The sequence below is a fragment of the Apodemus sylvaticus genome, chromosome 5 (assembly GCF_947179515.1).
Source record: "Apodemus sylvaticus chromosome 5, mApoSyl1.1, whole genome shotgun sequence".
Lineage (NCBI taxonomy): Eukaryota > Metazoa > Chordata > Mammalia > Rodentia > Muridae > Apodemus > Apodemus sylvaticus.
Window position 1 is genome coordinate 70796450 of NC_067476.1, and position 72089 is coordinate 70868538.

The following is a 72089-nucleotide window of genomic DNA, read 5'->3' on the forward strand; positions in this document are numbered from 1 at the left end:
TAACACTCTACTCCTAATTTCACCTTTACCAGTGGTGATTTAAATTTCACTAGTCTTTTTTCTATGTTTAATGGGATTTAAAAAACACTCAGCAAGTCCCAGTGATAAAATACATATATTTTAAAATGCATTACATGTTTTTTTTTGAGATTACAATAACATTTCATTTCTTCCTTAATTTTCTCCTTCACCCTCCCTATACTAGTTTTACTATCTTTCAAATCATGACCACCATGATTGTATGCATAAAAGCACATGTGCAAGAACACAAACACACATGCACACACACACCACAACCCTTTTTCAATCTGGGAAATACTACTTGTATATGTTTTTAGGACTGAATATTTGTTATTAGAAGCTATTTTGTGTTGGGTACTCATTTTGTGTGCTCCCCCTGGGGAAGAAATTTTTTCCCATTCTCAATATTTGTAAGTTGTGTAGGAGTGGAGCCTTGTGGACTCTTCCCTGTTCTCTTTGCCATGTCATCCATAATCATCCATGTGCAACTAAGGTTTAGGCAATTATGCTGGAATTCTTTATGGTTGACAATCAGAAACTACTAACACACAATCTCACAACAAAATCTCCAATCCTTTGGCTCTTAAAATTTTTCCATCCACTCCTCAGAAATGTTACTGGACCATTAGTATATGAGTGCTTTGTAGATGAATTCATCCAGATTGGGATCCATAATTCTGCATTTTGACTGGCTGTGGTTTTCTCCAATGGTGTCTGTCTTTTGCACAGAGATTTTTCTTGGTGAAAGGTAAAGAAGACCTCTTTTCTAAACCAGCCTTATCACCAACAATAATTTAAAAATCTGTCCATTTACACATAGATAAATGAATGACATTGTCCTCAGACAGTTCCACAGAGCTTCACTGAATCAAGAAATTCAAATTAAGTGGAAAAAGTAAAAAAAAAAAAAAACCAAAAACAAAAAAAAGGAACAACTTACGTTAATTGAATCATTCTTATCACCCTTTGAAGTTTACATAATTTAAACTTATTCAAAATATAAGTTAATTTTAATAAATATTTACTTTCCACTATCAAACAAATAGAATGTCAGCATGCTTATGTGGTAATCATTGTCAAATAAACAAGGTAACTATTCTGTATCCTCTACATAAAATGCATAAAATACAAACAGTTAAACAGATCAAGCTTAGAGACCTTAAAAAGTACACTATACAGTTATGTAACCACATTTTACAAAATGTGCATTAATGATAGAAACTATTAATGTCAGCATGATTTTTTTTCTTTTTTTTTTTTTATTCGATATAATTTATTTACATTTCAAATGATTTCCCCTTTTCTAGCCCCCCCACTCCCCGAAAGTCCCGTAAGCCCCCTTCTCTTCCCCTGTCCTCCCACCCACCCCTTCCCACTTCCTCGTTCTGGTTTTGCTGAATACTGTTTCACTGAGTCTTTCCAGAACCAGGGGCCACTCCTCCTTTCTTCTTGTACCTCATTTGATGTGTGGATTATGTTTTGGGTATTCCAGTTTTCTAGGTTAATATCCACTTATTAGTGAGTGCATACCATGATTCACCTTTTGAGTCTGGGTTACCTCACTGAGTATGATATTCTCTAGTTCCATCCATTTGCAATTCATCAGCATGATTTTAAGTATTACAGAAAAAGTAAAAAATTATTAATATAATAATAAAGTTTGTAATTTAAAAAGTATGCAAAGTTCAATTATAACTCTTAAAATTGCAACAAAAATGGTTCATTCATTTTGTTATTTTATAAAACATAAGAGCTACCATTCTAGAAGCATAAACATGTTTAGAACTCAGCTCTAAGGTTACAATATGAACTTAGAAGAAATCAAATAATGGGAAGATGGTACAGTACAGATACTTACAAATGTGGGAGCTACCTAAAGTAAGGATAGAAATATGTTCATATAAGTTAAACACTTACTCTTTAACCATCCATGTAAGAATATTTCTTTATATTACTGTCTGGAAAACATGTCCTCTTTCAATTTCAATTCCTTCTCTCCCCTTTCAATGATGCTCTGATGATTGCTCGAAATTCTATAATTTTCATAGTCTTACTGTCTCTGGAATGGATGCCTGAGATAACATTTCTGTGTTCCCACTGATATTCATTCCAGAGGATGCCTGCTGCCTCTCCTGTTCTCTTGCCAATTTATCTCTTTAAAGGAAGATACTAAGTCATAACTAGCACCAACAGAGTTCAGAGATCCAGATCTTCCATCTTCCTGAGCATTCTAGGACAGGAACCTAGCATTATTCACAAACTTTAAACACTCATAGGGAGTCTAAGCAGACACTTTTAACTTGGAATACTCCACTCTGGGACATGGCATTTTCTTACCTTAATATCAATTTCTGTGAAGTTGTTGGTGTGTGGCTGTGCACATGGCAAATTTCATGTTGTACAGTATTATATAAAGCAATGAGAGGATTCCATGGTTCTGTATGAGGATTCTATAGACACTCTCTAATAATTCGCTTTTTAATCGTAAAAATGAAGAAGTGATAGAGAATGGAAATATTTTTTAAATAATTCTGTTGGTGAGGTAAAGTAAAATATGTGATTGTTGCAGTTTAGCTTATTTGTATTTAATTTATAGATAAAATACAAATGTAATATTTGTATTAAACCTGTAAGAATGGTTGCTTTCCTTTCTACTTCAAAATTGTGATTATTTTAAAATGGCTGCAGATTTTCCTGGATGTTGTTTTACTTCTTTCATCACTGATCACAGCAATCACAGTTTGTGCACTGCAGTCTAACTAAAAGTCTCTTCTAAAATGAAATAAAAGAGTTATAAGCCTCACTGTGTCTGATAATTTCATAACTGTCCAGTGAAGACCCTGTCCTGTTGTATATGGAACAGGTCTACTCAGTTTCTGGTCAGCCTCCAAGGCTTCCTCTAATTCTTCTTCTTATCTTAGAGAAAGAGGTGGGGCATTTTCAGCAAACCAATGCCCCTTATATGTTGTCTGCAGTGTGGTATCAAGGAGAAATGAGAGAAGCAAAACTCTCCTTCTTGATGTCCAACTAGAATTTAAGAGGTTTCTGTGGAATCTGAGAGCACAACCTCCCCCCAACACACACACCCAGCCCAGGACTTGGAAACTTTCCATCACTGTGATTTTCCATAACATAAATTTAACTAGTGTTTCTTCTTCACTTGTTTATAAATATCTATGTCCCCAAAGAATTAAAAGATTTTTTTCTTTTCTTTGAACATCTGCTTTCAATTTAAAGATGCTTCCAAATAGAAGAATTGAGTTCTGAAACACCACATATTTCTTGAACAGCTGAAAGCTTATTAAAAACTTAAATGTATATTTTCACAAGGAAATATTTGCAAGCTGGTCAAAATATTATGTTTTAATTCCAAAAAGATATTTTAGAGGTGTCATTGGCTTTAACACTAAATGTAAAAATTTGACAATTAATTTATCTCTATTCAAATAGAGTTTATTAATGTCATGCTAGAGTTTCATAACACTGAACCTGAAAGATAAGAAAAGACATGTGCTTAGCTCACTGGAATCATTCAGAACAGACCATATGAGGAAAAATATCTTATTTGTTCATTAACAAGTATTTTATTTTACTTAGTTTTCAGAGCTCATATATAAAGACAGAATTGAAGTGGTGCCCAGAAGCATCCTTCCTTCAATAACCTATTGGATTAAACTGGGTGTTTAACTCCTGCTAAATGCTAATGCTAAAAACAGCATTATCTATGACTATTAGAAGACTTCTACAGCATTTGCATTTAATTATTTTTTCCTTGCTCTCCTCTGCCACCGCTTATCCTGTTCTTTCTGAAGTGGTAGACCTATGCCAGTTCTGGCACAGAGAAGACCCATTTCCTGTTGTTTTCTAGAGAACCAGCAGCACCAGGCCATTTAGTAAGAGCCATCCCATACCTCTGGAGGGCCAGAGTTGCTGGCTGGGTCTCACTAACCATCAATCACCAAAACCTGACTTCCCTCCAGATCACCACTCCCCTTTCATCCCTTCTACCCCTCTCTCCCCCACCACTGCCTGACATGGTAGACCCTTGCCAGTTCTGCCATAGAGAAGACCACATTTCCTGATACTTTCTAGAGATCCAGCAGCAGCTGGACATTAGAGAACCAGCCGTCTGCAGCACATTCGACCCTTGCCAAGTCTGCCACAAGGAAAACCCCATCTCCTGATATTTCCTGGAGAACCAGATGTATGCAGGGCATTTGAGAGAAAGGGAAACCCAGGAGTACAGATACATAGGCCTGCAGGCCAGAGACACACAGTCAGAGACAGCAAGACCAGCTAACACCAGAGATAACTAGATGGCCAAAGGCAAATGCAAGATCATTACCGATAGAAACCAAGGCAACATGGCACCATCAGAACACAATTCTCCCACAACACCAAATCCAGGATATTCCATTACATCAGAAAAGCAAGAGCTGGATTTAAAATCACATCTCATGATGCTGTTTGAGGACTTCAAGAAGGACATAAATAACTCACTTAAAGAAATACAGAAGAACATGGGTCAATGGATAAAAGCCCTTAAAGAGGAAACACAAAAATCCCTTAAAGAACTACATGCAAAATACGGGTCAACAGGTAGAAGCCCTTAAAGAGGCAGCACAAAATTCCTATAAGGAATTATGAGAGAGCATGGGTCAGCATGCAAAAGCCCTTAAAGAGGAATCACAAAAATCCCTAAAATAAACAAAGGAAAACATGGGTCAACAGGTAGAAGCTCTTAAAGAGGAAACACAAAAATCCCTTAAAGAATTTCAGGAAAACACAAACAAACAGGCAAAGGAACAGCACAAAACTATCCAGAATCTAAAAATGAAAGTAGAAACAATAAAGAAATCACAAAGTGAGATGTCTCTGGAGATAGAAAACTTGGAAAGAATTCAGGAGTCATAGATGCAAGCATCAGCAACAGAATACATGAGATAGACAGAAGAAAGAATCTTGGACACTGAAAATTCCATAGAAAACATTGACCCAACAGTCAAAGAAAATGCAAAATGCAAAAAGCTTGTAACCCAAAACATCCAGGAAATCCAGGACACAAAATTACACCAGACTTTTCACCAGAAACTATGAATGCTAGAAGATCCTGGGCAGATGTCATACAGACCCTAAGAGAACATAAATGTGAGCCGAGGCTACTATACCCAGCAAAACTTTCAATTACCATAGACAGAGAAAATAAGACATTCCATGACAAAAGCAAATTTACCCAATATCTTTCCACAAATCCAGCTCTACAAAGGATAATGGGTGGAAAATACCAACAAAAGGCAGCAAACCATACCATAGAAAAAGTAATAAAATAATCTTTCAACAAACCCAACAGAAGATAGTTACACAAACAGAATTTCACCTTTAAAAAAGAAGATAACAGTAAGCAACAATCACTTTTCCTTAATATCTCTTAACACCAATGGTCTCAATTCCCCAACAAAATGACATAGACTAACAGACTGGATACTTAAACAGGACCCAACATTTTGCTGCCTACAAGAAACCCACCTCAAAGTGACCAAAGACAGTCACTATTTCAGAGTCAAAGGTTGGAAAACAATTTTCCAAAGAAATGGTCCCAAGAAACAAGATGGAGTAGACATTCTTATATTGGATAACATTGAATTTCAACCAAAAGTTGTCAAAAAAGATAAGGAGGGACACTTCATACTGGTCAATGGAAAAGTCTATCAAGATGAACTCTCAATTCTGAACATCTATGCTCTGAATGCAAGGGTACCTACATTCATAAAAGAAACTATACTGAAGGTCAAAGCATAAATTGCACCACACACAATAATAGTCAAAGACATCAACTCCCCACCCTCAGCAATAGACAAATCATGGAAATAGAAACTAAGCAGAGACACAGTGAAACTAACTGAAGTTATGGAACAAAGGCATCTAACAGATATTTATAGAACACTCAACCCTAAAGCAAAATAATATATCTTCTTCTCAGCATCTCATGCTACCTTCTCCAAATTGACCATATAATTGGTCACAAAATACAGAAACATTAAAATTATTCCATACAGCTTATTAGATCACTATGGCCTAAGGCTAGTCTTAAGCTCAAACAAAAAAGATGGAAAACACACATGCACATGGACTTTGAACAATGTTCTTCTCAATGATAGCTTGGTCAAGGAAGAAATAAAAAAAGAAATTAAAGACCTTTTAGAATTTAATGAAAATGGAGACACGTCATACCAAAACTTATGGGACACAATGAAACCAGTGCTAAGAGGAAAGCTCATAGCTCTGAATGCCTCCAAAAATAAAATGGAGAGAGCTTACACTAATAGCTTGACAGACCACTTGATAGCTCTAGAACAAAAAGAATCAAATATACTCAAGAGGAGTAGATGGCAGGAAATAATCAAACTCAGGGCTGAAATCAACCAAAAACAAACAAAAAGAACTATACAAAAAAATCAACCAAACCAGGAGCTGGTTCTTTGAGAAAAGCAACAAGATAGATAAACCCTTAGTCAGACTAACCAGAGGACACAGAGGCATTACCCAAATTAATAAAATAATTAATGAAAAGGTAGACATAACAACAAAAACTGTGGAAATTCAAAAAATCATCAGATCCTACTATAAGAGCTTATACTCAACAATGTTTGAAAATCTGGATGAAATGGGCAATTTTCTAGACACATACCAGGTGCCCACATTAAAACAGGATCAGATAAACCATCTAAATAGTCCTATAAGTCCTGAGAAAATAGAAGCAGTCGTTAATAGTCTTCCATCAAAAAAGATCCCAGAACCAGATGGATTTAGCTGGGAATTCTATCAGATCTTCAAGTATCAAGCTAATACTGATACTCTTCAAACTATTTCATGAAATAGAAACTCAGGGAACACTACCCAACTCATTCTATGAAGCCACAATAACACTTATACCTAAACCAAACAAAGACCAAACAAGGAAGGAGAACTTCAGACCAATCTCCCTCATGGACATCAATGCAAAAATACTCAAAAAATTCTGGCCAACCAAATCCAAGAATACATCAAAACTATAATTCACCACTATCTGGTATGCTTCATCCCAGAGATGCACTGATGGTTCAATATATGAATATCCATCAATGTAATCCACTACATAAACAAACTCAAGGAAAAAACACCACATCGTCATTTCATTAGATGCTGAAAAGGCTTTTAAGAAAATCCAGCATCACTTCATGATAAAAGTCTTGGAGAGACTGGGAATCGAAGCCCATACCTAAACATAGTGAAAGCAAAATACTGCAAACAGGTAGCCAACATCAAATTAAATAGATAGAAAATTGAAACAATCCCACTAAAATTGGGGACCAGACAAGGCTGCCTATTCTCTCCCTTTCTATTCAATATAGTACTTGAAGACCTAACCAGAGCAATCAGACAACAAAAAGAAGTCAAATGTATGCAAATTGGAAAGGAAGAAGTCAAAATATCGCTATTTACAAATGATATAATCGTATACTTAAGCAACCCCAAAACTTCCACCAGAGAACTCCTAAAGCTGATAAAAAGCTTCAGCAAAGTGTCTGGATATAAAATTAACTCAAACAAATCAGTAGCCTTCCTTTACTCAAAGGATAAACAAGCTGAGAAAGAAATTAGGGAAATAACACCCTTAACAATAGTCCCAGATTATATTTCATACCTGTTGTGACTCTAACAACACAAGTAAAAGATCTGTATGACAAGAACTTCAAGCCTCTGAAGAAAGAAATCAAAGAAGATCTCAGAAGATGGAAAAAATCTCCCTTGCTTATGGATTGGCAGAATTAATATAGTAAAAATGGCCATCTTGCAGAAAGCAATCTACAGATTCAATGCAATCCCCATCAAAATCCCAAATAAATTCTTCATAGAGTTAGAAAGAGCAATTCTCAAATTCATCTGGAATAATTAAATACCCAGGATAGCAAAAATTATACTCCACAACAAAAGACCTCCTGGGGGGATCATCATCCCTGACCTCAAGCTCTTCTACAGAGCTTTAGTGATAAATACTGTTTTTGATATTTGTGTGGAGACAGGCAGGAAGATCAATGGAACAGAACTGAAGACCCCAAAAAGAACCCACACATGTACTGTCACTTGATATTAGACAAAGAAGCTAAAAACATCAAATGGAAAAAAGACAGCATTTTTAACAAATGGTGCTGCATCAACTGGAGGTCAGCATGCAGAAAAATGAAAATTGACCCACTCTTATCTCCTTGTACAAAGCTAAAATCCAACTGGAACAAAGACCTATACACAAAACCAGACACACTGAAGCTTATAGAGGAGAAAGTGGCGAAGAATTTTGAACACATAAGCACAGGAGAAATGTTTCTGAATAGAACACCAATGGCTTATTCTCTAAGAACAAAAATCGACAAATGGGACCTCATAAAACTACAAAACTTCTGTAAGGCATAGGACATGGTCAATAGGACAAAATGGCAACGAACAAATTGGAAAAATATCTTTACCAATCCTACAACAGATATAGGGCTAATATTCAATGTATACAAATAACTCAGAAAGTTAGTCCCCAGAGAGTCAAATAACACTATCAAAAATGGGGTACAGAGCTAAACAGGGTATTCTCAACTGAGGAAACTCTAATGGCTCTAAAGCACCTAAAGAAATATTCAGCATCCTTAGTTATCAGGGAAATGCAAATCAAACAACACTGAGATTCTACCTCACACCAGCCACAATGGCTAAGATGAAAAACTCAGTGGACAGCAGATGCTGGAGAGGATGTGGGGAAAGAGGAACACTTCTTCATTGTTGGTGGGATTTCAAGCTGGTAAAACCACTCTGAAAATCAGTTTGACAACTCAGAAAATTAGCCATAGTACTAACTGAGGACCCAGCTATACCATTCCTGGGCATATACCCAGAAAATACTCCTACATGTAATAAGGCCACATGCTCCGCTATGTTTGTAGCTGCATTATTTATACTAGCCAGATGCTGGAAAGAGCCCAGATGTCCTTCAACAGAAGAATGGATACAGAAACTGTAGTATATATGGAATACTCTTCAGCTATTAAAAACAATGAATTCATGAAATTCTTAGCAAATGTCTGTATCTAGAAAGTGTCATCCTGAGCTAAGTAACCCAATCACAAAACAATGCACATGGTATGCACTCACTTCTAAGTGGATGTTAGCCCAAAAGCTCAAAATAAGCAAGTTACAATTCATAGACCACAGGAAGCTCAAGAAGAAGTAGGAGTCAAGTTAGGGTTCCTTGGTTCCTCTGAGAAAGGGAACAAAATACAGGAGCAAAAAAGGTGACCAAGGGTGGAGCAGACACTGAAGTAAAGGCTACCCAGAGACTGCCCGACCTGGGGATTCGTCCTATAAATAGTCACCAAACCCTTGACACTATTAGGAATGACAAAAAGCGACAAAAGGAGCTAGAACCTGTGGAGACCATCTCCAGTAGAGAGGCATGACCCCCACTTGAGGGATGGAGCCATTCTCCTCTCTCAAAAATTTTAACCCAGAATTGTTCCTATCTAAAGGAAATACAGGGACAAAAATGGAGCAGAGATCAAAGGAAAGGCCATCCAGAGACCACCCCACCTAGGAATCCATCTCATCTGCAAACACCAAGCCCCTGACCCTATTGCTGATGCCAAGAAGTGCTTGCTGGCAGGAGATTGATATAGCTATAACCTGAGAGGCTCTGCCAGCACCTTACCAATACAGATGCAAAATCCCTCAACCAGCCATAGGAATGAGTACAAGGAACCCAATGGAAGAGTTAGGGGAAGGACTGATGGAGCTGGAGGGAATTGCGACCCCTATCGAGAGCAACAATAACAATTAAGTGGCACACTCAGAGCTCTTAGGGACAAAACCACCAACTGAAGAGTACAAGTGGAGGAACCCATGGCCCCAGCTACATATGCAGCAGAGAATTGCCTTATTTGGCATCAATGGGAGGGGTGGCCATTGGTCCTGTGGAGGCTTGATATCCCAGTGTAAGGAGATGTTAGAGTGGTGAGGCAGGAATGGGTGGGTGGCTGGGAGAGCACCCTCATAGAGACAAAGGGGAGGGGAGAAGAGGTGGAGTGCTTACTGGGCAGAGGACATTTGTAATATAAATAAATAAACTAGCCAATAGAATAAAATAAAATAATAAAAAATAAGGGTTAATATTTGATAACAAAATGAACTAAGAATATTTTTGAAGAGTCTAGAAATAAGAATTTTAAACAAATCTTTAAGTGGTTACTCTGTGATTTGGAATTTTTCATTCTGGTATTTTACTCAGCAACCCATACCTTATTGTTATATTGAAATATTTTTAGACATGAGTCTTAGTTATGACCTGTATTACTAGAACAGCACTCCATACCAAATACAATTTACAGTTTTTGCACCAGTCATTTCTCATATTAATTATTGAATTATATTATCATCAATATAATGAAAGTTCTCAAATTCATGATTTATATTCAGTTATAAAAGTCACTTTATCCACTTAGATGAAATATATAAGAGTAAAGGAGGTATTGGTTTTATCACATTATTACATGAAATACTTAATCTGATTATGAATATAATCTGCCAAGACAAGCATAAAGCCAAACCTCCTGAATCAGGGGCCAATAATCTTATTCTCATACTTTTGTCATTTCTAGTTATTATGCTTTGGTCCAGTTATGATGTCATACATTTTTAGGTATATTGGAATTATCTACTAAAAGAAACAAATATTTTAATTTTTGCAATATTTGTTATTTATTACAGTTGATTTTAAACAAAATGAAGAGTTTATCTACTTACCATGTACCTTACTGGTTTCTTTTATAAAATTTTAATTTTCTCTTATTCATTCCATCATGACCACACTTTCCTATCTCTCCACTTCTCCCAGCCCCTTCCCTCAGTCTCTCCTAGACCAATTGCCCTTTGTTTCTTTTCAAAGGAAAAAAAAGAATAAAAGAACAGGTCTCCCAAAAATAGTTATCTAACTTAGCCTAACAAGATACAGTAAAACTGGACAAATCTTCTCATATCACAACTGGATATGGCAACACAGGAGGAAAATGGTCTCAAGCAAAGGCAAGAATCAGTGTTTGTAGAAGACTTAGCTGAGACCCATCCACGATCCATATTTGTTGCTTCAGTTTCAGTGAGGCCCTATGAGCCTTGCTCACTTATTTCTGTGGCCCTTGTTTTCATAATGTCCTTGATGCCTCTGGTTCCTACAATTCTTCCTCCCCATCTTCTGTAGGTTTCCCCTGGCTCCATCTAGTGTTTGTTATTGGGTCTCTGCACCTGTGCCCATCAGTTGCTGGGTGAAGCCTCTCTGATGACAGTTGGGCTAGACACCAATATAGGTGTGTAGCAGAATATGAAAAGGGATTATTTATTTATCTATCATCTGTCTATTATTCTCTCATATATTGTGTCCACACAGAAGTTTTCCCCTTCCATCTCCCCTGACAATCCCTCACCACCACTTCCTCTCCCTCTTAATCCACTCCTCCTCTATCTCTCTTCAGAAAAGGGCAGGTCTTCCAGAGATTACAACCAAGCATGGTGTATCAAGTTACAAAAAGACTAGGAATGTTCTCTTGTATTAAGAATGTATTAAGAAGTAAGCCAGGAGGTGGTGGTGCATGCCTTTAATCCCAGCACTTGGGAGGCAGAGGCAGGCAGATTTCTAAGTTTGAAGCCAGCCTGGTCTACAGAGGGAGTTCCAGGACAGCCAGGGCTACACAGAGAAACCCTGTCTCAGGAAAAAAAAACAGGTGAGGATGTGGAGAAAGAGAAACACTCCTCCACTACTGGTAGGATTGCAAGCTGGTGCTACCACTCTGGAAGTCGGTCTGGTGATCTGTCAGAAAACTGGGAATGATACTTCCAGAGGACCCCGCTATACCACTCCTGGGCATATACCCAGAGGATTCTCCAGCATGTAATAAGGATACATGCTCCACTATGTTCACAGCAGCCCTATTTATAATAGCCAGAATATGGAAAGAACCCAGATGTCCCTCAACGGAGGAATGGATACAGAAAATGTGGTAGGTATACACAATGGAGTACTATTCAGCCATAGAAACAATGAATTCATGAAATTTTTAGACAAATGGATGAAACTGGAGAACATTATCCTAAGTGAGGTAACCCAGTCTCAAAAGAACACTCATGGTATGCACTCACTGATAAATGGATATTAGCCTAGAAGCTTGGAATACCCAGGACACAATGTACATATCAAATGATGCCCAAGACGAAGGAAGGGGTGGCCCCAGGTCCTGGAAAAGCTCAATGCAACAGTGTCAGGGAATACCAGTACAGGGAAGTGGGAATGGGTGGAAGAGGGCTTATGGGACTTTTGGGGCAGGGGGACCCAGGAAAGGGAAACTAACTTGAAATGTAAATAAAGAATATATCGAATAAAAATAAATACATAATAATAATAAAGAATGTACAAGGTAACTTAGTGGGAGGAAAGGGGTCCCAAATGTAGTCCCACAAGAACAGCAAGCTACACAACCATAACACATACGCAGAGTGCCTAGGTAAGACTCATGAGACTGATGGTTCAGTCTCTCTGAGCCCCTATGAGGGCAGGTTAGTTGTGTCCTAGCCCTTTAGGCAGTGTCATGTTTGGGCTCTGAGCTGTCTTGTTTTGTGTGTTAACTTGACACAGGCTGGAGTTATCACAGAGAAAGGAGCTTCAGTTGAGGAAACACCTCCATGAAATACAGCTATAAAGCATTTTCTCAATTAGTGATGGGGGGTGCCATCGCTCAGCAGGTAGTCATGGGTTCTATAAGAGAGCTAGCTGAGCAAGCCAGGGCAAGCAAGCAGTAAGTAACATTCCTCTGTGGCCTCTGCATCACCTTCTGCTTCCTGATGTGCTTGAGTTCCAGTCCTAACTTCTTTTGATCAACAGCAATGTGAAAAGTGTAAGCTGAATAAACCCATTCCTTCCCAACTTGCTTCTTGGTCATGATGTTTGTGCAAGAAACATAGAAACCCTGACAAATACAAATTGATACCAGCACAGTGGGGTATTCTTGTAACAATACAAGACCATGTTTTGGGGAGTACTGTGGAAGTAATTTGGAACTTTGGGCTAGAAGATCTATTTGGTGTTAAGAGATTTGTAGGATATGATGTAGGAGCCTGGAAGTTAATTTGAGAACAGTGCTGAAGATAGAGGCCTGGCTTGTGAAATTGCAGAGGGAAGATTAAAATGCTTATCAGGGCCATTGCAATTTTGACTGTGAAGATTCTGTGGTTTTGGTTAGCTTGGACTGAAGAATCAGGTGTGATTAACAAGATACCAGAACTATTTAAGTAAAACCTTTGCATTACTGGACTATTGATGCTGATTAGCAGGAGCTCAGAAATTAGTGGTGATTAAGAAGAGACCAGCATCAATGAGGTGAAATCTTCTGGGAAGTGTTTTCTAAGAGCACACAGAGGCTGCATTCCAGAAATAGCCAAGGCTGTCCTTTCTGCTGTGGCTGGACTTGGTAATGTGTAACAGTCACCCAGGTGGTACTGGTTTTGAAGGCATGAAGGGATCATGAAGAGCAGTTGAGGCTTGGCACTGTGCGAGGCCTTGGAAGGACATTGGTGCAGCCTCAGTTGCAGTTGATGACACAGGATTGAAGGGGTCATGCAAAGGAGGGGAGGATTGCCACTATGAAATAAGAAGCTATTGGTGAAGCCTTGTTACAGCAGAAGACAGCAGTGTTTTGGAAATGAAAGTATGACAGTTGAAAAGAGCTTCAGTTGAGGAAATGCCTCCATGAGATGCAGCAGTAAGGCATTTTCTCAATTAGTGATTGTACTGGCTGGTTTTTTTTATCAACTTGACACAGGCTGAAGTTATCACAGAGAAAGGAGCTTCAGTTGTGGAAGTGCCTCCATGAGATCCAGCTGTGGGGCATTTTCTCAATTAGTGATCAAGGTAAGAGGACCCCTTATGAGTGATACCATCTCTGGCATATATTCTTGGGTTCTATAAGTGAGCAGGCTGAGCAAGCCAGGGGAAGCAAACCAGTAAGAAAAATCCCTCCATGGCCTCTGCATCAGCTCCTGCTTCCTGACCTGCTTGAGTTCCAGTCCTGACTTCCTTTGTGATCAACAGCAATGTGGAAATGGTAAGTTGATCACACCCTTTCCTTCCCAATTTGCTTCTTGGTCATGATATTTGGGCAGTTATACAAACCTTGACTCTGGCAGGCTCCCTCTCATGGCATGGATCTCAAGTTCGACCTCTTGTTGGTTGGCCACTCCCACAATATCTGCACTAACTTTACTCCAACACATCTTATAGGTAGGAAAAAATTGTAAGTCAAAGGCTTTGAGGTTGTGATGGTGTCCCACAATAGAAACCTTGTCTGGTTAAAGAAGATTGCCTTTTCAAGTGCCATATACCCCTTACTAGGAGTCTTATATGGTGCCATACCAATAGATTCCTGGGAGTTTCTACTACACTAGATTTCTACATTGTCTCCAAATGCCACAAATCCCAATTAATGCTCTCAGTACACAATTTCTCTATCCCTCACTCCACCCCTGCCTCCTCTGACCTGTTCCCATTCCCTATAGACCCCAGGCTACCCACACTATCTAGTCTAATTCTTTTCCCCATGGATATCCATGCATACCCACAGCTAAAACAATCTGTAAAATAAAAGAACATCCAGATGTATCATCATGCCTGATTTTGCAGAACTATAGTAATAAGAACTGCATTGTAATTCCATAAAATGGAATTGAATAAAAAAATCCATACACACACAACATGAATGCATAGACATATCAACATATTTTTTTTTATAAAGAAGCCAGAATTACACAGTGAAAAAATAAAGCATATTCAACAAATGGTGCTAGTCTGACAGGATGTTCATATGGAGAAGAGTAAAAAATAGATCATTATTTTACCACCTTGCACAAAAATCAAGTCCAAATGGGTCATAGACCTCAACATAAAACCAAGATACACTGAACCTAATAGAGTAGAAAGTAGGAAAGATCATTGAACACATTGGAATTGGACACACCTTCCTGAACAAAACATCAATAGCACAGAAACCATAAACAAATAATCAAATTAAGAAACTTTGTATATATGGGATATTAGCCATCTATCAGTTATAGGATTGGTAAAGATCTTTCCCCAATTGGTTGGTTGCCATTTTGTCCTATTGACAGTGTCTTTTGCCTTACTGAAGCTTTACAATTTTATGAAGAACTCAAAAAGTTAGGCTCTAGAGAACCAAATAATCCTATTAAAAACACTGTACAGAGATAAACAGAGAATTCTCAGTTGAGGAATCCTGATGGCCTAGAAGCATCTAAAGAAGTGTTCAACATCCTTAGTAATCAGGGAAATGCAAATCAAAAAGACCTTGAGATTCCACCTCATACCAGACATAATGGCTATGATCAAAAGTGACAGCAGATGCTGGCAAGGATATGGAGAAAAAGAAACACTCCTCCATCACTGGTGGGATTGCAAGGTGGAACAACCACTCTGGAAATCACTCTGGAGGTTCTTCAGAAAATTGGAGGTAGTATTATCTGAGGATCCAGCTATACCACTTCTACGCATATACCCAAACCAGCTATGCCACTTCTACGCATATACCCAAAAGACTCCCAAACATATAACAAGGACACATGCTCCTCTATGTTCATAGCAGTCTTATTTATACTAGCCAGAAGCTGGAAACAACTCAGATGTCCCTCAACAGAGGAATGGATAGAGAAAATGTGGTACATTTACACAATGGAGTACTACTCACCTATTAAAAACAATGACTTCATGAAATTCACAAGCAAATGGATGGAACTAAAAAATATCAGCCTGAGTGAGAAAACCCAGTCACAAAAGAATACACATGGTATGTACTCACTAATAAGTAGATATTAGGCAAAAAGCTCAGATAACCACAGTACATTACACAGACTACATGAAGTTCAAGAAGAAAGACCAAAGTGTGGATGCTTCAGTCCTTTTTAGAAGGGGGAAATACTCACAGGAGGTAAAAGGTGGGAGGGATTTGGGAGAAAAGTGGAGGGGAAAAAGAGCAGGTATGGGACAAGATGGAGGGGATATATAGATGATCAGGAAATTGAACAGAGGTGTATAGCAATGGGGGATGGGGTACTGGGGGTAGCCACCAGAAAGTCCCAGTTGCCAGGAAAGCAAGAGGCTCCCAGGACCCAACTGGAATGAGATTAGCTGAAATGCCCAACAGAGGGGAGGGAGAACCTGTAGAGACCATATCCAGAGGTTAGACAAGGCCCATGGTTGGGGAATGGGGCCACCCATTCATTACCAAATTTTTAACCCAGAGTTGCTCCTGTCTAAAAGAAATATAGGAGCAAAGTGTGGAGCAGAGACTAAAGGAAAGGACATCCAGAAACTGCTCCACGTGGGGATTCATTCCATATACAGACACCAAATCCAGACACTATTGTAGATGCCAACAAGTACTTGTTGACAGGAGCCTGATATAGCTGTCTCCTGAGAGGCTCTGCCAGAGCCTGACAAATAGTTTTTGATGCTCACAGCCAACCATTGTACTGAGCATGGGAACTCCAATGGGGAAGTTAGGGAAAGAACTGAAGGAACTGAAGGGATTTTCAACCCCACAGGAAGAACAACAATATCAACCAACAAGATTCCCCTAGAGCTCCTAGGGACTAAATCACCAACCAAAAACAGACCCATGTCTCCAGCTGCATATGTAGCAGAGGATGACCTTATCTGGAATAGATGGGAGGAGAGGCCCTTGGTCCTGTGAAGGCTTGGTGCCCCAGTGCAGGGGAAAGCCTGGGTGGTGAGGTGGGAGTGGGTTAGTGGGTAGGGAAGCACCCTCATAGAAGCAGGAGTAGGGGGGGTGGAGTAGGGAATTTGCGGAGGGGAAACCAGGAAAGGAAATAACATTTGAAATTTAAACAAATAAAATATCCAATAAAATAAAAAAAAGAATTTTTCTGAAGATGAATATTAAGATACAAGACAAAAAATTAGGAAACTTCTCTAAGGCAAAGGACACTCTAAATAGAAACAAAACAGCACTCTACAGAATGGTTAAAGATTTTCACCATCCTCATTTCTGACTGAGGGATATTATCCAATATCTATAAAGAACTCAAGAAGCTATACACGAACAAATCATATAATCCAAATTTAGATCTAGGAAAAAGTTTTAAGAGAATTCTCAACAAAGATAATTCAAATGGCTGAGAAACACTTAAAGTCAGGAAAATGCAAATAGAAACTACTTCTTTTGAGACTCCATTTTACAGCTGTCAGAATGGCTAAGATCAAAAATGCAAGCAATAGCTCATGCTGGCATGGATGTAGAGCAAGAGGAACATGCCTCCATTACTAGTGTGTGCCCAAACTAGGATGGCTACTATAGAAATCAATGTGGCAGTTCCTCAGAAAATTGAAATCAATCTATCTCAAGAACCAACTATACTACTCTTGGGCATATACCCCAAAGATAGTTTATCCTACCACTAGAAAACATGTTCAACTATGTTCATAGCAGCTTTATTCAAAATAGCCAGAAAGTAGAGACAATCTAAGTGTCCCCAACCAAAGGATATATAAAGAAAATGTGGTACATTTAAACAATGATGTATCATTCTGCTATTAAAAAACAGTGAGATAATGTAATTTGTATTCAAATGCATGGAACTAGAAAAGATCCTGAGTGAGGTAACCCAGACCCAAGGAAATAAACAAGTCTCTCCAATCAATGCATAGAACTGATATTTAAATTGCTTATATAAAATTAAATATAATGAATTCTATAATAAAGTCCTATTCAATGCTAAAAGAAACCCAATACAATTTGGAAATCAGAACAAAGATGGCAAGAGAATAAAATTTGCTAACTCTCTCCTGAATTCTTTCTTTCTCTATTGGGCCAATGTATTGATGATGCTTTCTACACAGTGTTACATCACAGTCTTCATGGATTCCATCATAAATCATGGATTACCAGCATGAAGACAAGTGCTGTATGTGGTTAGAAGGCGGCAATATAGGCAATTATGACTACATATATGAACTTTTCTAAAAAGTTCCAGTAGCTATTCAGAACAGAATCTTGTAAGCAAGCTACATTGTTTAGTATTAAAACATTTCTCTTTGGTCAACTATAAAATGATCAATCCTGTTTTCTGATGGCTGAAATTACAACACACATCCTAAAGAAGATTTCGTTTTTTAACAATTATTTACTTTGTATGTATTATTCCTGAACATACCTAAGAACACCATACGTGTAGTGCCCATTTGTGGTAGAAGAGAGTGATGGGTCATCTAGAACTAGAGTTACATATAATCACAAGCTGTCATGTGGATCCTGAAAATGAACCTGGAACATCTATTCCCCTACCAAGTAATCTTAACCACTGAGCAATCTCTCCCAGCCCCTAATCTTAAGCTTTGAAGAGGAATAACTGAACATAAAACCATCTCTTTAAAAGTAAAATTGTTTCGTTGACTATTTGGGGAAGCACCTTCATAGAAGCAAAGTGGAAGGGGAAGAGGGCAGATGTGGAAGGGGGGATTGTAGAAGGGTTATCATTTGAGATGTAAACGAACGGTATGATTGATAATAAAAAGTTTAAAAGTTCACATAGTAAATTTACTATTTTTCTAACAAAAAAGTAAACTTGTTTTATGTAGAGTCTTGTGCTTTTCAAAACACCTACATTTAATCACCACCAATGATTTTTTAATTTAAGAAGTGATACTGTTTATGACATAATTAAGAGGTAAGTTGCACATAATGGCATAATTTAAAATTTATCACCAGGAATATCATACACTAAAGTACTACTGGCTCTGGATTAAGGGATATTTAGGTTCAAGGCTGATGTTACCAGTTTTGTGTTTAAAATAATTACCATATTCTAATTTTCGAAGGTTATATGATCATAAACTGGCACTTAAACTCCTGATATAGACTTAAATATGATGAAATTTGGAAACACAGCTTCTACCCAATGATAAAGAAAATCCAATACAATTTTGAAATCATAAACAACAAACATGTAGCAAAAAAGAGATTTTTTTCTCAATTATCTTTCCCCAAATTAGACTTCTTTCTACTATAGATGCTGACAGATAGCACAGCTTGAGAACCAACCAGGTACAATGTGCAAGACTCAAAATTAAAAACAAACAAAAACAAAAGAAAAGAAAAACATGTATATACAAAATAAAATTTTTCTAACCCAAAACATGAATTTTACACTCTTTGAAATGTTTAAGAGCATCTAATTTAAATCTAAAAAAAGAATTAATATGACTAGCAACTCTCACTATCTTGATCTAATTAGTTCACTTTTCTGAACTATGTTTTACTTCATCTATAAAACCATTATAATCATAAAATAGGTTGAAAGAAACAATTAAGTATACTAGGAAAGAATTTATGCTAAAACATCTCCATCTGGCTGTAGTCCCTTGGCTAATATTGAACAGAATCATTTAAATATTAAATATAAAGTTCTAGAAATAATTTATAAATTTCAATTGAGTTACCTTTGTCATGTAGTGAAATGTCATCATCCCACTGGGACAAGAAATTTTCACGAGTCAATCATGTTCGTATTTTCATACTTTGTACTCTATCCAATCTTAATATTTAAGTAGTTGCTGAGTTCTCAGCACAGATTGTCACAATATTACAGTGCTTTGCTTTAGTAACCCCAATTTCACTATTTAAATTATGGTCACAAAGAAAAGATACCATGTATAGTATAATTTAATGGTATAATTGTTTATTTTATAGATATTTGTATTTAACTTTTTACTGTGCATAATTTAAAAATTTATTATAGATATATGTATATAGAGAAATGTGTGTGTAGAGTTTTAATAATATTAATTTGGGGCACTACTGAGAATCTTTAAATTTACTTCTCATTAGTAAGAGACAATATTGTGGGGAAATAAAAAAAGAAGATATTCATTCATATTAAAATCATTTTTTATCCAAGATTGAATTCCTTTTTAGTATCATTCTAATGGCATTTTTAACCTCTGCATTTCTTACAGTGTAGATAATTGGATTTAACATGGGAGTGACAAGAGTATAAAACACTGCTATGGCTTTATCCATATGAAAAGTTGTTACTGGTCGCATATATGTATAAATACATGGCACAAAGAACAAGACAACAACTGTGATGTGGGAGCTACAGGTTGAGAGGGCCTTTTTCCTCCCTGCAGTGCTATGTGTCCTCAAGGAGAAGAGAATGATCACATAGGACATCAATAGCATCGTGAAGGTGATCACAGGGATTACACCACCATTGGCAGCAATGAGAAGACCAAGAAGGAAAGTGTCAGCACAGGCCAACTGTAGCAAAGGGAAAATGTCACAGCAGAAATGATCCATGACATTGGGGCCACAGAAAGGAATCCAGAGAGTAACGAGTATCTGTCCAAAAGAGTGGAGAAAACCCATTATCCAACATATTCCCACTAGGAGACAGCAATTGTGGTGGCTCATCCTTGTTACATAGTGCAGAGGTCTACAGATGGCCACATAGCGGTCATAGGCCATGACCACAAGGAGGACAATCTCTGAAGCTCCTAAGAAGTGTTCAACAAAAAGTTGCATCATGCAGCCATGGAATGAGATAGATTTTGTCTCTGATATAAGATCTGCCAGCATCTTAGGAATGATAGAAGATGAATAGCAAGCATCTATCAGAGATAAAAAAGCCAAGAAAAAGTACATTGGGGAGTTCAAAGTCTGGCTACAGACTATGGTCCCCACAATGAGAAGGTTTCCTGTGACAGTGACAATGTAGGTGATAAGAAGTATCAAAAGAAGGATTCTCTGCAGCTGAGGGTTCTGCGTCAGTCCCATGAGAATGAATTCAGTCACATTCATTATGTTTTCTTTTGTTCTTCTTTTATTTTTGTTTGCTGATGGAGAGCTCTGAGGTGTGAAGTTTACCAGGAAAAACTGTTATTACAAAATTAATGAGAAATTTACTTTATTTTTAGATAAGAGAAAATCATTTTAATAACAAGGTTATTATGTTTCATGGTATGCAAATAAAAGAAACATGCTATTTCATCTATTTTATAAAATGAAATTAGAATAATCCTCAACATCTTATGAGAATGCTACAGTCTTCTTACATGTGCTCAGTAAAAAACAAAAAAATGGAAAAAAATTACACAAATCACACATTTGTTCTCTGTCTTCACCATGGGTTTTTCTGTAACTACATTAGGAATTTGTATTTGAGTTTTAGCAGAAACATAATTTGCTAGTAAAGAACTTCAGATGAAACTCTCAATTTCATTCCTATCTGGAACTAAACATTATAAGCATACTTATCAATCCATTTAAAGTTGATCTCAAATTAATCAGTATAGCATATATGTCATGGAGTATATATGTATCAGTGTGTATATATGTCTGTGTGTGTGTGTGTAAAAGAAAATTTATAAAAGTGGAATATAGTGTTTTATCTATTTGTATATTTTTATATAGTTTAACATGATTGTTAACCAGAATTGTCTAGCGATTTATTGAAAAGTCACATTGAAATTTTTATTACCTATTATGTGCCTGTCAGTCCATAACATGACAATAATTGATTAAAAATAAACATGAAGTCTAGTTGCAAATCCTCATAGCAAGGGGAATATGATGAGTCAAAATAGAATGATATACATTATTAGAATAAAGCACTTGATGTGAGAATAGTATAGCAAAATAAACTGGTCATGGAGTCTTTGGAAATCCATCACTTCCTATAGGGAAATAAAACAAATCTTCACTGAGTTGAAATACATATCTAGTTGAAAGTGAGTAAGAAAGGAGCTAAGTATACATTTAAGACAAAGCTCCAGACATAAATATCAGCAGGGAAAATATCCAAGGAAGGAACAGAGTTTGTATCATTAACCCATAACACTATGAGTTCAGTGAACAAGGCAACTTAGTTGTTAACCTTGCAGGGTTTTATAGACCACATTCAAGAATGTGATTTCATTTTAGATGATGAGTTAAGCACTCAGAAGACATTAAACAGAATGATACAATCTAACTTGTGTTTTAGGCTCTCATAAGATGGCTGTGACCAGTCTCTAAGGAATCAGTTATAGAAGAGTGAGAGAGAAGTAAAAGAACAGCTGGAGTGTGTAGATCATGAGGTCAGAATCTCATTGAAAGGGTGATACAAGTACAAAATGTTGTTTAGTATAGGATATGTGAAAAAAGAATATAGCAAAAATTACTCCAAGTTTTTATTCATATCATTACAATCCCTACCAGGAAAGAATGTATTGCTGCTAACTGAAAAAATCTCATGTGTAAAGGACCTCAGGTAGGACACTCAGCAATTGATTGAGCACTTATAAAGAGACAGGCTCAATAATATTTATATTAATAGGGAGTTGTAGACTATTATCCTTATTTAATGAGTAAAAGAAATCAGTCTTAGAGAATTTAAAGAAGCTGTTTAATTTTACTTAGAAAACTACAACCATAGTTGTACATTAAAATTTAAATTTATTTGACCTCTAAGGCTCGTAAATATATTCTGTAAATTAAAGAATCTTGACTTTTGTAACTAAAATTGAAAGGGAGAGAAATCATCATAATGACAAAGATGGTTTTTACTGATCACAGCTAGGTTCAGCTACTTCATTTCTATTAACATGTAAGAAAAGAACTGCCATTACATATGAAAATGGTAACATTGTCCCATGATTTAAACACAAATGTTAAATATGACTTCCTAGTAGAAATAATTTTTCTTTATGAGATATTACTGTACTGTTCTTCCATTTTAAAATATATTTATTCTATTTTATTGTTCAGCAGTCTTTCTTCTCAACATACACACAGAAAATCTTTAACATGTTGGTTTCAACCTTCCTCATCTAAGCCTGCCAAATGGATTTTATAGCAGAGGTATAGCAGGCTCTTGTAAGATGAGCAGATACGCCTGCCAAATGGATTTTATACCAGAGATATAGCAGGCAGTCTGAATAAGACATAGTCCTGTAACTGTCAGGCTTGAAAGATTTATCTGAGATTCCTATTTGTGTTGGAATACAAATGACTAACTTATTATGACAAGCAAGTTAGAATTCGGGAACATGAGGCACCAATTAGTTCCTGAATGTCATCAATTCAGATTCTCCTGGCTTTTGTCAAGAAAGGCCTCGGATTTGTCTTCTCTCAGACATTATTTCTGAAAGCTGCAGCTTTGACCAACCACCCCTTTTTTACTCACCTCTCACATATCAGCACCTAAGCCCTTTTCCAAGGGCAGCCTTCCCAGTAAGAAATGAATTCCATCTATGTCAATAAGAGATGGGTGCCATTACTGAACACTCAATAGTTTAAGTGTCATGTCATCATTCCCACTTTTCAGAAAGCCATCCCTTTCTGAAGCCTTCAGGATTTAAAATCTCAAAATTTTCTAGTTAATAGACATAATCTCAGTGCTATATTATTAAATATATATTTGGAATAAAATTGTACTTACATAGAGTTTACATTAAAAAATGTGGAAATGAACACCAAGGAAACATGGCTATGTTATCACCTCTATTTAATATTTTAACAATATATTACTCTCACATGAGAAATATATTTTTGAAGAAATTACAATGCCTTTCTTATTGTTTCATTATTCCTTTCTCATCCCCTATATATTTTGAGTATTCATAGAAATGTATGTTTTCGAAGGTTAAAGGGCTAAGGAAACTTAGCCCACTTGCCTTCATAAACAATATAGGTAATTTGGCAAATTGTAAAATCAGGCTTGAGAGTTAGCTGTTAATATATTGCTTTTTCTGTTTAACCAATAGGAAAATCCAGCAAGTAGTGGTTTAGCCTTGCCCTTCAGAATAAATTTTACTGAAGAGTAGAGCTAAAGACATAAATTAAAATCTTTCTATTCTATAGCTTGTTCTTAGTTTGGTTCCATAAACCTTTCTAAATATTAACTCACCTAAACAGTCAGCATTAAACCTTCTCAACATTATCTTCCAAAGAAAAAAGATTCTAAATCTGATTCATAGAGTAGAAGGAAGCAAAAGGGGAAATTATTTCAAAAAGCACTTGGGAATTTGAAATGTGTCACCTTCTCAGATTCCTCTGAGAATATTTAACTTCTACTATCAGGAGAATTAAAACCATCACTTATTTATTTTGTTAAATCAGTTAATAACATACTTTCAGTCCTTCTCCACTTCTTATATGCCCTAAACTATTAAAGGAAAATGCTTCATATTAAAGGAAACTAATTCATTATGCCTTATATTTAAGCCAATTTATTATATCATATGGAATATATTCTGTACCATAAACTCATGGTATAATTGCATTATTTACAGCTTTAGTACGCTTTCTTTCACTTCCTCAGAATTGTGTAAAGTAAGATATAGAATTGCAATCCAATTTCTTTTCTTTCTTTTATATTATGTGATATCTCCAATTTTTTTCTATTTTTTTACTACTTAAATACTTGCTTTATGCCCCAATTCCAGATCCCTCTCCCTCCTGTTTCTCCCAGTCACCCCCTCTCACCTCCCATCCTGCCATCCAATCCTCCTGCCTTTCTCCTCAGAAGACTGGAGGGTTCCCATGGATATCAACCTGCCTTGGCATAACAAGTTGTAGTAGAACTAAGATATGTTCTATTGAGGGTAGACAATGCAGCCCACTTAGAGAAATAGATCTAAAGGCAGGCGACAGAGTCAGAGATAGCACCTGTTCCTACTGTTGAGAGTCCAACATGAAGAACATGCTGCACAACTATTACATATGTTCAGAGGGCCTAGTTCTGTCTCATGCAGGCTTTTAAGTTGGTAGCTTAGTCTCAGTGAGTTCCTATCTGCGCAGGTTACTTGATTCTATAGATTTTTCTTGATCCCTTTAACTCCTACAATCATTCTTTTCCCACTTGTATATTCTCCAAGTTCTGCTGAATGTTTGCTTGTGGGATTTTGTATCAATTTCCATTAATTTCTGGATAAAGTCTCTTTAATAGCAGTTATGCTAGGCTCCTGCCTGTAAGAATAGCCAAATAACATTAATAGTGTCAGGGTTGGACTCCATTCTTTCCATGGGTCTCAAACTGAGCTAGTCATTGGTTGACCTTTCTCCCAAATTCTACTCCATATTTTGTCCCTTCACATCTTTTAGGCAGGAAACATTATAGATCTAAGACTTTGTGGCTAGGTTGGTGTCCCAGTACCTCCACTGAAGATATTACCTGGTAACCGGAGATGACCATCACAGGATTCTAAGATTCCTATACTTAAGAGTCTTAGATAGACTCTCATAAATTCCTGGAAGTTACTATTATCTTAGGTTTCTAGCACCTCCCACAAATGCCCCACTACTTTTTCTAGTTCTCTCTCCAGGTTCCCTTTCTCTCTCTCTCTCTCTCTCTCTCTCTCTCTCTCTCTCTCTCTCTCTCTCTCTCTCTCTCTCTCCCCGTCTCTCTCTCTCTCTCTTTGATCCTTCCTGTACTCACCACCACCATCTCCCTGACCTAGTCCCCTACCCCCTGCCTCTATCCAACCCAATGTCTATTCTCAGTGAGATCTAAGCACCCCATTCTTAAGCCTTCCTTGTTACTTAGCTTCTTTGGGACCATGGATAGTAGCATGGTTATCCTTTACTTTATGTGTAAAATCCATTTATAACTGAGTACACACCCTATTTATCTGTCTGGCTCTGGGTTACTTCATGCTGGATGATCTTTTCCAGTTATCCATTTGCCGGCAAATTTCATGATACCATTGTTTTTAATAGATGATCAGTATTAGATTGTGCAAATGTACCATATTTTCTTTATTCATTCTTTAGTGTATATAGGTTTACTCCTGGGTGTTCAATTCCATTGCTCAGCCTGTCTGATTTTATACCAGTTCCATGAAGTTTTTATTACTATTGCTCTGGAGTGAATGGGAATAAACAAATTAGGTCAAATAGAATGAATGGGTTCCAATGCTCTTTACAGTACAATGGCTATAATTCAAAGAAATATTTCTATATTATAAAATATTCAAAAGAAATTTATGATCTCAACCAAAAGAAATGATAAATATTTGTGAGGTGCAAATTATTCTATTATTTCAAAAAGGCATATTTTCCAGAGAGTTGCCAGATAAAAATTATTTTAAATAGCATAACTTTAAGTAAAGAATAAATGTTTGGACAATTTAAGAACAAGAATTGAGGTTGTCTGAACCTGATTATCTGTTTCCTAAGTGGAATACCTAATATGCTCACTAGGGTAACTCAGACAAAAGATACAGGTTTGCTTGCTTAAATGAACTATATTGTTACTTCAATTAGCTCCATTGTTTTTTCTGGTGAGTTCGGTCCTTTGGGAAATAAAAATTGTGAGTGAGCATAATGAACTACATCCTTTAACTCTTTAGGATTTTTCTTCAGAAAGACATAGAAAAAGAGTAATGAATAACAAAATAATGTATTTCAAGCCCCAGATTAAACTTGTCTCTTCATTGATATTCATATTCCAAAGATAAACAAGTAATTAAGTGAAAAAAATATAATGTGAAATGTAACTGCCCACAGTTACATCAAACGGGTTACCTGGAAAGGAAGCTGGGGATGTATGGGAAGGCAGCAAAAAAGAGACTGAGAACAAGATAACACATAAACATGTTACTCCTCTTCTTCTGCAATATTTCTGAGAGTTGGAGCAGGGAATATTGAACTTGCTTTAAGGACTGAGTCATTAGAAATAACTTATTTCTGCCCTGGCAGGCAGCAAATATGGCTGCGGAGATTAGCAGTCCTATTTGTATTAGCCAGAAGCTGGAAAGAACCCAAATGTCCCTCAAGGGAGGAATGGATACAAAAACTGTGGTATATTTATACAATGGAGTACTATTCAGCCATTAGAAACAATGAATTCATGAAATTCTTAGACAAATCGATAGAGCTGGAGAACATCATACTAAGTGAGGTAACCCAGTCTCAAAAGATCAATCATGGTATGCACTCACTGATAAGTGGATATTAAACTAGAAACTTGAAATACCCAAGACATAATCCACACATTAAATGATGTCCAAAACGAATGGAGGAGCGGCCCCTGGTTTTGGAAAGACTCAGTGCAACAGTATAAGGGAATATCAGAACAGGGATGTGGGAAGGAGTAAATAGAGGAACAGGGGGAGGGAAGAGGGCTTATGGGACTTGCGGGGTGTGGGCACCCAGAAAAGGGGAAATCATTTGAAATGTAAATAAAGAATAAATTGAATAAAAAAAGAAATAACTTATTTTTAGTCCCTTGACCAGATGTAATTATGTATTTACATTAATTCTATTCATTAATATAGAGAAGCTGACCAAGGTGACACAAGACTATAGTATAAACATAACTATCAGAAAGAAGTTTGACCACATGTCTATATGAGAAACAGAAGCAATGAGTCACCGCTTAGACCCACTACCTCTCAAGCTATGGACCTTTGAGCATGTCCATAGTAACAGCCTTAAAATATTCAACTTGGGGTACTTGCTTCGGCTGGCCAAGTGTTATACTGTGACTGTGAATTGGAGAAGCCAGTGTCGCTGCTGGTGTTTTTCGGAGGTACTTCCAAGTTGAATTATTAATTCTAAGGTATAAATTCTTCCAAGACGTCAAAAACAAACAAATCCGAGTCTGGGTCTCACTCTTCTCGCTCAAGATCTGCATCCAGATCTCAGTCTCAATAGTTTTCAAAGTCTCAGTCCCAGGGAAGCACAGGAAGTTCTAAGTCTCATTCCAGATCACATTCTCCAACTCATAACACAGAAAAGAATCATCCCAGAGTGTATCAGAATCGAGATTTCTGAGGTCTCAACAGAGGCTACAAGTGGCCATATTACTTCTATGGGTGAAACTGAGGCTTTTATTCATGGTGCAAGTACAACCAAGGTGGCTATGCAAACTACCGTTCCATCTGGCAGAACTACGGGCAGGCATACAGCCCCCATAGGTGCTGTTCTCGATCCTGGTACCCAAAGAGAAGATCCTCTTCACCACGGTTCAGGAGCCATTCTAGGAACTCTAATAAGTCATCCTCTGACAGGTCAAGACGTTCCTCCAAGCACGGCAGAGTTGAGTCGTCTAAGTGAAAGTCTACAAAAGAGAAATAGTCCTCTTCCAAGGATAGCCGGCCATCTCAAGCAGCTGATGACAGCCACGGAGATGCGGCTAAGAAGGACACATTCTCAGGAGACACCTCTCAACATACAAAAGAGTCGGAGAGTTGTAGTCCTGCTGGTCTTCAGTAAAAGGAGTGGAAACTCGAGGTCAGTTTCTGGATGGTTTTCTAAGAAACCTCTGAATTCTATTCTCTTTACAAATATAAGATAAGAAAATACTTTTTTCAATATTTTTTATTAAGCTATTTATTAAATGAAAAGAAATGCCTATGATTGATTAAGGATGGTAGCTGTGGCTGGGTGGTCTGTGGTGTTGTGTGTTTTTGAGTTTTTCCTATTATTCTCTATTTTAACCTTATGTTTTCGGTTGAAACATTTTCAGATGTTGGAGGTTATCCTCATTAAAGGGTCCTTGTGCTTGCCTTCCCAGGTGGCAGTTCCCAGAAGGTGAACCACTGCATCAGGGCATCTGCTGGATGCATGCAGGCTACACCCTCCTCCTCCCACAGCCTTCACTCTGGATTATTGTGCATACTTCCCTTTACATTGCTAAGTTCAAAGTTAAGTTGGTTTTACTTGAATGATTTATGTTTAAGGTTGAGAAATAAATTAGGGAAATGACACCCTTCACAATAGCCACAAACAATACAAAGTATCTTGGTGTGACTCTAAACAAACAGGTGAAATATCGATATGAAAAGAATATCAAGTATCTGGAGAAAGAATTTCAAGAAGACCTCAGAAGATGGAAAAATCTTCTATACTCTTGGATTGGCAGGATTAATATACTAAAAATGACCATCTTGCCAAAAGCAATATACAGATTCAATGCAATTCCCATCAAAATCCCAACTTAATTCTTAATAGAGTTAGAAAGAGCAATTTTCAAATTAATCTGGAATAACAAAAACCTAGGATAGCTAAAACTATTCTCAACAGTAAAAGAACTCCTGGGAGAATCAGTATCCCGGACCTCAAGCTACAGAAAAATAGTGTTAAAACTGCATGGTATTGGTACAGTGACAGGCAGATCAATGGAATAGAATTGAAGACCCAGAAATGAACCCATACTCCTATGGTCACTTGATCTTTGACAAAGAAGCTAAAACCATCCAGTGGGAAAAAAGACAATATTTTCAACAAATGGTACTGGTTCAACTGGAGGTCAGCATGCAGAATAATGAAAATCGATTCATTATGCTACTAAGCTCAAGGCCAAGTTGATTAAGGACCTCCACATAAAACCAGACACACTGAAACTAATAGAAAATAAACTAGGGAAGAGCTGTGGGCACATGGGCACAGGGAAATTTTTCCTGAAGAGAACACCAATAGTTTATGTTCTAAAATCAAGAATTGACAAATGGAAACACATAAAATTAAAATTCTGTAGGGAAAAGGACACGGTCAATAGGACAAAATAGGAACCAACAAATTTGGAAAAGATCTTTACCAACCCTACATCTGACAGAGGGCTAATATCCTATATATACAAAGAACTAAAGAAGTTAGACTCCAGAGAGCCAAATAACCCTATTAAAAAATGGGATGCAGAGCTAAAAAAAGAATTTTCACCTGAGGAATATTGAATGGCTGAGAAGCACCTAAAGAAATGTTCAACATACTTAGTCATCAGGGAAATGCAAATCAAAACAACCCTGAGATTTCACCTCATTCCACTAGAATAGCTAAGATCAAAAACTCAGGAGACAGCAGGTGCTGGCAAGGATGTGGTGAAAGACGAACACATCTCCACTGCTGGTGGGAAGGCAAGCTGGTGCAACCTCTCTGGAAATCAGTCTGGCAGTTCCTCAGAAAACTGGGCATTATACTACCAGAGGACCCCATTATAACACTCCTGGGAATATACCCAGAGGATTCCCCAACATGTAATAAGGACACATGCTCCACTATATTCATAGCAACCCTATTTATTTTTTTTATTCTAAAAATCATCTATATTTAATATACCAAGTTTTTTTTAATTTTTAAAATTTTATTAGATATATTTTTATTTATATTTCAAATGATTTCCCCTTTTCTGGTCACCCACTCCCCAAAAGTCACATTAGCCCCCTTTCTTCCCTCTGTTCTGCCACCCATCCCTTCCCACTTCCCTGTTCTGGTTTTGCCTTATACTGCTACACTGAGTCTTTCCAGAACCAGGGGCCACTCCTCCGTTCTTCTTGTACCTCATTTGATGTGTGGATTATGTTTTGGGTATTCCAGGTTTCCAGGCTAATATCCACTTATTAGTGAGTGCATACCATGACTGATCTTTTGAGACTGGGTTACCTCACTTAGTATGATGTTCTCCAGCTCCATCCATTTGCCTAAGAATTTCATAAATTCATTGTTTCTAAGGGCTGAATAGTACTCCATTGTGTAGATATAACACATTTTTTGCATCTACTCTTCTGTTGAGGGATACCTGGGTTCTTTCCAGCTTCTGGCTATCATAAATAGGGCTGCTATGAACATAGTGGAGCATATATCCTTATTACATGCTGGCGAATCCTCGGGGTATATGCCCAGGAGTGGTATAGAAGGATCTTCCAGAAGTGACATGCCCAGTTTTCTCAGGAACTGCCAGACTGATTTCCAGAGTGGTTGTATCAATTTGCAACCACACCAGCAGTGGAAGAGTGTTCCTCTTTCTCCACATCCTCACCAACACCTGCTGTCTCCTGAGTTTTTAATCTTAGCCATTCTGACTGGTTTAAGGTGAAATCTCAGGGTTGTTTTGATTTGCATTTCACTTATGACTAGTGAAGTTGAGCATTTTTTAAGATGTTTGTCCGCCATCCCAAGTTCTTCAGGTAAGAATTCTTTGTTTACCCTGTACCCCATTTTTATTAGGGTTATTTGGTTTTCTGGAGTCTAACTTCTTGAACTCTTTGTATATATTGGATATTAGCCGTCTATCTGATGAAGGGTTGGTGATGATCTTTTCCCAATTTGTTGGTTGCTGATTTGTCCTTTTGATGGTATCCTTTCCTTTACAGAAACTTAGTAATTTTATGATGTCCCATTTGTCAATTCATGATCTTATAGCATATGCTATTGGTGTTCTGTTCAGGAATTTTCCCCTGTACTGATATCCTCAAGGGTCTTCCCCAGTTTCTTTTCTATTAGCTTCAGAGTGTCTGGCTTTATGTGGAGGTCCTTGATACATTTGGAGTTGAGCTTAGTACAAGGAGACAAGGATGGATCAATTCGCATTCTTCTGCATGCTGACCTCCAGTTGAACCAGCACCATTTGTTGAAAAGGCTATCTTTTTTCCATTGGATGTTTTCAGCCCCTTTGTCGAGGATCAAGTGGCCATAGGTGTGTGGGTTCATTTCTGGATCTTCAATCCTGTTCCATTGATCTGCCTGCCTGTCACTGTACCAATACCATGCAGTTTTTAACACTATTGCTTGGTAATATTGCTTGAGGTCAGGGATACTGATTCCCCCAGAAATTCTTTTGTTGTTGAGAATAGTTTTAGCTATCCTGGGTTTTTTTGTTATTCGAGATGAATTTGAGAATTGCTCTTTCTAATTCTATGAAGAATTGAGTCGGGATTTTGATGGGTATTGCATTGAATCTGTATTGCTTTTGGCAAAATGGTCATTTTAACTATATTAATCTTGCCGATCCATGAGCATGGGAGGTTTTTCCTTTTCTTGAGGTCTTCCTCTATTTCCTTCTTCATAGTCTTGAAGTTCTTGTCATACAGATCTTTCACATGTTTGGTAAGAGTCAGCCCAAGGTACTTTATACTGTTTGTGGCTATTGTGAAGGGTGTCATTTCCCTAATTTCTTTATCAGCCTGCTTATCCGTTGATTATAGGAAGGCTACTGATTTGCTTGAGTTGATTCTATAACCTGCCACTTTGCTGAAGTTGTTTATCAGCTGTAGGAGTTCTCTAGTGGAGTTTTTTGGGTCACTTAGGTAGATTATCATGTCATCTGCAAATAATGATAGTTTGACTTCTTCCTTTCCAATTTGTATCCCTTTGACCTCCTTATGTTGTCTAATTGCCTGAGCTAGTACCTCAAGTACAATATTGAAAAGATAAGAAGAAAGTGGGCAGCCCTGTCTAGTCCCTGATTTTAGTGGGATTGCTTCAAGTTTCTCTCCATTTAGTTTGATGATGGCTACTGGTTTGCTGTATATTGCTTTTACTATGTTTAGGTATGGACCTTGAATTCCTGTTCATAGAATAAAGAAGGAAGGATGTATAATAAGAAATGCAGTGAACTTTCATAAATTACATTAAGAATAAAAACAGGCTTGGGACAGACTTGAGATCAAGGAGAAACATTCATTCTAGCTCATGTCCAAGGATGTAACAACAGATGTGCACTATGATAAAATAAAACCATATAAAACGGTTGCTTTGAACTTATAATGAGCTTATAGAATAAAGCATTGCTTTGAAGTTACTCTCAGCATCCTTCCATAACTCTATTTTGATTAACATTTTATCTGTGAAGTAATTTTATAAAGAATTTTTGTCTAAGATGGAAAGAAAAGTCTGAGAGAAAAAAATAAAGTGTGGCTGTTGCTCTGCTCCATCCACCAAAAGTATATATGTCAGGAGTATAATCCCTTTCTGCTTCTATAAAGAATAGATTACAAAAACTAGTAACCTAAACCTTTGCATACATTGTATCACTTATAGAAACTAGTGTAGTTCTCAAAAGAGAAAAAGAAATCCAAATATGGGGACAAAAGTTTTGGAAGTTTGAGTTTGTGGAAATATTAAAAATTAAACAACATTGAATATGTTTCTCAACTCTTCATTGTTGTTACAAAACACTAAGGAGAAATGATTTTAAGTGAAAAATGAATGGTGTGAGTGTGTGTGTGTGTTTGTGTGTTACTTTCTCTTTCTTTTCCTTTCTCTATGGCTCAGGAAGTATTAATGAATTCTGAACCTCTTGCCTGGTCAGCAAGAGTCCCCTCCTTAGTCAAGGAGAAAAGAGCCCAAGTATCTAAGCTTCTTTTCTTAATCCTTTGCTGCAAGAAGCTGCTGGTTTCTAGCAACAATGGCAGATGCTATACCCCTTCACCACCTGAATTCTAATAGTCTTAGGCAGGGAGCAATAATTGGGTACAGTGGGAAATTACTACTACTACTACTACTAATAATAATAATAATAATAATATCCAATATATATAAAGAACTCAAGAAGTTAGACTCCAGAAAACCAAACAACCCTATTAAAAAAATGGGGTACAGAGTTAAAAAAAGAATTCTCACCTGAAGAACTTCGGATGGTGGAGAAGCATCTTAAAAAATGCTCAACTTCATTAGTCATTAGGGAAATGCAAATCAAAACAACCCTAAGATTTCATCTTACACCAGTCAGAATGGCTAAGATTAAAAATTCAGGAGACAGCAGGTGTTGGAGAGGGTGTGGAAAAAGAGGAACACTCCTCCACTGATGGTGGGGTTGCAAATTGGTACAACCACTCTGGAAAGCAGTCTGGCGGTTCCTCTGAAAACTGGGCACCTCACTTCCAGAAGATCCTGCTATACCACTCCTGGGCATATACCCAGAAGACTCCCCACCATGTAATAAGGATACATGTTCTACTATGTTCATAGCAGCCCTATTTATAATTGCCAGATGCTGGAAAGAACCCAGGTATCCCTCAACAGAAGAGTGGATGCAAAAAATGTGGTATATCTACACAATGGAGTACTATTCAGCCATTAGAAACAATGAATTCATGAAATTCTTAGGCAAATGGATGGAGCTAGAGAATATCATACTAAGTGAGGTAACCCAGACTCAAAAGGTGAATCATGGTATGCACTCACTAATAAGTGGATATTAACCTAGAAAACTGGAATACCCAAAACATAATCCACACACAAGAAGAAAGGAGGAGTGGCCCCTGGTTCTGGAAAGACTCAGTGAAACAGTATTCGGCAAAACCAGAACGGGGAAGTGGGAAGGGGTGGGTGGGAGGACAGGGGAAGAGAAGGGGGCTTACGGGACTTTCGGGGAGTGGGGGGGCTAGAAAAGGGAAATCATTTGAAATGTAAATAAATTATATCGAATTAAAAAAAAAGAAAAGAAAGTGGGGAAAAAAGAATAATGATAATAAAAAAGAGGAATAGAATCAAAATTTTAACACGACGGTAGGCACTAGGGGTAGAAGGCAGGGATTGTTGGGAGAAACTGGAAGGACATACAAGGGGATAAATAAGGTCCTTGAGAAAGATTTTCTGTGAATAAATAAGAATTTTTCAAAATTTTAAGTAAGATAACATACATAAATGTTCAACACAATTTTTTCTAAATGTGTTTAACACACAAACTATGAAGATTATTGTGGATGTACTTAATTGATTCTTACTCTAAATACCAGAGTACCAGGGGGAAAAGCATATTTCAATGGTGTTTCTAGAGGTATAGGTCTAGGATATAGGATAAACCTCATAGGATCTATATAAGTCTCATAAAATTTATAGGATTTCTAGAATGTTAAAATGCAACAACTAAAAATAATTTGCAAATATTATTTTGTTCCTCAAAACATCAATAAGGAACAGATTCTGAAAACTGTCAAGCTAAACTTTTTCATACATTTCATTACATATGGAGACTAGTGTAGATCTCAAAAGAGAAAAAGAAATTCAAATATGGAACAAAAGTTTGCGAGTTTGATTTCATGGAAATATTAAAAATTAAACAACATAGACTATGCTATTCAACTCTTTACTGATGTCACAAACACTTAAGAGAAATGATGTTAAGTAAAAAATTACTTTGTGTTATTTTATTGTTTCAGTGCTACCCTTCTGTAGTTAGTGTATGGCTCCATTGCTATAGACTTTGGTAATACAGAATATCATGACTATAGGAAACATATCTTCAGACCAATAATGTACTCAATATAATAGGAGCCTCTTAGATCTGTTTTCCTTCCCTTCAAATTCCAGCATTCTAGATTGTGCTTCCAAACCTCAGTGTGAAATTCCAGATTCAGACGCTGTCTTACATGTCAGTCAACTCTGGTATCACTGCCTTAGATACACCTAGAAATGTGAATCACTGTTCTCATAGCCATCTCAAACTACAATCAAGAATTACCATCACATACACCCAAGAAGGTTGCAACACTACTAGGGAACAGCATTTTCAGAGTGTATCATTTGCTTTCCCTTCAGCTCACAAGTGTTCCAATTCAGAGAACTCAAAGAACAACATCTAGGAAAGATAGAATCCTCAACCATGGGACTTCTAAAATTAGATGAACTCCTAAGCCTTCCTCACATATAAACCTGATGATTTCTCATAAATGTTCAAAGTAACCTATAGAGAATATGGATGAGTTTATAGTATATTTGACAAGATAGGTATTTCAGTAGGGAGTAAAGATATAGCAGATTAAAAGGCCAAATCTGTTTAATTGCTTCTACAAATTATTACCATTTTTATATGAATAGTCAGGATCTAACTGATTGAACACACAATGTACTTTATGACTGTCCTAACTGATGGGATATAGCAGAAGAGATTCTATGTAACATCTAAGGTTGGGTGTAAATCATGCAGTTTCTACTTGACTTACCTTCCTAGGGTCCCTTTGAGATCTGAGACACCATATACAATGCTCATTGCTCTGAAGCTCATATGTGTTACAGAACATTTGGAAAGACCACATAATGATGGGAGTTGGAGTCCAAGGAAACCACGTATTTAGTCCTACCATTCTAGTTATGCTCTACATGTGACTGGGGAAATGTATAGATGATCTGAAAGCCAATTAATGTATGACTCAGCTGATCTGTGTACCAATTTATGGTCCTCAGAAGACATCTGATAAAATAATGATGTAAACCTGGTCTTTGAGATGACCAAATATTGAACAATTTTAAGACACCTCATGTGTCTAACACTATGAATCTGAAACTATGTAATAGTTCAGACTGTGTATACAGTAAATATTGTAAAAAAAAATAAAATAAAACATTGTAGAAGGTTGGTGTTGCAGGATTTCCCTTAAAAGAGATGGCTTGGGAAAGTTACTTTATTGTGAGAAATTAAACTTAACTCTCATCTCATATAAGTAAAAAACAATACATTGTGTGGTAATGAAAGATGTGAATTTTAAAAGCACAATTTTAAAAGATTTATAATAACTCTACACACAACCAAGTCAGGGAATGAACTTGATAAATAGAAGCAGCAGATTTTCTCCATGAATTTCTCCCTAACTCTGTGAAGCATTAATGGAGAAACCATGATCCCAAGCATTTTCAAAATATTGTCCACTTACTGGACTCTTTAATTCTTATAAATATGGACTTCCTAATAGTCCATGTTGCACTGCTGTCACAGGAATATCTATAATCAATTATCTATTCTAATTTTAATTTATCCACCATTGAATGAACAGCATCTTATGCATGGATTATAGAGAATATGTGTTGAATTTGTGAGAAAGTTGCTTATGATTAAGACAATATAGATTAGCATTAATATTGCTAACTACACTGAGTGAATCATTTATAAATTCAGAATTGAAATAAACCTTGTTAGGGTAACTGACTACACTTAGAAAGTGCAAAGCTTTCACAAGCCTATTCTCTGAAGAGTGAATGTTATCATCTTAAGTGTTAATTTAGTACCTGTTTTTAAAATGTGTAAAATTGATATCCTTTGCCTATAAATGGGCAAAAGATATCAATGATAGAAAAGGTGAATGTCAGTGATAAAAATGTTCTCTCTGCAAAACAATAAATATCATGGCTTTGCTTTTTCAAGAGTGCTATAGCCCACTTACAATGGAGCTAGATTTTTTGCTCCAAAGTCTCCTCATGGCATTTTTCATTTCTGCATTCCTCAAGGTGTAGATTAAGGGGTTCAGCATCGGGGTTATGAAAGTTAAGACCACAGTCACAGACTTATCAATGGGAAATGTGGATGTAGGCCTTGCATACAGGAAGATGCATGGAACAAAGAATAAAATAACCACAGTGATGTGGGAAGCACATGTGTACAAAGCTTTGCGCTTCCCTTCCAGACTATGTGCCTTAAGAGAGTGCAAAATGACTCCATAAGAAACTAGGAGAATTATAAATGTGACAGTACAAATTGCCCCTCCATTAGCAATCATACAAAGCCCTATAAGGTAAGTATTGGCACAAGCTAGTTTTAGCAAAGGATACATATCACACACAAAGCTGTCAATGATATTTGGACCACAGAAAGGGAGCTGATAAATGAAGATGAATTGAATTAATGAGTGAAAAAAGCCTCCAATCCAGGCCGCCAAAAGCATGAGAACACACACCCGCCGGTTCATGATGGTCAAATAATGAAGAGGTTTACAGATGGCCACATAACGGTCATAGGCCATCACCACCAGAAGAATGACCTCAGCTCCAGCAAATAAATGATCTATAAAAACTTGAGTCAGGCAAGCCCGGAAAGAGATGGTCTTTGTTTCATAGAGCAAGTCAATAATCATTTTGGGAGCAATGGCAGTAGAATAGACAGTATCTATAAATGACAAATAAGCCAGGAAAAAGTACATGGGGGAGCCAAGGGACTGGCTAGCCATGATGGTCACCATGATGAGCAGATTGCCCATCACTGTCACAATGTAGATAAGCAAGAATGTAACAAACAGAACCTTTTGGCCCTCTGGGTTCTGGGTGAGGCCAAGGAGGATAAATTCAGTCACATTGTTCCTCTTTTCCATATGCTCTTCTGAGAGTGCTGAACTTACTCAGATGTCAGAGTTTGCAGACGACAGCAACTGATTTTTAAATGACTCCAACCTTCATGCTACAATGTGGCTATTTTCTCACCAATTTTTCCATGCTTGGTTCCACAGTTAGTTTGAATTTCTTCCCCTGTTTTCCAATTCATTTTCAAAAACTCCTTTCCATAAGAATAAAAGTGAATGTTCAGGGTTCTTTCGGGCAGATACTTGATGGTTTCATCTGTGAAAGGATAGATTAAAAATATAACCATATGTCAAGACTATATTTGCATGCTTATATGCAATAATTTCTCCACTATAAATCAAAACGTTATGCCAATATGTAGATACAGCCCTTCTGACTACACAATTATGAGGTACCGAATACACATAAATAACAGTAATTGTTTCAAGAACAGTTTGATTGTTCATTAAATGCTCATCTTAAATTAATTGAATGTTAAACTTCATAAGAGATGTAAATGAGCAAAAGATAAATGCAAAATTCCTCTCTCCATGAAAATCAAAAACAGGAATGTTTTAATAATCTGTGCATATATTTGCAAAGTCTTACAATGATGGTTGCTTGATAGCGTGTGATATATTTTACCAAAATCAAAAATAATGAAACATCTACAGAGAATCTTGTCATTTTAAAATAGCAGCTATATAGTGGCAATTCATTAAAATGTATTATGATCTCCCATTAAAATATATACTTTATATTATGAAATATTGCTATAAAATATGTGTATGTCATGGTACTTGTCATGTTTTACCCTATGTTTTTTCTTTCTTCTATCATATTTTAAAACCTACTACAATATTTGAAAATGTTTTTACAATTACATATTTTCTAGCACTACTCTATAAAATTGGCCCTGTCATGAAAATCTTTGGATATAATTTAAAGTCATATTTTAGAGTGATAAAACTTATTCAAAATAAGTCCTGACTTCCCATAAATATATTAACTAGGTTTCCTCCTTGGACACTTGTTTTAAATCTAGATATCTACAATATTGCCTTTGATCCCAGAAAATCATAATTTAGCTTGATGAAGTTGAGATTATATTGTGACTATATCAATCCAACTATAACGGCAAGAATAGTATGAGAACAAACATAGTAACTGAGACTTTAAATCTTACTCACAGAGATATGCATCTTCTTTAGTTTAAACTAAACATAATTTATTCTTAACATTTTAAATGAATTTTAAATTATGGATTTACCTATATTTGACTTCAAAGGTAAAGTGGAATTAATTGGTGTGCCATCTCACGTGAGAAGTCTTGTTGAGAATTTTCAAGAAAAAGCAAGTTAAAGCTTCACCCATTTACTCAAAAATAAGACAATAATATATTTAGTAAAATATGAATAGCACCAAATAATCTTAAAATTAGACTTTTTGCATTCCTATGGCATTTACATGTCTACACCAATGTAGCTTGTGTCTAGATAGTAATGGGCTTTAGTTTATATCTTGTAGCAACATTAATTCCCAAAGAGAATGATTCAACAAGGCAAAAGAACTTAATGATGAACCTCAAAATATTTCACTGAATTGTTCAAACACTCCCCAAAGTACTTTATCCAAATTAAATTATCCAAGGATCCATGCCCCAGAGAACTGGTGTCTTCTACATACTCCATCCAATGCAGTTTGTATGTTCAGAGAAGTACCTGGGAAGACATATCAGCAAAATCAAGTGGAATAAAGTAGAAACATAGCAATAGATAATAAATTATCCCTCAAAAACAAAAATTTTATGTGAGAACCATTTTTAATCAACATATAATTGAGTTTTTAAATGCATTGATATGAAATAAAAGTACAAGGCTTTCTATGGGACAGATATGCTTAAAAAGAAAATTTATTACAGACCACTGCTTATTAACTAACTAAAAGTTATGATACAGTTTAAATGAGATAATACTCACATATCCAATCCAACTTTATTGAAATGTGATACAATAATATAAATTTAAAAAAAATGACACTTAATCATCATATGTCATTTAAATTAGATGGAAGTTTCAACTCCATAAATTTAAGTCTGTTTATATATACTTTAAAACCTATATGATACAACAAATCAAGTATATTATAAACATTAATAACAGGCTCAGTGCGTCAAAGACACTGGCGTTATTTGCAGAATTTTAATTACTTTCAGAGAAATGAATATTACCTAGACAAGTAAGTGACAGAAGCTAGAAGATACCCTTAATAAAAGTGTCAAAAATCAAAGGAGATATTGTCCGAAATGTATTCTGGATTAGTCACACTAATACTAAGTACCAAGGATCAAGATTTGAGATTCATGGTTTTTAATCTTAATTTATTCTCTGTAATTGACTATATCTGTATAGTGCATCCATATCATATCCAACTCACAATCCTTCCTCCAATCCCAGGATGAAATCTCTCTTCCTACTGTATGCAATGTTGACTTTATATCTGCTCCCCTCTTGAAACTACTTATCTAAAAATTTTCTCAGAATATCTTCAGGGCCTGTGGAAATAATTTTGTTATCCAAAAAATTCTGCTTCATTTTCTAATTTTGTTCTTTTATTTTATCCTTTCACATATTTTTTGCTAAGATTTCAAGGACTCTATTGAGCAAGATTATAAGAACCAAGCAACCAGAATGTCTACTTCAAAATAGTCTCTACTCTTTGACATAGAGAGCTGCACTCATGAAATATTAATCATGTAGCCACATTAACAAGTCCTATATAAAGCACTAGTTGATATTCCAAACTAGATGGAGAACCCTCACAAGATTTTACTCACAAATGAAGAGATTCAGCTAGTTAATACCTGTCTTTTCCACATTATCATTGGTTTAACGTTGTGCATATTTTGTTAGAGTAGACATAACTTCTGTGGTTCACATGTTCAGTAATTTAATGTGATATGCCATGTTATTTCACAGCATTCCTCTCCATCCTCAGAGCTTCACATTCTCTTTTTGTAATCTTTCATGCTGTGCCTTGATGCTCATAGGATAGTGATATTTATGACCATTCACTGAAACTTATTCTCAGAACGTTGACTGGTTATGAGTCTCTTAACTAACAGCTACACACAATAATAGTAAATTCTCCAATCAAGGTTGTGAGTATCATTAATCAATAAATATGGACATAAATATTAGCAGGCAGTCTGACAGTGCTTCTATATTTCAGTTACTACTGCTGTAATGAAACACCATGACCAAAGTAACTTGGGGAGGAAAGAGTTTCTTTCAGCTTATATTTCCACACCAGTCTTTCACTAGGAGAAGCCAGGGCAGTAACTCAAACAGGGCAAGAACCTGGAGGCAGGAGCTGAGAACAAGGCCATGAAGGATAGGTGGGTATTGACATACTTCTCATGGCATGCTCAACCAGCTTTCTTATAGAATGAAGGACCAGCATACCACTGATGGTACTACCCACCATGGAATGGGACATTTTCCATAAATTGCTAATCAAGAAAATGCCCTACATACTTGCCTACAGATCAATATTATGGAGGAATTTTTCTTAATTGAGGCATATATGAACTGGAATTCAAATATAATACTCAGAATACTCAACTCCTATTCTATCCACATAGCAGCTTTATTACAGCGCTTTGAAAGGAAGATCATACAGGTACTATATACCTCTACAAACCTACAATAAGAAAGAAACCAAATTGTATTTCAGCTCATGATGTCATCCTAAGTACTAAGTAAGTTAGCAAGCAAGACTTTTTAAAAAAATTTATGAACTTGGTTTTCAAAGAAAATTATTGATATTAGATTTGTATGTAGTTACTGTTCCTGCTGTGGAGTAATGTAAAAAGAATGATGGAAATTCTACTGACTATGGAGAAAAATCTCACATTAACATAGCACCACCAAAGTTGTATATTAGGAAACTACTTAGGAATAATGAACTCAAATATGTCTAATTAAAACTTAATGGTCTGGACCATCATATATTGTGTATTTACTATAGGACAACTATAGGAATTTTTAAATTTCTCTCATAATTTCTTCAGTACAATAATATCTTCTTCAATCTCTTTGTTTTTTATATATGTATTCTAGTTTTCATTGTTCATTTCTAATAGTATTCCACTGTCATTGAACAAAATGTAAGAAAGTATTTCAATATTCTTACATTTAACAAAAATTGTTATGTGTCTTAGAATGTAGTTTACTTAGAGAATGTTCCAAGGAGTGCTGGGGAAAATGTATAGTTAGTATTATTTGGTTTGAATAATTTATAGTTGTGTGTTAAATCCATCTAATCTATTACATAATTCAATTTTCATGTTTATTAATACTTACATGCATTAGTTGTCTAAGCTGAGAATGAGATACTGAACTTACTACTGTTGTTCTGCAGAAACTAATTATTACATTTATGTCCAATGGGCTTTTTATATATTCTTTCATACATTTAGAGAAGAACTAACTCCAATAATCTCAAACTACCCTATTTGGAACAAATCTCAGAAGGACCACTAAACTCACTTTATGATACCAGATTTATTCTGATACGAAATCCTATTAAAAACACAGCATAAAACCATAAGCCACGCTCCTAATAAATCTGATAAATACATAATACTTGATTAATATAAAAGTGCTCAAAGACACATAAAAATCCATCAATATCAAGTTGACCTAGTTCAAGAACTACCTACAAAAATGGCTCCATATATACAAATCAGCAAGTGAAAAATAGCAGTTATATAAATCATGTTATGTAGATACACTTCATGATAAAGGAAACTAAACAAAATAGTAATACAAACTATAAGTTTCATGATACTATATGCTATAAACAACAAATCACTACATAGGACAAAACCTTAGTCATTTCCACAAAACCAGGGATGAGATCAACTGCTCCATTTATTTATTTTCTTGTAAGAACTGTATACATTAAGACAATGTTTATATATATACTTTCACCTACCCCCTTCAGCTCCAAATGCTTTGTTCACCAACTCCTTGTCAAATTTATGTCCTGTTCTTCTTTAATTACTACTGTTAAATGTATGTAATTGTTAATGTGTGTGTGTGCATGTATATGTACATGTGCATGTGTGTATGTACATGTGCTTGCATATGTATGTAAATATAAACTCTGGAGTCCATTTAGTGTTGCTCATAAGTAGACATATTTAGGGCTAACTACTCAAGATCAAATAACACATAAAGGGGGTCACTACTGGAGAAACCAGACTTAACTTTTTCTGTCTGTTTCTCAGTAGGCATTAATTACATATAACTCTTCATTTATAGGTGGTACCTTGTGAGTGATTTTCCATCCATGTGGATTGTCAACCATGTTGTCGTTGTTCAGGTCTTGTTCGGCCAAAAATACTTTTCAGATTTCATAAGTGATGCTTCTGTTCATAAATTGAAGACACCATTTTACCGCAATGTCATGGTTCTGAGACTCTTAGAATCTTATTTAATATACCTATTTGTGTCTTAGTAAGATTTTTTTTTTACTTTCAAAGAAATGATAAAAGGTTACAAGTAGGAATGAAGACAAAAATATCTTTATTTACAAATAATATGATCATATACATGAGACCTTAAATATTTACCAGTAAATCCTTAGATATAATAAATAATTTAGCAGAGGTTCAAGGAAGAGTCAATATATACAAATCAATTGCTTTCATATATGGCAATAATGAATGCACAGAGAAAGAAATCAAGAACATATTTTTATTCACAGCCACCTAAAACCTAATTTTTTTGACAAAGATGCCAAAAACAAAAAATCAAAAATAAAAGTCAACATCTCCAACAAAGGGTGCTAAGAAAACTGGAACATGTAAATTAATGGTTACATTAACTGGAACATTCAATCAGAAAGGCAAACTTTGGAAATCTGTCATCTTTAAATCTAAAAATTAGAAATAAATGGAAACAAACTATTGAAACAAGGCAGTTTCCCCACACTTGTGACACAGTTTTATTTACAAAGAAAAAATGTTAAACATGAAAATATTAGTCTCCAAATGTTGTCTTCTTTCTAACCTTTTACAAAGACCAATTCCAAAAGAATCAAAAACTTCAATTCAAGGCTCAAAATTTAAGACTCTATACAAAAAATTATTTTAAAGTTTCAATAAGATGTTTGTATGAATGGCCATTATTACTCAAAAAACAATGCCTGAATTGACAAACAAGACTGTATGGAATTAAAAAGTTACTGCACAACAAAGGAAGCAACTAGAGAAAAATACAAAGAGTTTACTAAATGAAAAAAAACCTTTGATAACTACACATGGCCTCTGCATCAGCTCTGGCTTCCTAACCATCTGAGTTACAGTCCTGACTTCCTTTGGTGATGAACAGCAGTGTGGAAGTGTAAACTGAATAAACCCTTTCCTCCCCAATTTTCATTTTGGACATGATGTTTGTGCAAGAATAGAAACTGTGACTAAGACATATGGGGTTGCCATCCCACAGTCAAAAACTCTGACCCAGAATTGCTCCTGTCTAAAAGAAATGCAGGAACCAAAATGAAGAAGAGACTGAAAGAAAGAAGTTCCAGTAACTGACCCAACTTGGGTTTCATCTCAAGGGGAGGATTCAAGTCCTGACACTGTTACTGATGCTATGGTGTACTTAATGACAGCAGCCTGTCATAGCTGTCCTCCAAGAGGCCTAAGAGGCAGATGACTAAGACAGATGCCATAAATTATACTCCACCATTGGACCGAAGTCAGGGACCCCCTATGGTTGAATTAGGGGAAGGCTGAAAGAAGCTTAGGAGGAGGGTGACCCCATAGGAAGACCAGCAGACTCCACTAACCTAGACCCTTGAGATCTGTCAGTGACCCACCAACCAGGCAGCATGCATGAACTGGTTAGAGGCCCTTGAAACATGTACAGTAGAGGAATACATAGTCTGACCTCAGTGAGAGATGATGAGCCTAATCCTGGAAAGACTTGAGGTTTCAGGGTGTGGGTAGTGTTGGGGTTTTGTGTAAGCTCCACCCCACACCTACCTGGCAATAGCCAGGTATGCCCCGCCCCAGAGATCTGGCCCACTATAAGAGGGGCGACTTGCTCCTCCTCTCTCTCTTTGCTCACCGCTCTCCCACACTCTCACCTCTCTGCCCCTGGGGCTCTTCCCCCCCCCTCCACGTGATCATGGCCGGCCTCCACTCTCTCTTTCTCTCTTTCTCTCTCTCTCTCTCTCTCTCTCTCTCTCTCTCTCTCTCTCTCTCTCTCTCTCTCTCCCACTAACTCCCATCCCCTATTCTGAATAAATTCTATTCTATACCATGTCATGTTCACTGACTCCTTCATTGACTACTTCATCATCCTTATTACTCCTTCATTGGTGCTGTTGGCCCGGATACGAGAAACACCCGGGATATTAAGCCTCTTCCATCAATGGGTAAGTCTGGCACTTCCTGCGTTTGCCCACAAGACACTGGTGTTCTGTTCCCTTCCTCTTTCCCGCTGGAACTCAGCGGCGTGGGGCCGAAATGCCCCGCGCAGAGAGTGCCACCGCGCTCTGCTAATTAATTCACTCCTGCGTCTTATTACTGGTTCCTTGTTTTCCCACGCACTGGCTTGGCGGCCCGCGGGACTCATGGCGTGCTGGCCACGGTAGCGGTTGCTCCCGGGGCCACCACCGCCGTCGCTGCCACTGCCACCACCTTCCCCACCACGCCTTCCCAGGCGATCTCCACGGTGGAAGTGCGCCCTGCGGCCGTTCACCGGCCGGGGGCAGTCCCCCACCGCGAGCCCCGCAGCGGCCGTTCACCGGCCGGGGCGGGGACGCCCCCCCCCCCCCCGCCACGAGCGAGACCCCCTCCCTCGCCAGAACTGCTGCGGAAGCTGCCGCCGCCCGCTTCTGCGACAGCTCTGCCCCTCCCGCGTCATTGCTAGGATATGAAACAAACTATTTCCAGCCACTGTGCTATCTAACTTCCTACTTCCCCTGCTGACAGGAAGTTCCACCCTGCACATGCGCGATCACTGATGCCTCCTTGGCTCTCAGAGACCGCTACAGCAAGTCCATACTAACTTTCCCTGCTACAGTTTTCTCGCTGACAGTCTACCATCAGAGCCAAACCAGGTTCTGGTAACACAACTGTTACACATGGCGCGGTCTCCAGGCTCTCAGAATCGGCTACACTCCATCCCTGCCGAGCGATGCTGCCTCCTCACCGCAGCAAGCCTGCACCCTTTCCAGTGGCTGCGCCCCAGCCCCCACCACCACACTGTCCCACTCTGCTGGCTACAACGCAGATTTCTAGGGCCTTTACCTACAAAAACCTAGCCACAGCCCACCTCCCCATCAATTCTATTACCCAATTCTTTCACAGTTCTACAGCTTCTCCCTATGACCCTGTCTTCCCTCTTCTACACTGCGTGGTCTCCCAATGTCCTAGGCAGTCCATGACTGGTCTTGCAGCCAAGCACAGGCAGGTGAAGCAAGGTTGGGGGACCGGGTCCCACAGCCAAGCAGTCCACACTGACTTCCACCCACGTTCCCGGATATCGGATTGCACTTCCTTAGCAAACACCATCGGCCTAAGAAGGTAAGGTCTTTCCGTTGGCTGGACGGTTTCTTAAGTTCAGAAGGGATGTGGCCAGTCCTTGCTGGACCTAGGTGCCGCTTGGTTAACACTCGTTTTACGACGCTCATAACCCCAGGTGTTTTCCGTTCCAGAAGTAATCCTGACTCTCCCTCATTGGCTTCCAGCCGTTCTGAAAACTCTGGGCCCAGGCAGATTACTTTTTCCGGCTTTTTGCCCCAGCTCCCAGAAGCCCGCACGACGGTCCGGACTCTCTGGCTTAGCTGCCATTCTTTGTTATACACTATCCGGTACGCCGGTAGTGGTATAACAAAGCCCCCCCACACCTGATGGGTAATAGCGTCTTCGCCGATACCTCCAGGCACCCTACTGTGATGCCTCCTGGAAAATCTCAAGTCTCAAAACTAATTAACCTCTACAATAAGGTCTAGACTCAATATAAGCCAGACAATAATTCAAAATGGCCACCTAATGGCACCCTAGATCTAATTGTTTTAAGGGATCTTAATACATACTATAAGCCATCCGGTAGATGGGACCGAATCCTATCTATCTCTGGTCTAAGCCTTCTCTTTGCCCTGCCTGCTCCCCATCTGTGTTCCCACACCCTTAGCTCATTTGCTCCTATAGGCTGTGTGCTCAAGTTGATGTTAACAAGCCTAAATCTGCCTAGACATCACAATTTTATCCATTGCTGCCAGCTTTCTTTCTGTGATCCTAGCATCTTTACTAACCAAGACAATATACTTTCCTCTACCTATACAACCTATCAAAGCTACTTAACATTTCCATTCCTAGTCTCTCTTTAACTATTGCTCTCCTATCTTGCGCTCAATCTTGTCAGAAGTTTGTTATTAGATTTAAGACAGACAGAATTCCCAAAGGCCTGACAGCTTCTCCCAGGAGGTCTCAGAAGAAAGATGGACACCGCCACAGGAGGTCTCAGAAGAAAGATGGACACCGCCACAGGATGCTGCCTGAAAGAGTGCAGTGGACAAAACCGGATACCTTGAGTCAAATGACTTAGCTAAACAAAGGTAAGCCATTTCTCATGTCATGGGTATCCATTCTACAGAGAAAAGCCGTGCATCTTCTGTGCTTAAAAACCAGACTGACAGCCAAAGCCTCCACAGAGACCAAAGACCACAAAGAACTGCTGGCTACTGGAATCTGTCATTCTTTAATAATATAACTGCTAAGTTATTGTTTATTCCTCAGACTTCTGACTACATTGACAGCTAGACAGTTATCTCCTTACCTAAACTCTGTTTCCATTAAATGCTTCATATTTCCTCTTCTTGCTCTGTCACTTTCCCAACCTTCAATTCTATTCCTTCTGATCCACAAAAGCTCATCTTAAAGACTGTTCATGTGGTTAACTCATGTTGTTATCTCTTTAATAAACTTGTTAGCTACAGGAAACCTACCCAAATCTATTGCTCATGGACCAAGTAGGCTCCATCCAGATAAGTACATCTGCCTAAGTTCCCACTTTACTACCTTTCCAAAGGGTGGGATTCCTCTGGATTTCAATTGTACATCTTAAGAAAATTTTCCTTTCTCCCAAATGTACTTAGTCTTATTCCCTAACTATACTAATGTGTTACAACATCTTGTCAAGTCCAGGCCCTTGCCATATCCAGGACAGCTCCAGAGAAGCAACCTTCAGATGCTCCAATCTCCTCTCAGCTTCTCCAGACGCAGACAGCTTCTACTGGACCTGTTCTCCTGACCTATCTTCAAATGGCTCTACAAACCCTGGACAGCAAAGAAGTAGCCAGTCCTCCTGAGACTGGACAATCACCCCCCATACCCCTTTCTCTAGGTTCTCCAGAGACACGCTGCCCCAATGTCAGCATGAAGCAGTCAGATCACAACAACGACCCTATTCCTGCTTCGCCGTATGTGCCGTCACTTCTTTTTTCTTTTTTCTTTTTCTTTTATTAATAAACCAAACATTGGGGACTGTTGGGGTTTTGTGTAAGCTCCACCCCACACCTACCTGGCAATAGCCAGGTATGCCCCGCCCCAGAGATCTGGCCCACTATAAGAGGGGCTACTTGCTCCTCCTCTCTCTCTTTGCTCACCACTCTCCCACACTCTCACCTCTCTGCCCCTGGGGCTCTTCCCCCCCATCCACGTGATCATGGCCGGCCTCCACTCTCTCTTTCTCTCTCTCTCTCTCTCTCTCTCTCTCTTTCTCTCTCTCTCTCTCTCTCTCTCTCTCTCTCTCTCTCTCTCTCTCTCTCCCTCTAACTCCCATCCCCTATTCTGAATAAATTCTATTCTATACCATGTCATGTTCACTGACTTCTTTACTGAATCATCCTTAATACTCCTTCAGGTAGGCCTGATGGTGGTAGGGGGACATCTTCTTTGAGACATGGGGGGGATGATGATTGGGATGAGGAACTTTGGGAGGGTGGGCCAGAAGAATGGTAATAAATGAACTGTAAAAAATAAAAGAAAAAATCAACTAACAAATGCTGAGACAGATACAGATAAAAGAGAACCCTTCTACACTGCTGATAGGTATGTAGATTAATGCAGCAATTATTAAAGTCAGTATGTGGAGATATAACATACCATATATAACTCCCATGTGTTTACCCAAAGCAATGATGACAGCAATTTGGACAACATATCACAGATATCTTTGCACATCAATGTTTATCACAGCTTCATTCACTGTGGCTAAATAATAGAATCAGCAGCTAAGAGATGAAATTGGCCCAGAGGTCTATCAACAGAGAAATTAATAAAGAAAGACTGTTATACAAATTCACAGCAAATTATATTCAGCAATATAGAACAAAATTATGCACTTTGAAGGAAAACTGTCACTGCTAGAGATTATGATATTAAAGGTCAAACTCATAAGACAAATATTCCAGGTACTCAATCATATGTTGATCAAAAAATTTCTTTAGATACTGTAAACAATATTTTTGAATCTCAAGTTAGAAATTTATTGTGCTTGATCCTTAGACTAATGAGAACTATTCTCCAAAACCATAGTTTGTTTTGAAATATGTCATATCATGTAAACATAAATATGTTTTTCTATTTTGGAAATAGGAATCACAAAAAAGAGGTAAAAATGTCAACTAGTTTAATTAAAACTTTTTATAATATATGTTCAGAACAAACCTTCATATATTACTTTATAAATATGTAACTTTTCAAGAAAAACATAATTAAAAGTTCAAAAAATAAATTTAGAAGTAGAAAGTATATGGGAAGGCAAAATTATAGCTCATCAAAAAAACTTACATCAGTTGGTATTTGTCCCTTCCCCCTCAGCATTGAGCCGGCTGGCAGCCCCCACTCTTCCGCTGGGTTATCTCCGGCCTTTGTTCCTTGGAACAATAAGGCGCTTTCACCTTGACTACCAAGACGGCCTCAAGGTGGTCTCACCTGGAAACCAGCAGAGACCCCGCCAGACTGGAAGCAGGTGACCCGCTGAGAATTGGAGCCAAGGAGTTCTCAGCCTGCCCTTTGATGTGATCAGCTTCTGGGGGGAGGGGCTGTGTTGTTCCCTAAAGATTATATATCTTGGCATAATAATATTAAAGTCAGTCCTGACTGGCAACTGTTGCCTCTACTCATTTCTCTCTCACCCCCTTCCCATTACCCCCAGAATTCTCTTCCAGGTATTCCGGTTTGCATGTGGCCGCGGGCAGCTACAGGTATTAAGTCTTGTATTGCCTTTTTAAGGATAAATTATAATCTATTTAAATATTAATTAAGATCACTGTTTCAGAACAAATAATATACAAAAAAAGAATAACAATACAAATGGATATGCTTTGAGACATTAATTCCTTGTTTTCATGAAAGAATGAATGTCATGATCTGCAGGAAGAATACGTTTCTACTGCTAAAGTGACTTTAGTGTTCCAAAGTCTCCTCATGGCATTTTTCATTTCTCCATTCCTCAGGGTGTAGATCAAGGTATTCAACATGGGAGTAATTAAAGTTAAAACTACAGTCGCACACTTATCAATGGGAAATGTGGACGTAGGCCTTGCAAACAAAAAGATAAAAGGAACAAAGAATAATATGACGACAGCAATGTGGGAAGCACATGTGTACAAATCTTTGTGCTTCCTTTCTAGACTATGTGCCTTAAGGGAGTGTAAAATTACCCCATAGGAAACTGAAAGAATTAAGGTGACAGTGCAAATTGCCCCGCCATTAGCAATCATACAAAGCCCTATAAAGTAAGTATTGGTGCAAGCTAGTTTTAGCAAAGGATAAATGCCACACAAAAAGTTGTCAATGATGTTTGGACCACAAAACAGGAGCTGATAAATGAAGATGAATTGAATTAATGAGTGAAAAATTCCCCAATCCAGGAACCCAACAGCATGAGAACACACACCTGCAGGTTCATGATAATCAAATAATGAAGAGGTTTACAGATGGCCACATAATGGTCATAGGTCATCACCACCAGAAGAATGACCTCAGCTCCAGTAAATAAATGATCTACAAAAACTTGAGTCAGGCACAATCTCCAAGCAGTGCAGGAAGCCAGCAGCCAGTGAGGAGGAGGCAGCCTGCATAGGTGAGACTAACCCTGCAGATCTGAGGATCCAGTCCCAATACCTCTGGCAAGAGCCTTCTTGTTTCTGCCTCTGGATCAGGAACACCCTCAGCCATAGATCACCATCTCCAAGCAGTGCAGGAAGCCAGCTATATACACAGGAGCCAGGGAGGAGAAGAGGGCCAGCACAGCCTGCATTCAGGGCTGATCTGGGCCACAGAGCTACCTACCAAAATACAACTACAAGAGAGTGGTTCTTGGCCATCATCTTTGCTTCTGTTACTGTGCAACAGATTGGTAGGCAGGGTGCACCAGAGTAGAGGTGCTTGAGATACACCCCACCAGGACTCCACCTGTACCAAGGAACTGGAAAGCAACACAGAAATTTGTGCCTGGGGAAAGCAGCTCACCCAGGGTTGCTGAGATAGGTCTGCAGGCACATAGGAGGGGCAGGCTCCAGCCAGTGACAGCAGGCACAAGGAACACCAGAGATAACCAGATGGCAAAAGGGAAATATGGGAGCATTGCTAACAGAAATCAAGGCAATATGGCACCATCCAAACCCAATTCTCTCACAACAGCTAGTCCTGTATACCCCAACACACCAGGAAAGCAAGATTTGGATTTAAAATCACAGGACATGATGCTGATGGAGGGCATCATGGAGCACTTTAAGAAGGACATAAATAACTCTCTTAAAGAAATACATGAGAACACAAGGGAGAATATTAAAAGCAGTAAGGGAAAAAGGTCAAGTAACATATAAAGGTAGACCTATCAGAATTACACCAGATTTCTCACCAGAGACTAGGAAAGCCAGAAGAGCCTGGGCAGACGTCATGTGGACCCTAAGGGAACACAAATACCAACCCAATCTGATATATCCAGCAAATATCTCAATTACCATGAATGGAGAAACCAAGGTTTTTCATGACAAAAACAAATTTACACAGTATCTTTCCACAAATTCAGCCCTTCAAAGGATAATGAATGGAAACACCAACAAATGGAAGGAAACTGCACACAAGAAAAAACAAGAAAGTAATCTTCTTTCAATAAACCCAAAAGAAGATAACTACACAAATATAAAAATTACATCAAAAATAGCAGGAAGCAACAATCACTATTCCTTAACATCTCTTAATGTCAATGGACTCAATTTCCAATAAAAAGACATAGACTGACAGACTGGATTCATAAACAAGATCCAACCTTTTGCTGCATACAGGAAAGGCCTCTCAGTGTCAAAGACAAACACTACCTAAGAGTGAAAGGCTGGAAAACAGTTCTCCAAGCAAATGGTCCCAGGTAAAAAGATGGAGCAGCCAATATCAGATAAAATCGACTTTCAACCAAAAAGTCACCAAAAAGTATTCAGAAGGACATTTTATACACATAAAAGAAAAAAATCAACCAGAAAGAATTCTCAATTTTGAACATCTATGCCCCAAATACAAGGGCACTGGCATTCATAAAGGAAACCTTACTAAAGCTTAAAGCATACATCATACTCCACACAATAATTGTGGGGGACTTAAACACCCCACTCTCTTCAATGGACAGATCACAGAAACAAAAACTAAACAGAGTCACAGTGAAGCTAACAGAAGTTTTGGACCAAATTGATTTAATATTTATGTATAGAATATTTTGTTCTAAATCAAAAAATATACGTTCTTCTCAGCACCTCATGGTACCTTCTCCAAAACTGATCATATAATTGGTCTTCAGAATTGACCACATAATTGGACTTCAACAGATATAAGATGATCCTATCTTATCATTATGGAATAAAGGTGGTCTTCAATAAAAAGACTACCCTTTTAAGGGTGGTCAACAGAAAGCCTATATACACATGGAAGCTGAACAATGCTGTACTCAATGATACTGTGGTCAATGAAGAAATAAGGAAAGAAATCAAAGACTTTTTAGAATGTAATGAAAATTAAGGTACAACATATCCAAATTTATGGGACACAATGAAAGCAGTGCTAAGAGGAAAACTCATAGCTCTGAATGCCTACAAAAAGAAGCTAAAGAAAGCATACACTAGCAGTTTAACGGTACACCTGAAAGCTTTATAATAAAAAGAAGCTAATACACCCAAGAGAAGTACAAGGCAGGAAATCCTCAAACTCAGGACTGAAATCAACCAAGTTGAAACAAAAAGAATCAAAAAAAGCAGGAGCTGGTTATTTGAGAAAATCAACAAGATAGATAAACCTTTAGCCACACTAACCAGAGGGCACAGAGACAGTATCCAAGTTAACAAAATCAGAAATGAAAAGGGTGATATAACAACAGAAACTGAGGAAATCCAAAATATCATATCCTACTACAAAAACCTGTACTCAACACAACTGGAAAATGTGGATGGAATGGACAATTTCCGAGACAGTTACCAACTACCAAAATTAAATCAGAATCAGATAGACCATGTAAATGGTGCCATAACCCCTAAAGAAATAGAAGTGGTCATTGGCATTCTCCCAACCCAAAAAAGCACAGGACCAGATGGCTTTAGTGCAGAATTCTATTAGACATTCAAAGGAGACTTAATGCTAATACTCTTCAAACTATTCAACAAAATAGAAACAGAAGGAACAGTACCTAACTCATTCTATGAAGCCACAATTTCGCTGATACCAAAACCACATAAAGATCCAACAAAAAAAGAGAACTTCAGACCAATTTTCCTTACAAATATCAATGCAAAAATACTCAATAAAATTCTTGCTAACTGAATCCAAGAACACTTCAAAACGATCATTCACCATGATCAAATAGGCTTCTTCCCAGGGATGCAGGGATGGTTCAATATATGGAAATCCATCAATGTAATTCACTATATAAACAAATTCAAAGAAAAAAAATCCAGATGGTCATTTCATTAGATGCTGAAAAAGCATTTGATAAAAATTCAGCATCCTTCCAGGTTAAAGGTCTTGGAAAGAACAGCAATTCAAGCCCATACCTAAACATAATAAAAGTAATATACCGCAAACTGGTAGCCAACATCAAACTAAATAGAGAGAAGCTTGAAGCAATCCCACTAAAATCTGGGACTAGAAAAGGCTGCAATCTATCTCCATATTTATTCAATATAGTGCTTGAAGTTCTAGCCATAGAAATTAGACAACAAAAGGAGGTTAAAGGGATACAAATTGCAAAGGAAGAAATCAAACTATCACTATCTGCAGATGATATGATAGTATACTTAACTAACCCCCCTCAAAAAAAAAAAAAACTCCTCCAGTTTAAAAACAACTTCAGCAAAGATGCTGGATATAAAATTAACTTAAACAAATCAGTAGCCTTCCTATACTCAAAGGATAAACAGGCTGAGAAAGAAATTAGGGAAATGGCACCTTTCTCAATAGGCACAAACAATATAAAGTAGCTTGTTGTGACTCTAACCAAACAAGTGAAAGTTCTGTAAGACAGGAACTTCAAGTCTTGAAGAAAGAAATCAAAGAAGACCACAGAATATGGAAAAATCTTCCATGTTCTTGGAATGGCAGGATTAATATAGTAAAAATGGCCATCTTGCCAAAAGCAATCTCCAGATTCAATGCAATCCCCATCAAAATCCCAACTCAATTCTTCACAGACTTAGAAAGAGCAATTCTCAAATTCAACTGGAACAACAAAACATCCAGGATAGCTAAAACTATCCTCAACAACAACAGAACTTCTAGGAAAAACAGTATTCCTGACCTCAAGCAGTACTACAGAGCAATTGTGATAAAAACTACATGGTATTAGTACAGTGACAGGCAAGTAGATCAATGGAATAGAATTGAAGATCCAGAAATGAACCCACATAATTATGGTCACTTGATCTTTGATAAAGGAGCTAGAACCATCCAATGGAAAACACATAGCCTCTTCAACAAATGGTGCTGGTTCAACTGGAAGTCAGCATGCAAAAGAATGCAAATTGATCCATTCTTATCTCATTGTACTGAGCTCAAGTCCAAGTGGATCAAGAACCTCCACAGAAGACCAGACACACTGAAACTAATAGAAAAGAAACTGGGGAAGACCCTTGAGGACATGGGCACAGGGGTAAAATTCCTATACAGAACACCAATAGCTTATGCTCTAAGATAAAGAATTGACAAATGGAAAGAGGAACACTCCTCCACTGCAGGTGGGGCTGTAAGATGGTACAACCACTTTGGAAATCAGTCTGGCGGTTCCTCAGAAAACTGGACATGAGACTTCCAGAGGACCCTGCTATACCTCTCCTGGGCATATACCCAAAGGATTCCCCGGCATGCAATAAAGACACATGCTCCATTATGTTCATAGCAGCCTTATTTATAATAGCCAGAAGCTGGAAAGAACCCAGATGCCCCTCAAAGGAGGAATGGATACAGAAAATGTGGTATATTTACACAATGGAATACTACTCAGCAATTAGAAACAATGAATTCACAATATTTTTAGGCAAATGGTTTGATCTGGAAAATATCATCCTAAGTGAGGTAACTCAGTCACAAAAGAATACACATGGAATGCAATCTCTGATAATTGGATATTAATTAGTCCAGAAGCCCTGAATACCCAAGGCACAAATCGCATAACAAATGACTCCCATGAAGAAGTATGGGGAAGGTCCTGATCCTGGAAAGGATTGATCTAGCATTGGAGGGGAACATAAAGACAGAGAAAAAAAGGAGGGAGGTGATTGGAGAATGGATGGAGAGAAGAAGTTTTATGGGACATATGGGGAGGGGGGATCCGGGAAAGGAGAAATCATTTGGAATGTAAACAAAAATATAGAAAATAAAAATATTTAAATCATAAAAAAAAAGAATTGACAAATGGGACCTCATAAAATTAGAAAGTTTCTGTAAGGCAAAGGACATTGTCAAAAGGACAAAACTGCAACCAACAAATTGGGAAAAAATCTTTACCAACCCTACATCTGACAGAGGGCTTATATCCAAGATATACAAAGAACTCAAGAAGTTAGACTCCAGAGAGCCAAATAACCCCCTTAAAAATGGGTTATAGAGCTAAATAAAGAATTTTCACCTGAGGAAAAACGAATGAATGATAAGCACCTAAAGAAATGTTCCACATCGTTAGTCATCAGGGAAATGCAAATCAAAACAACCCTGAGATTTCCCTTCACACTAGTCAGATGGCTAAGATCAAAAACACAGGAGAAAACAGGTGCTGGCAAGGATGTGGAGAAAGAGGAGCTCTCCTCCACTGCTCATGGGATTGCAAACTAGTACAACCACTCTGGAATTCAGTCTAGAGTTTCCTCAGTAAACTGGACATGACACTTCTGGAGGACCCCATTATAGCACTCCTGGGCATATTCCCAGAGGATTCCCCAGCATGTAATAAGGATTTATGCTCGACTATGTTCATAGCAGCCCTATTTATAATTGCCATAACCTGGAAAGAACCCAGATGTCCCTCAACAGAGGAATGGATACAGGAAATGTGCTATATATACACAATGGAGTACTAATTCAGCCATTAGAAACAATTCTGATTCAGCCATTAGAAACAATTAATTCATGAAATTCTTAGACAAATGGATGGAGCTGGAGAACATCATCCTAACTGAGGTAACCCAGTCTCAAAAGAACACTCATGGTATGTACTCACTGATAAGCAGATATTAGCCTAGATGCGTGGAATACTCAAGACACAATTCACATATCAAATGATGCCCAAGAAGAAGGAAGGAGTGGACCCTGGTCCTGGAAAGGCTCAGTGCAACATCGTAGGGGAATACCAGGACAGGGAAGTGGGAAGGAGTGTATTTGGGAACAGGGGGAAGGAAGAGAGCTCATGGCACTTTTGGGGAGTAGGGATCCAGGAAAAGGGAAATCATATGAAATGTGAAGAAAGAATATATGGGAAAAAGTTACAAATAAAAACAAAATCCTTGAGTCATGCAAGCCCAGAAGGAGATGGTCTTTTTTTTGATAGAGCAACTCAATAATGATTTTGGGAGCAATGGCAGTAGAATAGACAGTTTATAGATATAAATGACATATAGGCAGATAGAATAGACATTTATAGATATAAATGACAAATAGGCCAGGAAAAAGTACATGGGGGAGCCAAGGGACTGGCTAGCCATGATGGCCACCATGATGAGCAGATTGCCCAGTGCTGTCACAATGTAAATGAGCAAGAATGAGACAATCAGAACCTTTTGACCCTCCGGGTTCTAGGTTGAGGTCCAGGAGGATAAATGCAGTCACATTGTTTCCCTTTTCCATATGTTCTTCTGAGAGTGCTGAACTTACACAGATGTCAGAGCCTACAGGCAGAGCAGATGATGAATTTTAACTAAAGTTCCATGACATAAACTTCTTCTTGTATCAAAGTGCCTCATAGAATTTTTTCTTTATATCCATATACACAAATGTATCTTAAACCTTAGTAAAGAAGCTTCTTTATGCAGTAGATAGAGATTCACACAGAGTAACACAACTGGTGGGCATTCAGAAAATTGGAGATTGTAGAGTCTTAGCTCCAATTGAGACACCATATGTAATATATTGTATAACATATTTATTATTGTTATTGTTATATCAACCATCTATTTACAAGTCAAATGTTTTGTTGAAGAAAACAACACGTTGTTTGGGGTAGAAATTTATACAGGTCAGAACTATTGGAAATTTGTAGTGAAATAGTGTTAGCCAGACATGATAGAGACACCACATACGTAAATTCATAGTAGGTACGACTATGTATAGGAGAACTATATTTAAATAAACTAGGAAAATCACAGAATGAATACAGAATGGGCTCACAAATTTCCACCACTGACTGAGAAAGACTGTGGAGACTTTTTGAGCATCTTCACACTGCTTTCACTTTCAACACTTCAGAAAATTAGTCTTTGGATTCTTCTTTCACTCCATTCCACCTGATATTCTCAAACTTCAGTGCGAAAGGGTCTCCAAATTCCCACAAAATGGCTTTCTTTGGACAATCTCTCACAAAGAGTGAAAGTTGATATCTCTGCACTTATTTTTCTCAAGTTATAACTTTTTCTGAATAAATATTAGGCTTTATTAAATAAAGAAACATCTTATAAACATTGGTAATGCATCCAGAGTCTTAAGTACCAAACAAATAATAATTAATGGATGTCTTAAATATGTGAACCTGATTAATGGCAAATAAAATAAATAAAAAAGACTTGCAAAAGGCAGCTCCACAAGAGATAAACAAACTGCAGAGAATGTGAGGGCATAAAATACTAGAACCACTTTTAAACAGCAGTCTTCTTCAAGTATAAATGATGACATTGCAATTTGAATCCAGAGACTTTTGAAACACACAAGGAAAGCTTGTACATTTCTATTTAAATAATTCTACAATGAGAGTTATACCCTTCAAAAATAATAGTTCTCCTCAAATATAGGACAATAATCGTGGAAATAATGTATCTAAGACATGTGCTCCAATTAAAAATTAAATCAGATCATTGGATTTCTCATCCTAAGTATGACTTCTTTCAATTCTATGTGTTTTCTTATTCATTTTCTTGGAAGTATAGAAAAATGTTATTTTTAAAATCTGTAAGCAAGAATGAACTTGGTGAAAAATCAAGATAAGCAGTGATCAAAGAAAGTGGGTTTCCTGTGTCATATATAGTTTTAGACAATTTTCCTATGCCTTCATGGGAAAGAGCACTGGAGCTTCTGAAATGTTCAGATTCTATTTCTGGTTTAGATTCTCAATATCCTCAATCTGGTAAGTAACTGTGAGTTTGGGTGAATTATACGATATATTATATGATAACTGTAAAACATCTAACACATAAGGAGTGTCTAGGCTTAAACACAAATACAGTGTAAAGAAAGGAACAGGAACCTGATACATAAACACTAAATAAATTCAGAGTATTCTTGATATTAATTTATGTACATTGTTTTAAATGCCATTGCTTTATATAAAACATCTGAGTTAATCTTTCCAGAGTCTTCACCTCTAGTGACTCAAAGGGGAATTCCCATTGGATGACTGGGAGAACTGTATTATCATTGTGCACAGTAAAGGAAGCTGTACCTTCTTTCCACACACATTACTAAGAGGAAATTCATTAACTTTCTGTGCATTACTAATGGATCTGAAACATTTTACAATTGAATTTAATGTTTTAAAGCTATGGAATCTACAAAGCAGGGAAGTTTTTAAGGCAATTGAAGTCAAAGCTATAAAAAAACTCAGAAAAAGATGGTGCCAGTTTTTGTAGATTCATCCAAATTTTATACTTAAATCATCATAAAATTCTTTATCATTCTAATGAGCAAAAAGTAATATATTCTTTTAATTCTATTAATTTCCATTAATACTTAAAGAATAAATTTCTGAGCATGAGTTCTATATTTCATAATTACCTAGCAATTTCCACAGCAAAATTTCTTTTATGCAAATACATAAAATAATTAAAAATAAACCATTGTTAATATTTAACTGATGTTAATGGCAGAATTATTCATAATAGTCAAAAATAGAAACATCTCATATACCTATCAGCAGACAAACACTATACAGTACATAAACACACACACACACACACACACACACACAAAGGTTTAGTAACAAAGTAGATTTCCAAGTGGGATTAGTGAGGAAATAGATGTGCAATACATTCATTTTCAATAAGGAATATATTAATGTTGATATTAATCAGTAAAATGAATAAATTATACCAAATTATTAAATCAGACCATCAGGAAGGTACATATATTTTATTATCTATCATTTATGAAGTACTTAGACTAGTCATATTCATAGAAATAATACAATAATGGTTTAGGAGATGGCAGGAGTAAAACATGGGGAGTTTTAATTCAATGCGGTTAAGGCTTAAATCTGAGATGAAGTGTAGGGATACAACATTGAATAAATTGATTGTATTTGCCTCACTAAAGAGAAATGACGTCTACTAATTTTGTTGTTGGAACATATACATTTGGGATTTTATATACATCTATGTCTTGATTGTTCAGTCAGTTGAACAAATAGAGGCCACATATTGGGTTAGAAACAAGCAGTCCATGAAAAGAGTTGGAGGAAGGAAAGGGGATGTGGGACATGACCATTATATTTTAATTTGAAAGATAAAACATTTTATAACAGTTAAAATAAATTTTAAGAAGAATGAAACATCTGCAGAGAAATAGAAAATGTAAATCACACAAGGAGATGACAACTTATAATAACAAGAGTTGCATTCTGTAAATTGTATAAATTATCTGATAAACACATTATTGTGAAGATAAACCATATACATGTTACAGGGTTCATGTTTTGCATCATGCTCTCACTTGGGTCATATGTATTTAAACAATGATATGAAGTTTCTAGAAAGTTTTAGTTTATTAATCTATCAACATTCTATAAAGTAAATGAAGTGCATGCACTACCCTACTACCTCTGGTATGACTTTAAATTAAGTCATCAACCTATTTATGAAAGACACAATTGAAATAAGCTTCTTTGACCTTATTTTAAAAACAATAATGAAAGAATAGAATACAAGCAGCAATAGGAACAAAAAAATACTGGAATGATTTCATTGGTATGTTACCTGGGATTTGTATTTCTTCTTTGTTCACTTATGTCAAGTCAGGCTTCTGTGGTTTTATTTTTATGCCTAGAAAAAACTATATATTTTTTACCTTTAAAGCCAAAACGGCCAGCATATCAGTACAGGTGTACCTTCACACAAACTAACATTCAATCATGTAAGATAGATTTGCTTTGTCACATAGATACAGCTGCTTGGGCTCACACTGAGCATAGCAAACATTCTCTGTTCTTCAAAAAGCAATTTAGACTCCAGATTTTTGCACAATTGAAATTGAGAAAAAAAATAGTTGATGAATAAGATGAAGCATAAAATTTGAAAATTGTTTTGGGAACATGTATTAAGACTCTGTATCAATTTTACTCATATGTTTAACTATTAAATTAATCAGACAATCCTCTTAGCATTTTTCAGTTGTGCACAGTACAGGGTAATCATAAAATACAGACTCTGTTTTACATTATTGATCACTCACAAAACAGCACTAGTCTGGTTTACATGTACCATGTTATTGTCTTTTTGTTTTATAACCAATGGTAACAAAAATCCCCAAGAGAAATCTTTTATAAGGAAAAGAAAATTATTTACAAGAACTTCTTAATGAAATACTAAATATTTAACTAATCTCTTCAAATTGCACCCAGTGTGCTTCCTTCAAATTAAATCTCTAAAGAATTATGCCCTAGAGAACTAACACCTCCTATATGCTCCTTCCAATAGATTCTCTCTGTATATTGACCTCTTCTGCCTAAATTCTACTAGATTTAAAATCACAGTTGAGGTGACTGACTTTAGTACCTCAGACAATCTACTTTTATGTGATTTTTGTTGTCTTTTGTTTATTTAATTTGTCTTCTTAGTTTTTTTTTTACTTTCATGTTTTGTATTTTATGTTATATTTTAAAGAGATGTATATGGCAAAAAGAAAAAAATTTGAATGGGTTTTGAAATGAGGAGGATCTCAAGAAGATAGGAGAAGGAAAATTATTAAAATATATTAAGATTAAATGATAAAAGAAAAATATCTTGATTTTAGGTCAGGAGCTCATAGAGTTCATTTCAGGACACCTTATATTGTTTTTCAAGATTTATTGTCAGGAGACATAATAGGACAAACTAAGAACTAGCAGGTTACTTTTGTGAGATGGTCAGACTATAATATATCTGCAACATATTTGCTCTTTTTGAGCAAGGCCATAAGATAATTCATTTTAGGAAAGATTCCTGTGATTAATATGTTTTCCTGTTATTATTAAACATTTATAACAATAATTAGGTATTATTGCACCCTTTTGGAATAGATCTCTACAGATCTATGAAGACTTACTGCCGTGTAGTAATACCGTGTAAAACAAATAAATGACTTCTTAAGGCTTAATGATCATCCTATAAAAATTCCTAAAATTATATCAGCGATTATTAAGCTCTTTTATACTAGGACTGCTATTAGTTCCTTTCAGACAGTCAAACTACAATGAGAACTCTCCTAGTCTCTCATGTGTTACCAGTTAATTGCTCTTAGATAGTAACCAGACTTTCTCCTACTCAGAGCACATTCTATGAGATTGTAAAACAATCAACCAAAGGGAACTAATGATTTATTTTAGGTGCTAGGACAGCAGATAAAATATTGACTTGCTTTATCTATACAAAACTCCACTAATAACTAGTTATGGTTTTAAACCATTAGTGAAACTGTGGAGCTGTGACATGTAATGGGTGTTTAGCCAGATAACTACTTGTGATGCATATGCATGTAAACATTCTTTGTTGTAAACATCTATTTCAATTTAAAGTTTGATTTTTTTGTGTAAAATTGTGATGAAGTTTTAAACATGCAATCTTGTATTCTGAAATATGTATAAGTACTTAGGGCAAAGAGATAAGAGAAGAATTTTTCCCTTACTAGAATTTATTTCCTTTTCTGCACTTAGAGAAGAATGTTTTCCCTTTCCCCACTTAGAAGAATTTTTCCCTTTCCAGGCTTAGGATCTTTCCACTTTTCCCCTTAGAAAGCTTTCATAGGAAAATTTTTACAACTTAGTAATAAACACTATAATCACTTTTCTAAGTGTCCCCTTTTTTTCCAGCAACTTCCTCCTAGCATGCAGACTATTAGGGCCACACAGATCCTGCTGAGATAATACAAAGGCTATTTCCTTAATCCTTTGCTATTTGAGGAAGAGATGCTAAGTGCCACAAACTGCAGTTTCTGGCCTCAGAATATCACAGCAGGCAGTTCAGCTACAGTAGCAAAGTAACTTAGATAAGTTTTATTTATTATACAGCAAACTTTTATTATTATACAGTAACCCTAAATATCTCATAAGACAAAGTCTTACCCCCAAATCTCATAAGAAAAAGTCTTACCCTCTTCCAATGCTCTTCCCCCTATGCTGCCTCAAGAACCAAGAAAGAAGATCCCCAATGGGGCTGCCTATCCCCCTAAACCCCCTACACAGCAATGTATAAATATGTGTGTTGAAATTTTGATAGGAATTGTGTTGAATTATTCTTGTTAAGAAGACCATTTTTGATATGTTAATCCTACAGATCCATGAGCATAGGAGATGTTTCCATCAGGTTTTTCACTTGCTTGATTAGACTTACCACAGCATGTTTTGCATTATTATTATGGCAACAATGAAGGGTGTAGTTTTCCACATTTCTTTCCTAGCTTGTTTATCATATATATATGATATATATATATGATATATCATATCAAAAAAAGCATATCAAGTGCTTTTTAAAACAGATACAGAAAGAATAGACAGCCTTGTTTTGCCCTAGTTATAGCAGAATTGGTATAAGCTTTTTTTGATTTAGTTTTATGTTGGGTATTGGTTTGCTGTATATTACCTTTATCGTGTTTAGGTATGTGACTGGTATGCTGATCTCTCCAAGCCCTGAAGGGGTGTTAGATTTTGTTAAAGGCTTTTCCACATCTAATGAGATGATCATGTGGAGTTTTTTTTCCTTGCAGTATGTTTATATGGTGGATTATATAGTGGATTACATGGATGGATTTTCATATATTGAACCATCTTGCATCTCTTAGATGAAGTCTGGAATCATACTGGATTATCTTTTTGATGGGTTCTTAGATTCTGTTTGTGGGTATTTTATTGAGTATTTTTTGCACCAATGTTTATGTGGAAAATTGATCTGCAATTCTCTTTCTTTGTTGATGCTTTGTGTGGTTTAGGTATCATGATGACTGTGCACCCATTAAATGAATTTGTCAGTGTTCCTTCATTTCTTAGTTTGTGGAATAATTTGAGAAATGCCAGTATTAGTTATTCTTTAAGTGTCTGGTAAAAGTCTGTGCAAAACCCATCTGGCCTTGGGTTTTTTATGGTTAAAAGATTTTAATAACTGCGTCTATTTCTGTAGGGAGTTACAAATCTATTTAAATTGTTGATCTATTCTTGATTCGACTGTAGTAAGTGGAATCTATTAAGAATATTGTTCATTTCATTTAGATTTTTCCAATTTTGCAGAGTCAGATTTTTGAAGTAAGACCTAATGGTTCTTTGGGTAGGTTGAGTATGTTGTACATTCGTTTTCATTGAATTCTAGAAATTTTTAATTTCTTTCATTATTTTTTTCCGTGACTGGGTAGTCACTGAGTAATGAGTTAATTCAATCTTCTTGTATCTGTTGAGGTTTGCTTTGTGACTGAGTATATGCTCAATTTTAGAAAAGGTTCTGTGAAATGCTAGAAACTATATTTTTTTGTGTTTTGGAGAAATGTTTTATAGATGTTTACTAGGTCCATTTAAATTATGTCTGGTAGTTCTGTTATATTTCTGTTTAGTTACTCACTGGATGACTATGGTAAGACTGGGGTGTTGAAGTCTCCCACGATTATTGATTTTCTAGCAAAACATTGCATGCCCTTTTTGCAAGCAGTTTCCAGAAAATAAACAAATAAAAAAAACCAAAAAGCATGCTCATTCTCAACAAAACATCCTCTCATGTCTCTACATAAGACACTTTCACACATCACATGATATAACCAAGTCTCTAAATACCACAGAAATTTCTATTTCATGCATGACAATTTTATCTGTAAATACATTAATAAATAATAAAACATGAAGTTGTAGTTATTGATTATTAAGTGAGGTTTGTCAAGACCAACACAAAGAATATTCCCAAAATTAAACATTATTATGATAGCTGAATTGAAACCTAAATTTTTCTTGATCACCAAGTTTTGTGGTTCTAAGAAACCAGGTTTCACATTACTTTGCCAACAGCTTTCTTAAAATTCAAGTATATGGAGGCAGGAGTTTAATATATGAATCAAAAATTAAATAAATGCCACAAAATAAAATATTATTAATTTAAAATTAAGTGAATATTTTGGACATAATCTAATTCATACTTTTCATATTTCATACAAATGAAATAAAAATCATAAAAGGGAGATATAATATTAATATATAATTAATATATAAATATAACATTAAGTTGGGAGTGTTTGTTGGACATTTACTTTGATTAATGATTCTAGGGACCCAATTCCCATGGGCAATGCCACCTCAAGGCAAGTGGTCCTTGGTTGTATAAAATAGCATTCTGAGAAAGCAGTGAAAGACAAGCCAGTAAGCAGAAATGTATTTTTCCACTGTCTATGCTCAAGTTGCTACTTAAGTTATTTCTTGAGTTCCTGCTGTGACTTCCCTTTATGATTGAATGTAACATCAAAACTGTAAAATGAAATGAGACCTATCTTTTCTTGGTTGTTTTTGGTCTCATCCTTTAAAACAACAATAGAAACAACTTCAAAACAATATATACATATAGAAACCAAATCGTGTCCCCATCTCACATCACATATAATAGATTTTATTATTTTCTATATTCTTTGTTTACATTCTAAAAGCTTTCCTCTTTCCCAGTACCCCCCCATGTGTCCTATAAGTCCTCTTCTCTCCATCCATTTTCCTATCTTTCCCCCTCCCTTTTCTCTATCCTGGTACTCCCCTACAATGCTGGATCAAGCCTTTCCAGGATTAGGGCCCTCTTCTTCCTTCTTCATGGGAAACATTTGATAGGCTAATTGTATCTTCAATATTCAGAGCTTCAGGGCTAATTAATATCCACTTATGAATGATTGCATTCCATGTGTATTCATTTGTGATTGTGTTACCTCGCTTGGGATGATATTTTCCAGTTCCATCCATTTGCCAAAAAATTCATAAATTCATTGTTTTTAATTGCCGAATAGTACTCCATTCTGTATATATACCACATTTTCTGTATCCATTCCTCCACTGAGGGATATCTGTGTTCTCTCCAGCTTCTGGCTATTATAAATAAGGCTGCTACGAACATAGTGGAGCATGTGTCCTTATTGCATGGTGGGGAATCCTCTGGGTATATGCCCAGGAGAGGTATAGCAGGGTCCTCCTGAAGTGTCATGTCCAGTTTTCTTTGGAACCGCCAGACTGATTTCCAGAGTGGTTGTACCATCTTACAATCCCACCAGCAGTGAAGGGGTGTTCCTCTTTCTCCACATCCTTGCCAACACGTGCTGTCTCCTGAGTTTTTATCCTTAGCCATTCTGACTGGTGTGAGGTGAAATCTCAGGGTTGTTTTGATTTGCATTTCCCTAATGGATAATGATGTTGAGCATTTCTTAAGGTGCTTCTCAACCATCTGAATTTCTTCAGGTGAAAAATCTTTGTTTAGATCTGTACCCCATTTTTAATAGGGTTATTTGGTTCCCTGGGGTCTAAACTTCTTGAATTCCTTGTATATATTGGATATTAGCCCTCTATCGGATGTAGGATTGGTGAAGATCTTTTTCCAGTTTGTTGGTTGCCATTTTGTCCTTTTGACAGTGTCCTTTGCCTTACAGAAGCTTTGTAATTTTATGAGGTCCCATTTGTCAATTCTTGATCTTAGAGCATAAGCTATTGGTGATCTGTTCAGGAACTTTTCCCCTGTGCTCATGTCTTCAAGGGTTTTCCCCAGTTTCTTTTCTATTAGTTTCAGTGTGTCTGGTTTTACATGGAGGTCCTTGATCAACTTGGAGTTGAGCTTAGTACAAGGAGATAAGAATGGATCAATTCACATTCATCTGCATGCTGACTTCCAGTTGAACCATTTGTTGAAAAGGCTATCTTTTTATGTGGAAGTCCTTGATCCATACCAAAACCACACAAAGATCCAACCAAGAAAGAGAACTTCAGGCCAATTTCCCTTATGAATATCGATGCAAAAATACTCAATAAAATTCTTGCCAACTGAATCCAAGAGCACATCAAAACGATGATCCACTATGATTAAGTGGGCTTCATCCCAGGGATTCAGGGATGGTTCAATATAAGGAAATCCATCAATGCAATCCACTACATAAACTCAAAGAAAAAAACCTTATGATCATTTCATTAGATGCTGAAAAAGCATTTGACAAAATTCAGCATCCGTTCATGCTAAAAGTCTTGGAAAGAACAGGAATTCAAAGCCTATACCTGAATATAGTTAAAGCAATATACAGCAAACCGGTAGCCAACATCAAACTAAATGGAGAGAAACTTGAAGCAATCCCACTAAAATCAGGGACTAGACAAGGCTGCCCTCTCTCTTCATATCTTTTCAATGTAGCACTTGAAGTTCTAGCTAGAGCAATTAGGCAACATAAGGAGGTCAAAGGGATACAAATTGGAAAGGAAAAAGTAAAATTATCACTATTTGCAGATGACATGATAGTCTACTTAAGTGACCCAAAAAACTCCACCAGAGAACTCCTACAGCTGAGAAACAACTTCAGCAAAGTGGCAGGTTATAAAATCAACTCAAGCAAATCAGTTGCCTTCCTATACTCAAAGGATAAGCAGACTGATAAAGAAGTTAGAGAAAAAGGAGGGAGGTGATTGGAGAAGGGATGGAGAGAAGAAGGTTTATGGGACATATGGGGAGGGGGGATCCGGGAAAGGGGAGATCATTTGGAATGTAAACAAAGAATATAAAAATAAAAATATTTAAAAAAAAAGAAGTTAGGGAAATGACACCCTTCACAATAGCCACAAACAATATAAAGTATCTTGGTGTGACTCTAACCAAACAAGTGAAAGATCTTTATGACAAGAACTTCAGGTCTCTGAAGAAGGAAATGGAAGAAGACCTCAGAAAATGGAAAAATCTGCCATGCTCATGGATTGGCAGGATTAATATAATTAAAATGGCCATCTTGCCAAAAGCAATATACAGATTCAATGCAATCCCCATCAAAATTCCAACTCAGTTCTTCACAGAGCTAGAAAAAGCAATTCTTACATTTATCTGGAATAACAAAAAACCCAGGATAGCTAAAACTATTATCAACAGTAAAATAACTTCTGGGTGAATTAGTATCCCAGACCTCAAACAATACTAAGCTCAATACTAAGCTAAGTACTAAGCTCAAATATAAAACTTTAAAATTGTTGCAATTTGACACAAAATATATCTGGCTTTAAAAAGGACAAGTGATCTGAATTCTTCAAGGCAAGAGATACAATGAACTATAAAATGTGCAGGAAAATATTCAACATTATTAGTCATCACAGTAATGCAATCATTAATGAGATGAAAAATTCACTCTGATTAAATTGTCTATTGTGGGAAAGATACTAAATGTAAAGAGCTAGCAAGTGTGGAAAAAAACATTACATATTGTTTTTATTATTATTTTTCAATTTTATTGGTTATTTTATTTATATTTCTAATATTATCCTCCTTCCAGTTTCCCCTCCACAAGCTCCCTAGTCTTATACCTTACCGCTGCCTCTATGCAAGAATTTTAGATACCATGGCCAACATAAAAACTATATAATATGTCATCCTTCTAAGAAAACCACAGATAAATCTCCCATGTGGCCAAAGCTTCCAAAGTGACCAGGCAAGTCCTGGAAGTTTTTTGTTTGTTTGTTTGTTTGTTTGTTTGTTTTTGTTTTTGTTTTTGAGGTATATACTAATTTCTTCTTCTTTTTTTATTCGATATTTTTTTATTTACATTTCAAATGATTTCCCCTTTTCTGGCCCCCCACTCCTCGAAAGTCACATAAGCCCTCTTCCCTCCCCCTGTTCTCCCATCCATCCCTTCCCACTTCCCTGTTCCAGTATTGCCCTATACTGCTACACTGAGTATTTCCAGAACCAGGGGCCACTCCTCCCTTCTTCTTGTACATCATTTGATGTGTGGATTGTGTTTTGGGTATTCCAATTTTCTAGGCTAATATCCACTTATTAGTGAGTGCATACCATGATTGATCTTTTGAGACTGGGTTACCTCAGTAACCTCAGTATGATGTTCTCCAGCTCCATTCATTTGTCTAAGAATTTTATGAATTCATTGTTTCTAATGGCTGAATAGTGCTCCATTGTGTATATATACCACATTTTTTTGCATCTATTCTTCCATTGAGGGATACCTGGGTTCTTTCAAGCTTCTGGCTATTATGAATAGAGCTGCTATGAACATAGTGGAGCACATATCCTTATTACCTGCTGGGGAATCCTGGGTTTTATAAATATGCAGAGGAAAGGTGATTAGGAGGTTGAAGATGCATCTGAGCTCCCTGCCTATTGTGCCTCTACTCACAACAACTTGAAAAGGGAATCAATATATGTTCCCATTTGGATGAATCTATAAAGAAAAAGGTGACCTAAGCATACAGTAGAACATTATTCATCATCAAAAGCACTGAATGACATTTGTAGCAAAATTGATGACTGGGGAAAACTTTTATTGAGATAAGTTGTTTTCAAAAATATCCTATGTCAGCCAAGACTATAGCAGAGTTAATGGACATGTTTCAGATTCTCAAGTGATGACTCAGCACTTAAGAGCACTGAATGCTTGTTCAGAGGACATAGGTTTCATTCCTAGAGCTCTTGATGACGTCTCTTAATCATGCATAACTCCAGTTCCAGGCAATCCCACACTCTCTTCTCCCCTGCCCTCTCACCAGGATCACATGTGATACACAGACAGACAATCAGGCAAAACTCTAATATGCATAGAATACCAATAATATAATAAAATTTAAAAGTATGTTTCATTATGATCTTTAATGTCATCACTCTTCAAGTAATAGGTGTCAAATGGAAAACAATAGAGCAAATTAAAGCAATAAAAGAGAGCAAGGAGGCAACAAAATGGCATCTTTTGTATAACTTTAATTTTTTCAAATCCTGTTTTAATAATGGTTGTTAAATGCTTTAATCTCACTTTTAACCCACCACCCACCAAAGGTAGTGGGAAATAAAGAGTGTGGAGGGTAAGCAGACCTATTTTGAAAGGTTCTTTGGAGCAACTCCTGTCTGTGTTGTCTAGAAATGAGCAGGTCAGTTCACAGGTTAGCAGAAGCAGCTTGATCTATGCACAAAAACTTCATGGATACACCAGTGGTCCAGTTCTGTAGAATAGGGATAGCCAACACACATCAGCAGTGAATCAGCAGTGGTGGCATTACTTAGCAGAGACAGCCAGGCCTCAGCCTCAGTACAAATCAGCAGGAAGGACAAATAAGAATGTCAGGAGAAGTTCTCAGCTGTACCTCTCTCAGTGAAGTAAAGATCACTGAAGACACAAGGCCAACAAGTGTAGCACAGCACTATAAGCAAGCCTAGCTCCACTCCATCACTGCCCCTCAAGTAATTTTATACTCCCTCCAAATATTAAGTGTCCTCCACGGGTCTTCCTTCAGTATGTGTGACTGTATCAGCCAACATCATTCTGCCAATCAGTCTGAGTCTGCTGAAGGGGCAAGAAACCACCGTAGTATGCCACCAGATTTGTTGCTTTTCTCTCCTCGGAGTCCTGACAATTCCAGCTCAACTACACAATGTAAGGCAACTCAAAACATGTGTGTCATTAGCAAAGAATCTTTCATCAAATGTCCTTTCGTGTGCTTGCTTTAGCAGAACATCCTCTACCCTGTGACTCCTTCAGCAAAACATTTCTTCACGTTTGCCCCAGGAACATACCATCCAACTGACTTGCCAAAGAACACTTAAGTTTCCTCTTCACTTTTGTCTTTAGTCCTTTATAGGGGAGAAGCAGAGCTAAGTTGGTGAATGGGAATGAACACACTGGGTCAAATAGAAGGAATGAGTTCCAATGCTCTTTACTGTAGAATGGCAACAATTCACAGAAATATTTCTATATTTTAAAATATTCAAAAGAATTTTATGATCTCAACCAAAAGAAATGATATTAGTGAGGTGCATAATATTCTATTATTTCAAAAAGGCATATTTACCAGAGAGTTGCCAAATAAAAATGATTTTAAATAACATAACTTTAAGTAAAGGATAAATGTTAGAACAATTTAAGAACAAGAATTGAGGTTGTCTGAGCCTGATTATCTGTTTCCTATATGGAGTAGTTAACATGCTCACAAGGGTAATTCTGACAAAAGATATCGGTTTGTTTGCCTAAATGGACTATTTTGTTACATCAATTAGCTCCACTGTTTTTCAAGTGAGTTCTGTCCTTTGGGAAATAAAAATTGTGAGTGAACATAATGAACTACATCCTTTAACTCTGTAGGATTTTTCTCCACAAAGACTTAGAAAAGGAGCAAAAAATAACAAAATAATGTCTTTCAAGCCCCAGATTAAACTCATCTCTTCATCTCTATCACATTCCGAAGATAAATAAGTAAATTAAGTAAAAAAATATAATGTGAAACATTGCTTCAAATTCTTTCCAATTTGTTAAAATTACTTTATTTGATAGTTTCATACATGTAAATAGTGTACTCTGGTGACATTCACCAAGTCTAATAACCTCCAAACCAACAAGTCTCTCTCTCTCTCTCTCTCTCTCTCTCTCTCTCTCTCTCTCTCTCTCTCTCTCTCACACACACACACACACACACACACACACATACACACACACACATACACACACACACACAGTATTTGTTTCAACATTTGCTTTGGGATCTATTGATTTTAACCAAGTCACCTACAAGTGTGTGGGTGTAGAACTATGCACTAGAGCACCAGTATTATTAAGGAAGGAGAGATTGAAGACTATGAGAATGGAACAGAGAACAGAGAAGAGAATGACAGATTACAGATCTCAGTAGGGGCCACTCTCTTTTTGTTTGTTTTTGTTGTTTTGTTTTGTTTCCCTCTATCTTGTTTATTTTTATTTTTTTTAATTTTTATTAGATATTTTCTTTATTTACATATAAAATGTTATGCCTTTTCCTCAATTCCCCTCCAAAAACCCCTTATTCCATTCCTTCTTCCCCTGCTCACTAACCAACCCACTCCTGCTTCCCTGTCCTGCCATTCCGCTATACTGGGGCAACAAGCCGTCACAGATCCAATGGCTTCTCCTCTCAATGATGTCTGACAAGGCCATCCTCTGCTACATATACAGCTGGAGCCATGGGTCCCTCTATGTGGATTCTTTGATGGTAGTTT

At 36.9% G+C, this 72089-nt stretch overlaps 2 protein-coding genes and 1 pseudogene across 2 annotated transcripts; all 3 read right to left on the reverse strand.

The window, feature by feature from the left end:
* Positions 1-20051: 20051 nt before the first annotated feature.
* Positions 20052-20975, reverse strand: LOC127684405 (olfactory receptor 140-like). The gene has a single exon (XM_052181336.1). It carries the CDS (start codon positions 20967-20969, stop codon positions 20052-20054), a length of 918 nt encoding a protein of 305 aa, XP_052037296.1. The 5' UTR covers positions 20970-20975.
* Positions 20976-37015: 16040 nt separating this feature from the next.
* Positions 37016-37951, reverse strand: LOC127684406 (olfactory receptor 4A15). Its single transcript, XM_052181337.1, has one exon. It carries the CDS (start codon positions 37949-37951, stop codon positions 37016-37018), a length of 936 nt encoding a protein of 311 aa, XP_052037297.1.
* Positions 37952-50366: 12415 nt separating this feature from the next.
* LOC127684407 (olfactory receptor 4A15-like) lies at positions 50367-57321 on the reverse strand (annotated as a pseudogene).
* Positions 57322-72089: the final 14768 nt, after the last annotated feature.

Bases quoted from the DNA above. Each gene is read 5' to 3' on its own strand.
- LOC127684406 (XM_052181337.1), bottom strand. From the start codon at position 37,951: ATGGAAAAGAGGAACAATGTGACTGAATTTATCCTCCTTGGCCTCACC.
- LOC127684405 (XM_052181336.1), bottom strand. From the start codon at position 20,969: ATGAATGTGACTGAATTCATTCTCATGGGACTGACGCAGAACCCTCAG.